This window comes from Bombina bombina, chromosome 2 (assembly GCF_027579735.1).
Source record: "Bombina bombina isolate aBomBom1 chromosome 2, aBomBom1.pri, whole genome shotgun sequence".
Lineage (NCBI taxonomy): Eukaryota > Metazoa > Chordata > Amphibia > Anura > Bombinatoridae > Bombina > Bombina bombina.
Window position 1 is genome coordinate 1,067,200,756 of NC_069500.1, and position 72,089 is coordinate 1,067,272,844.

The following is a 72,089-nucleotide window of genomic DNA, read 5'->3' on the forward strand; positions in this document are numbered from 1 at the left end:
TCAAAACACTGACAGAATCCATGGATGGCAGGCTTTTGAGTGTCCTTGCAAAGAAAGGTGGCTATATTGGTCACTGATTTGTTTTTGTTTTGTTTTTGAATGTCAGAAATGTATATTTGTGAATGTTGAGATATTATATTGGTTTCACTGGTAAAAATAAATAATTGAAATGGGTATATATTTGTTTTTTGTTAAGTTGCCTAATAATTATGCACAGTAATAGTCACCTGCACACACAGATATCCCCCTAAAATAGCTATAACTAAAAACAAACTAAAAACTACTTCCAAAACTATTCAGCTTTGATATTAATGAGTTTTTTGGGTTCATTGAGAACATGGTTGTTGTTCAATAATAAAATTAATCCTCAAAAATACAACTTGCCTAATAATTCTGCACTCCCTGTATATATATATATATATATATATATATATATATATACACCCATGTATAAAATAAGATAAAGTATGTTAATTTAAAGTAAGGGTTAATATATTAATACTCCATTTTTCAGTACTTCAATAACCCCAACTTTTTCATATGTAATTCAAAGTTACCTAACACTGGTTCGTTTATATCAAAACACTAAGTAGAGGGGACATACCCCTGCACTTTACATATTCGCTATTAAAATGCTAAATAGATAAAGTACACACTGCCCTGCCGCAACCATTCATCAATGATAAACAGCAAAAGTACACAGAGCCTTGTTACATGATAAGCTGTCACAAATACTATGTTGTAAATAATATAGTAAATGTGACAGCTCATATGTACCATAAATAATATAGTAAATGTGACAGCTCATATGTAGCTGGGCGGAGTTTGGGCGCAGTGGTGTCAGAGTTGCGATATCTGGGTGGAGTTCTGGAAATTGCCAACATCAATTTCGATAGATACCACTTTCGACACAACACCGGTTTTGATATATGCTAAAGCATTTTATGGGTTATATTTGATTTTAGTCACATAATATTCATAAATTAATGTATTGAATTGCTAGCATTGTATAAAGCTTTTTGATTGGTGTACTGGACTAGTATGTGGCCATTTAGCCAGATAGTTAAACTTTACTTTCTAGTAATGCTATTTATCTGTTTAATTCTGTTTAAAGCTTTTAAGTGCAATATTTGTAATAGCCACTTAAAGGGTCAGTAAAGTCATAATTAGACATTTGATTTAGACAGAGCATACCATTTTAAACAACTTTCGAATTTACTTCTATTATTTAATTTGGTTCCTTCTCTTGTTATCCTGTGCTGAATGGTTTATCTATGTAATTTCAGTAGCAGCAAACAACCTAGGTTCTAGCTGCTGATTGGTGGTTTGATATATATTCCGATTGTCATTGGCTCACCCATGTGTTCAGAAACCAGTAGTACATAGTTGCTCCTTCAACAAATGATACCAAGAGAATGAAGCAAATTTGATAATAGAAGTAAACTGGAAAGTTGTTTAAAGTTGTATGTTCTACCTAATGAATAATAATAATAATGAAATAAAGCTTTTGGTTTTCATGTTCCTTTAATCAGGATTGGTTGCTTAGAGTATACTACTGTGCCCATATCTTATAGTGTACCCATATTTGATAGTGTAACAGACAATTGATTTGGGCTTAAATATAAATAGTTTGGTTTCTAATCTATGTGCAATTTATTAATATTTTTTGAAATCTGTTATACTTTATCATAAGTGAGCTCTTCTTATAGGGATATTCAAGCCAAAATTGGAAACCACATGGATGCATTTCGGTATTGAACAGAAGCATTTTTGTAATATACATGAATTAACAAAAATGCTCCTAATACAAACTATAGTTTCAAAATTGTATTTAAAGGGACAATTTACTCAAAAAATGTCTCCCCTTTAATTTGTTCCCAATGATCCACTTTACCTGCTGGAGTGTATTAAATTGTTTACAAGTATTTCCATTAACCTTATATTGGCATTTTAATTAGTTAGCCTGTGGTATCCCCACCCATCTTGAATGTTTTTGGCCTTGAGGCAAAGCTGTGTTAAAGGGACATTATACACTCATTTTTTCTTTTCATAAATGTTTTGTAGATGATCTATTTATATAGTCCATGAAGTTTTTTTTAAAAAAAATGTTTAGTTTTGCTTATTTTTAAATAACATTGCTCTGATTTTCAGACTCCTAACCAAGCCCCAAAGTTTTATGAGAATACCGTCAGCTACCTTCTCCAGCTTGCTCCTGTTTGTGTAAAGGGTCTTTTCATATGCAAAAGAAGGGGGGGGGGGAGTGTCTTATTTCCCACTTGCAGTGGGCTTTCCAGCTGCCTTTTCAACAAAGCTAAACCGAGAGCTTCTAAGTAAGTTTTTAAACAGTTTTATACGGGATTTTATATCAGTATCTGTGCATCGTATTCTTTATAGTAGTGTCTATTACATGCAGTTATATAAAAATGAGCGTATACTGTCCCTTTAACAGAGCCAGTAGAAGAAATTACAATCCCAGTGGGGTATAGAAGAGATAAGGTAATAAAATGTTAATTTTTCATTGTTCTCTACAAGTGTTAGTGATTGGTTTATGGACAGATATAAGATAAAGAAGCAGGTTCAAAAACAGTTATTATCTCCTTTATTCAACACCAAACCATTTATATCAGCAGCTAAAATGTTTCCTCTTTCTCGAATACCTGTTTCATTAGTAGCACAGTAATTTGAAGACTGTGTTGAAGCAAGTAATGTTATAGAAGGATGGAGTGATCCATTTATGGTTATAATTATTTTTTTCTTTTTTGTGTGTTTTGTGTGTTTACTCTATGTTTTTGGGGGGATAAAAGAAAAATTGGTACGGTTCATAGGCATGATAGTTTTTTTAATGTGTCAATAGATATAGGGATATGATAAACAGGAATTGCCCTGTATTCGTTTGGGAAACTCTGAAATCAGGGTAATCTCTGTGAATTTCATTATGGCCAAATTCCTGAAAGACATGTGGTCTACACTTATTTTTCTGTGGTTTTTGTATTTATCTATTGTTCTTGTATAAACATGTCACCTGTTTTATGGGCATGAATGTAATTTTCTCTCATGTTCTGTGAACTGGCTTAATAAAAGAATAAAAAAAAAAGATAAAGAAGCAGGTATATGTACACAATGTTATAAAGTAATTAGATCTGATTATATCTACAAGCTCAACCTGTTTTATTAGGTTGTGGCTTCAAAACACAAAATCAGCTAATTCATATATACACATGAGCCTTAAAAAAGCAAATCTCCTACATTTTATACTCTGCAGCTGGTACAAAAAAGTAATTGGAAACACATTAAAGGGACACTGAACCCAAATTTTTTCTTTCATGATTCTGATAGAGCATGCAATTTTAAGCAACTTTCTAATTTACTCCTATTATAATTTTTTCTTCTTTCTCTTGCTATCTTTATTTGAAAAAGAAGGCATCTAAGCTTTTTTTAGTTCAGTACTCTGGACAGCACTTTTTTATTGGTGGATGAATTTATCCCCCAATCAGCAAGAACAACCCAGGTTGTTCACCAAAAATGGGCCGGCATCTAAACTTACATTCTTGCATTTCAAATAAAGATACCAAGAGAATGAAGAAAATGTGATAATAAGAGTAAATTAGAAAGTTGCTTAAAATTTCATGCTCTATCTGAATCACAAAAGAACATTTTTTGGGTTCAGTGTCCCTTTAAGGGAAAAACAATTTTAAAGTATACTGTCCCTTTAAGTATGCACCGTGCACCAGCATTTTGAACACAGCACTTGCTCATAGAGCCTCTGGTACTTGTACTATCTGGTAATGACTCAATTTGTTAATTGCTGACATGATACAAGCCCCACTGATGATCTGAGCAGCAGCAGTATTTAAAATGTGGGTGCAGTGAGAATATCTAGCTATGCGTCACATGCACGTTTCATAATAATTGTATTATTAATAATTAATACATTTTATAAAGATCCATTTCATCAGTATTTCTTAGTTTTCTTTAAATTTTGTGGTGCATTTGTTCGGCTATTCATTTTTGGAAAATGAAACTAATACCCATTATCCATTAACAACTTTGCATTTGTAACAAATTGAATGTACATGTCTAGTTTTTAATATTAATTTTATAATACACGTTGTGAAAAGAGAAGATTTCTGGTCTTGCTGTGGGTTAATATACTAATGCATTTATACTTAGAGCTATTGTAGCTCATACAAATGTGAGTTTTGTTATCCCACTTCCATACGGATAAAGTTTTGGATACAGTGTAACACTATGAATGTTCTCTTCTGCTTTGTTTCATTTTAAAGGGACACTAACCCCAATTGTTTCTTTCATGATTCAGATAGAGCATGCAATTTTAAGCAACTTTCTAATTTACTCCTATTATCAATTTTCTTCGTTCTCTTGCTATCTTTATTTAAAAGGCAGGAATGTAAAGCTTAAAGGGACATAAAACAAGTTGGGATAGAGGTAAAATAATATAATATGTACTTTAATTACTTTACCTGTAAATGTATACTGCAGTGCCTCGCCATTTACCCTTTCTTTTTAGTTTCTGAATTGTAAGGCTCTAACTCCCCCCACACAATTCCTTTTATGGCTGTATCTGTGTATTGTTCTTTTGGTAGAATGCAAAAGTGAATAGGGATTATCTGCTGGAGCTTGCCTAGAAGTTGTGAACTCAGTTGAAATAAAATGCCTGTGTCTAAACACTGATAAGAGGGGTGGAGTTAGCTGCTTCAGGCAGCTTAGCTATGTAATTCATTTTGCTTATTTTTGAGAAGAAAAAAAAAATACTTGCCAGCAATTTAAAAAATAAATAAAAAAAAACTATTTTAAATTAATTAGCCATTTTAGGATATGCACAGATCTCAACCTGTTTTATGGCACTTTAAGAGCCGGCCCATTTTTTTTTAAGAACCTGGATTATGCTTGCTTATTGGTTTGCTAAGTGTTGCCACCAATAAGCAAGCGCTATTCACGGTGCTGAACCTAAAATGGACTGGCTCCTAAGCTTTAAATCCCTGCTTTTTAAATAAAGATAGCAAGAGAACGAAGAAAAATAGATAGGAGTAAATTAAAATTGCATGCTCTATCCGAATCACTAAAGAAAAAAATTGGGTTTAGTATCCCTTTAAGGAAACTTTGCTGCAGTTTGTAAAATAAAGAAAACTAATTTTTCCAAATCGAAGAATTATTTGGTGAGGATTTTTGAGTTTTTATATATACAGTGTTAATTTGATCACATTTTTATTTAGGACTCTGATGATACACACCATTATATGACTTAATTTCTAGATTTTATTCAATGCTAGTCCAGACAGTATCAACATCTAGCTCCCAAGCACTGCTCTTCACTCGTGTGACAGTACAATGCAGTGAGAGCTGTGTGTTACTGCTAGTGGGGTGCACCATGGTGAGGTTGGCTTCAACAGTTGTCAACTAAACCTGGTACTCGGCTACATAGACATATCTTCCTGCCCCCCCCTCCACACACACAACAGGAATAAACACAAATTGCACATGACCTTACTGTGACCAACAAGTGACCTATCTATGGTATGGATACACTGATGATCCAGCTAATTAATTACAGCATGCAGTTGTTGCACTTGAGTGACTCTTTTAAGGGACACTAAATACACTTCATACACCACCATTTTGGAACCTAGGTTTCACTGCAAGTATTATTGCACATTTGTAAATACATCAGCTGTGGAATACATTGAAAACTAGTTTTCAAAATGGCGGCACTTATGGCTCGATGGAGGGGGGAATAGACTCAGTAGTGTTTAATGTCCCTTTAAGTACTACTACTACTTCTATTTAATTTCTACTTACTGAACACAATTTACATTTTCCAAAATATAATAATTGTTATTATATATTTATCAGCTGTTGGACAATTGCAGTAATGTGTCTGTCTGTCTGTCAGCCTCTCTATTTCTTCCTCTCTCTCTCTCTAAATATATATAAAATATGTGTCTTTGTGTATGCATTCATTTGTTAATATACATTTGCTTTACAGTAACCCCATACTTCAACTACTTTATATATAGAGAACTTGTTTCATAGAACATATTTTTACAGAAACATGTAACTTTTTCCTCTGAAATTATCTGATACGCAATCAAGTGGTTGCGACCTACTTTCACTATGACTCATTTTTGAAGTATCTGTTGGTGGGCTGAATGCTATGTGGTTTGTAATATATAAATATATATATATATGTGTGTGTGTGTATATATATATATATATATATATATATATACTATATAAGTATATACACACACATATGTGTACTCTCTCCGCTTTATGCCTTTTTTCATGGGAGGGACAGAAGTTGCTAACGTGGATGATAATGACAGTGAGTATCAGTGTGACCAATAAATATGAGAAGCATGACCCATACTTCATGGGTGTAGTATTTTGTCAAATGCGTGGTTATCTATTTAAGTTAGTACATGTTTGGCTTGTAATGTTATTTTATCATGTCTGTTTCTGTTTCTATATATGCAAGATAGACAGCTTTCACTGAATGTAATTAGATTTTATCAGTTCTCATAAAGAAATTTTTTTCATAGTGTTGATGTCAGGGTTACTGACTTTTTGTTTTTGTGTGGAAATATGCAAGCCAGGTCATTTACATAATGAGGTTACTGGAAGTGACATTACAGAATTTTATTTATTTAATTATTATTTTGTCAGCCAAGTGTCACTTATGCTACAACATGTAATTCTGTTTCTCTTCCTATTCAGAATCACTCTCCTTGGTTCAGCATTCCTTATAAAATAGTTGATTATGAATAGTTAAACAACAGTTGCAATACATTTACATTATTTATTTTGCCACATTTTCATGTAATTAAAGGCACATTAAACATTGTGAGATTTTAATATAAAATGCTTAATTGTATCTGGTAAAACAGGTTTGCAGGTTGGTTTATACTTTCATTATTTATTTGGCCAACTTTTCCTGCAATTTAAGTATACAAGTTGTGGATATTTCAGTCCTGGGGCCCGATCCGATATGCAGCGTCGCCCGCAAAAGCCGTCAACGCCAAAATTTGCGCGGGTTTGGTATCACATATATATGGCGTAGCATACAACTTACGCGCGTATATTTCTGCCTTCGCCCATATTATTTTTACCCATAGACTGACATACAAAACACGCACAGTTTGGTATCCAATATACAGCGTCAGTGCTTACGCGCGCAGATTTCAGAAAATCTACTCCATTCTCATCTTGCCACAAATTGCAGGCGCAAGAGCCCTTGCACTGACTAAAAAACCAACGCAACTCTCTCGAAGCCTTAAACAAACACATACATTTAAGCAGCATCTCAAGGTTAAAGGGACAGTATACTATGATATTGCTTTTTTAAGGTTTATTTGTGTATTTGAAATAGTTTCAAGCCACAACATAATCAAATGGATTGAGCTTGTAGGTACTTTATCACATTCTGGGCATACACTTACTTATTTACTTTCAATTGGATTACCTTCATCCCTTTAGAACCCACTGGAGTGTAATTTATTCTAATGCTAACACAGCTTGGCACTGATGCCAAAATATATAAAGGGACAGTCAAGTCCAAAGAAAACCTTCTTCTTTTAAATAGGGCATGTTATTTCAAACTACTTTCAGATCTAAATAGAACACTTGCTTTGTTCTCTTGGTATTCTTAGTTGAAAGCAAAACCTAGGATGGCTCATATGATCATTTCTAACACCTTCTTGAAGGCTGCCTCTTTGCAATTGTGTTAAACCAATCACACACACACACCACAACCTCTCACCTGCAGACTTAAAACACCTGATAATGCCCAGCCTATCAGTAACATTACTACTATATATACCAATGGGTCAATTTATATTGGATGTGAGATACATTGATTTACATCTTACAAGTGAATATTACTATATGTACCCTTCAGAAACAACTATTGTGGATGGGAGTTATAGTATAAGAATATGTTAGAAACAGGATAATATTACCTTTTTTTGGCCATTTCCACACAGGCCTTATTATATGTTTTAACAATATTAGTGTACTAAAACACCCCTCACATGGATGTGGATGACAATTATATGGTAAATAACAGAGGACAAGATTTATGGTGAACTATAAGAATATATATTTTTTTTCTGGCTTCTTGGATGAGGGGGCAGAGGTGATTGGAGTGGATTTCCTGGTTCTCCTGGTTTGGGAAGCTTCAGATTATTCTGCTGGAGTGCTGGCCACAGATGAAAGGCTGGAGGCAGTGTCCTGCTGGTATGTGAAGTGCTCAACCAACACACCCAAGAGTTGGTTTTGTTCCCGCCATCTATTGTCCATCTGCATCTGCATATCAGACTGGATTCTCATCATCTGAGACTGATTTTGGACAATTCCATTTAATGAGGCTGCAATGTCCCTCTGCAGCTCGATGCTACACTTGAGTAACCTCTCTTGGCTCCTATGAAACCTCTGTTGGCCTCTTTGAATGCTCTCGCAGCTTGTTATGAGCCTCCTCTGGAGTGAAATGTATTCCTCGCCCAGGGGAGAATACAGTGGATCTACAGGCTCTTGAGCAGCAGTGATTCTAGTTGCAGGTTCTGCTCTATCTGCTGGTGCTTCAGGGACAACTTTAGCTGCTGGTGCATCATGGACAACTTCAGCTGCATCTGCTTCATGGACAACTTCAGCTGCTGGTGCTTCATGGATAACTTCAGCTGCTGGTGCTTCATGGATAACTTCAGCTGCTGGTGCTTCAGGGACAACTTCAGCTGCTGGTGCTTCAGGGACAACCTTAGCTATATGCTCATCTGAGGATGGTGGAGCTCTCTCAAGGGAAGCAGATGGTGGAGCTCTCCCAAGGGAAGCGGATGGTGGAGCTCTCCCAAGGGAAGCGGATGGTGAGCGGATGGTGGAGCTCTCCCAAGGGAAGTGGATGGTGGAGCTATCATGCTGGATTGGTAGTCCCATTGACGACTAGTGTGTGACCACTCAGCCTGTCCAGTTTGCATACCTTTCGACATCCCCTGTGTGGAAAAGCCATGACTGGCCTGATAATGTGTTGGGGGGGGGTTAAAGACATCGACCCTTCGTGGCTGACTTGGCTCCCCCTCAAAGCCAAAAGGATATTCCTCAGGCCAGGTATCTTGCAGGGGTCGTATGCCAATGGTGGTGGCATCACTTCTGGGTCCTTAACGGAGGCAATCCAACCCTGCTGATGCCTGGTAGCATAATGTCCATGTTGCTGCCTGAAGACTGGTGGTGGAGGTGGCTGCATGGCTGTGATTGGTGGTGGAGGTGGCAGCATGCCTGTGACTGGTGGTGGTGGTGGAGGTGGTGGCATGCCAGTTTGCAGCCTGGTGACAGGAGGTTCTGAGGAGGAGTCAAATGATGATAGGGATTAGTACAGTCATATATATGTCCATGTGGGCATACAATATACATTGATACATGCTAGGGACAATACTCATTCTCATGACAAACTGTATAACATGCATGTTCACAATGTGATTTGTGATGTGAGGGATTTTAATCTGCACAGTATACAGGTATGTGTTTCATACAATAGTTATGTGTACATGTCAGTGATGGAGAAAATATGTTCTTTAAGTGACACTATGGTCACACAATTTACTTTAGCCTGATGTAGGCACAGAACCTGCTTTCTGAGCTAAATGTATTGTGATGGCTATAGTGTCCATTTACTGAAAACTCAACATGTGGCTTGTGGCCTGTGTTACTCTGAGACATGTTAGTATTGCACTATTCCACCTCATATCATGAATTGCATTGTGTTAAGTAGCATTAATGTCAAATATAATTGTAGATGTTTTTGTTAGTAGGCCAAATACCATGCTCCTCATTGTGTACATGAATGTGTGACATTACAGGATGTTATATCTCAAATACATATCATACTGGTGTGTGGGATGTTACTCACCAGCATGAGGTGCTGTGGTTGCAACCCCTGCGTATCATCTCCTGCCAGACGTTGTATTCTGCTTCCAAGGGTGGACCACCGCCTGTTCCCCTCTGGTGCATGGCTTCCTGGCCCATCTTCTCTTTCACCCGCCTCTTGCAATCGTTCCACCTTTTTTTAAGTCCCTCAACAGTCCTCCTCTGCAGGGCCACACTGTTTACAGCCTCCTCTACTGCCAACCATGCTTCCTTACGCCTTTGGGCAACGCCTCTGCCCTTCTCCTGGCCAAAGAGGGCACTGAGGTTGTCCATGATGGCCTGGACTAGCGCAACATTCTCATCAAATGAGAAGTTTGGGCATCTCATGCGCTCCTCCTCTGTGGCCACCTAGCTTCCTCCCTGGGATGTCCCTGATGTGGATTCCTCCCTATCCTCTCCCTCCTCCCCCCTTCTGTCCCCATGTGCACCCTCTGTCCCTCTTCTAAGTGTGCCTGGTCTCTGGGCATCTCCCATCATCCCTTCTAACTCTCCCTCTCCCCACTCCACTAACTCCCTGACGGGGACCCCGCTACTCCTCTCTCTGCAACTCTGCTCCCCTCCTCCCCTCCGCCCTACCTCTCCCTGCCATCCTCAAACTACACACACTCACACACTCACACTCACTCCCAGTTCAATCACACACAACCACAACCAAACACTAAGCCTATCACACTGTAAAATTGAAATAAAATGTGTGAGGTGTTAGAAAAAAAAAGTGTTGTGTATTTTGTATATGTATGTATGCAATATGTGTGCAATATGTAAAAATAAGTGTAAGTAAATGTACAAGCTTACCCAAACAACAATCCGACTTAACTAACTATTATGTTGCGCCTCTCTCACTACTCTTACTAATCCTAAACTCACTGTAGTGTGCTGTAGCTCAACAAACCATCCAAACACACTGAAGAAAATGGCGGCTGCGCATGGGTTTATATATGACTTTTGAATAGCGTAATTACGTTGCGCAGTTTTAGATGGAGTATCGGGTAATTTTTACGAGTTTTAGCCAAATTTGCATAAAACTACACTTTACTGACATACAAAACACGCACAGTTTGGTATCCAATATACAGCGTCAGTGCTTACGCGCGCAGATTTCAGAAAATCTACTCCATTCTCATCTTGCCACAAATTGCAGGCGCAGGAGCCCTTGCACTGACTAAAAAACCAACGCAACTCCCTCGAAGCCTTAAACAAACACATACATTTAAGCAGCATCTCAAGGTTAAAGGGACAGTATACTATGATATTGCTTTTTTAAGGTTTATTTGTGTATTTGAAATAGTTTCAAGCCACAACATAATCAAATGGATTGAGCTTGATTATGTTGTGGCTTGAAACTAGTCTAAGAACACAGAAAAAATCACAGACCTTCTCACTTAACTGAAATTGCCACATAACTTTCCACAGTCTAAGAACACAGAAAAAATCACAGACCTTCTCACTTAACTGAAATTGCCACATAACTTTCTACAGTCTAAGAACACAGAAAAAATCACAGACCTTCTCACTTAACTGAAATTGCCACATAACTTTCTACAGGTAGCCTTCTGGGAAACAGCTTCCCTCCCACCCTACCCCTCACCCCACCCACCCCAAGTTCATTTCCTCATTTATAGATAGTCTCCCACACAACTTTAACTCTCCTGAAATGACAGGTGCACACACTGATCAGCACATCCTTCCATTCCCTTAACCCCATAGAATACACAGTACTTTTATTATATTATGTTTCATATACCTTTCATTCCCTTATGCAATTGTTACAGTAATTCTGTGTCTTATGTTTTTAACTGGTTCCCAATTCTGTAAAAATGCTCAATATATTCATATTCCTTTTTGCTACCCTTTGTCTCTATAACAAACTACACTATTCAATTACTCCTTCTCCCTCTCCACCTGCACTGTTCATTAGCCCATCTCTCCTAAACTCACCTTACTTTTCTACTCATGAACTTTACCTATTCCTAAACACTCTCTCTACCCCCTCCACCCCATCTCAAAAGCAGTCTCACTACTGCAAATCTGTATCTCATCTCATGTCACTCTCCCTCTTGCTTCTACTTACTGCTGGTGACATCTCCCCTAATCCCGGTCCCCAACCACTGACAAGCCATGCACATCCATGTGTACCATCCCATAGACTCAGAAAACAAAACTCTGCACACCTTTCTCACATTCCTCTTGCATCTAAAGCCACTACCCCTTTCACCTGTGCACTCTGGAACTCTCGCTCTGTTTGCAACAAACTCACTTCTATACATGACCTCTTCATCTCCCGCTCCCTCGGCCTTCTGGCCCTAACGGAAACCTGGCTCTCTCCCCTGGACACAGCATCCACTGCTGCTCTGTCACATGGGGGTCTACACTTCAGCCACACTCCTAGGTCTGGTAATAGACAGGGAGGTGGTGTAGGTATTTTACTTTCCTCTCGTTGCACCTTTCAACAAATACACCCTATCTCTTCCCTCACTTTTCCCTCATTCGAAACCCACATGATTCGCTTATTCTCCCCTCTCTCTGTGCGTGTTGCAGTCATGTACCGACCCCATGGCTCCGCAGCTCGATTTCTGGATCACTTGGCTGCCTGGCTACCCTACTTCCTTTCCTCTGACACCCCTGCCCTCATTCTTGGTGACTTCAACATCCCCCTTAACAATCCCACTGCCTCATATGCTAAACAACTTCTGCAACTCACTTCCTCCTTCGGTCTGTCACAATGGACTGATTCTCCCACTCACAAAGACGGTCACTCCCTTGACCTGATCTTTAGCTATCGATGCACTCTCTCAAACTTCTCAAACTCCCCTTTTCCTCTGTCTGACCACCATCTCCTTACCTGCAACATTTCATCCCTTCCTACAACTCTCCCACCTTCTACTCCTCACACCAAACTTCACAGAAGCATTAGGTCTTTAGATCAGCAACAACTTGCTAATTCCCTTCAACCACTCCTCTCATCCTTCTCCTCCTTTTCCTGCCCTGAATAATCTATCTGCCACTATAATTCCACCCTTATATCCGTCCTTGACAATCTCGCCCCTCTTACCACTGCTAGGAAATCACACACTCATCCCCAGCCCTGGCATACCCCTCTGACACGGTACCTATGCAGATGTTCCCGTACTGCTGAACGACATTGGAGAAAATCACGGAGTTCTGCTGATTTTCTTCATTACAAATTCATCTTGAACTCCTACTACTCTGCCCTTAATTTCCACAAACAACACTACTTCTCTACCCTTATCTCTAATCTTTCTTCAAACCCAAAACGTCTGTTCTCCACTTTCAATACTCTCCTCCGCCCTCCCCCACTTCCTATTACAACTTCTCTGTCAGCCCAAGACTTTGCCAGTCACTTCATTAACAAAATTGACTCCATCAGAAATGAAATCAGCTCTCAACACAATTCCATACTCTCCCCCCCTCAAATACTCTCACCCAACCACAACCCTCCTAACCTGAAACTTAATTCATTCTCCCCTGTTACTGAGGATGAAGTTTCAGCACTTATACTGCGCTCTCACCTCACTACCTGTCCCCTTGACCCTATCCCCTCACAGCTGCTCCCCTCTCTCTCTGCTACCCTTACCCCTATACTAACACACATTTTCAACCTCTCCCTCAGCACTGGTACATTTCCCTCATCATTGAAACATGCGCTGGTCACACCTATCCTCAAAAAACCTTCCCTTGATCCTACCTCCCCATCCAACTACCGCCCAATTTCCCTCCTCCCTCTTGCTTCAAAGCTTCTCGAAAAACTAGTATATGCACGCCTATCCCATTTCCTTACATTAAACTCCCTTCTTGACCCGCTGCAATCTGGATTTCGTCCCTATCACTCCACAGAGACAGCTATTGTTAAGGTCACCAACGACCTACTTACAGCCAAATCAAAAGGCCACTTCTCTCTGCTTATCCTCCTTGATCTGTCCGCAGCCTTTGACACGGTCGACCACCCTCTTCTGCTCCAAACCCTCCAATCCTTCGGCATCTGTGACACAGCCCTTTCGTGGCTCTCTTCCTACCTGTCAAACCGTACCTTCAGTGTAGCCTTCTCTGGGGCCTCCTCTGCCCCGTCACCACTTTCTATCGGAGTACCGCAGGGCTCTGTCCTCGGTCCCCTTCTCTTCTCTATCTATACGTCATCACTAGGTTCCCTAATAAAGTCCCACGGTTTCCAATATCATTTGTATGCCGATGACACCCAAATCTACTTCTCTGCACCAGAACTATCTCCTTCCTTGCTAACCCGTGTCACTAACTGTCTTTCTCACATCTCTTCCTGGATGTCCTCTCACTACCTCAAGCTAAATCTCTCCAAAACTGAGCTCCTCATTTTCCCCCCTTCTTCCAAAATCTCCACCCCCAATATCTCTATAACTGTCGACAACTCCATCATCACCCCTACCCCGCATGCCCGATGTCTCGGGGTCACATTCGACTCAGATCTTTCCTTCACTCCTCACATTCAGTCATTGGCTAAAGCCTGCCGCTTTCACCTTAAAAACATCTCTAAAATTAGACACTTCCTTACACAAGACACAACTAAGATTTTAATCCACTCTCTTATTCTTTCCCGCCTTGATTACTGCAACTCTGTCCTCTCTGGTCTCCCCACCTGCCGCCTAGCTCCTTTACAATCCATAATAAATGCCTCTGCCAGACTCATCTTCCTTACACGTCGCTCTTCATCTGCTGCGCCTCTCTGCCAATCCCTTCACTGGCTTCCTCTTGCCTCTAGGATCAAACACAAAACCCTCACTCTGACATACAAAGCCCTCAACTGCACTGCTCCCCCCTACATCTCAGACCTTGTCTCCAGATACTCTCCCTCCCGTCCCCTTCGCTCTGCTCATGACCTCCTACTCTCCTCCTCTCTTGTCACCTCATCACACTCCCGTTTACAGGACTTCTCCAGACTGGCTCCCATCTTGTGGAACTCTCTGCCTCGCTCCATAAGACTCTCTTCTAGTTTTAAAAGCTTCAAGTGCTCCCTAAAGACTCTACTGTTCAGGGACGCATACAACCTACGCTAACCTTTCCTAATACCAGTTCCTCTCCTCCACTGCAATCCCCTGAACCCTCTTAGCATGTAAGCCTAATAGTCCAGCTGTTTGTGGATCACCTTCTTAAGAGCTGACTACAACAGTGCAACTCTTGGCAGGGCCCTCTACCATATAATTGTTTTGTTGTACTCCCCCTTTGTTTATAGCGCTGCGGAATCTGTTGGCGCTCTACAAATAACCGATAATAATAATAATAATAATAAGCTTGTAGGTACTTTATCACATTCTGGGCATATACTTGCTTATTTACTTTCAATTGGATTACCTTCATCCCTTTAGAACCCACTGGAGTGTAATTTATTCTAATGCTAACACAGCTTGGCACTGATGCCAAAATATATAAAGGTACAGTCAAGTCCAAAGAAAACCTTCTTCTTTTAAATAGGGCATGTTATTTCAAACTACTTTCAGATTTAAATAGAACACTTGCTTTGTTCTCTTGGTATTCTTAGTTGAAAGCAAAACCTAGGATGGCTCATATGATCATTTCTAACACCTTCTTGAAGGCTGCCTCTTTGCAATTGTGTTAAACCAATCACACACACACACCACAACCTCTCACCTGCAGACTTAAAACACCTGATAATGCCCAGCCTATCAGTAACATTACTACTATATATACCAATGGGTCAATTTATATTGGATGTGAGATACATTGATTTACATCTTACAAGTGAATATTACTATATGTACCCTTCAGAAACAACTGTTGTGGATGGGAGTTATAGTACAAGAATATGTTAGAAACAGGATAATATTACCTTTTTTTGGCCATTTCCACACAGGCCTTATTATATGTTTTAACAATATTAGTGTACTAAAACACCCCTCACATGGATGTGGATGACAATTATATGGTAAATAACAGAGGACAAGATTTATGGTGAACTATAAGAATATATTTTTTTTTTCCGGCTTCTTGGATGAGGGGGCAGAGGTGATTGGAGTGGATTTCCTGGTTCTCCTGGTTTGGGAAGCTTCAGATTATTCTGCTGGAGTGCTGGCCACAGATGAAAGGCTGGAGGCAGTGTCCTGCTGGTGTGTGAAGTGCTCAACCAACACACCCAAGAGTTGGTTTTGTTCCCGCCATCTATTGACCATCTGCATCTGCATATCAGACTGGATTCTCATCATCTGAGTCTGATTTTGGACAATTCCATTTAATGAGGCTGCAATGTCCCTCTGCAGCTCGATGCTACACTTGAGTAACCTCTCTTGGCTCCTATGAAACCTCTGTTGGCCTCTTTGAATGCTCTTGCAGCTTGTTATAAGCCTCCTCTGAAGTGAAATGTATTCCTCGCCCAGGGGAGAATACAGTGGATCTACAGGCTCTTGAGCAGCAGTGATTCTAGTTGCAGGTTATGCTCTATCTGCTGGTGCTTCAGGGACAACTTTAGCTGCTGGTGCATCATGGACAACTTCAGCTGCATCTGCTTCATGGACAACTTCAGCTGCTGGTGCTTCATGGATAACTTCAGCTGCTGGTGCTTCATGGATAACTTCATCTGCTGGTGCTTCAGGGACAACTTCAGCTGCTGGTGCTTCATGGACAACCTCAGCTATATGCTCATCTGAGGATGGTGGAGCTCTCTCAAGAGAAGCGGATGGTGGAGCTCTCCCAAGGGAAGCGGATAGTGGAGCTCTCCCAAGGGAAGCGGATGGTGGAGCTCTCCCAAGGGAAGCGGATGGTGAGCGGATGGTGGAGCTCTCCCAAGGGAAGTGGATGGTGGAGCTCTCATGCTGGATTGGTAGTCCCATTGACGACTAGTGTGTGACCACTCAGCCTGTCCAGTTTGCATACCTTGCGACATCCCCTGTGTGGAAAAGCCATGACTGGCCTGATATTGTGTTGGGGGGGGGGTTAAAGACATCGACCCTTCGTGGCTGACTTGGCTCCCCCTCAAAGCCAAAAGGATATTCCTCAGGCCAGGTATCTTGCAGGGGTCGTATGCCAATGGTGGTGGCATCACTTCTGGGTCCTTAACAGAGGCAATCCAACCCTGCTGATGCCTGGTAGCATAATGTCCATGTTGCTGCCTGAAGACTGGTGGTGGAGGTGGCTGCATGGCTGTGACTGGTGGTGGAGGTGGCTGCATGCCTGTGACTGGTGGTGGTGGTGGAGGTGGTGGCATGCCAGTTTGCAGCCTGGTGACAGGAGGTTCTGAGGAGGAGTCAAATGATGATAGGGATTAGTACAGTCATATATATGTCCATGTGGGCATACAATATACATTGATACATGCTAGGGACAATACTCATTCTCATGTCAAACTGTATAACATGCATGTGCACAATGTGATTTGTGATATGAGGGATTTTAATCTGCACAGTATACAGGTATGTGTTTCATACAATAGTTATGTGTACATGTCAGTGATGGAGAAAATATGTTCTTTAAGTGACACTATGGTCACACAATTTACTTTAGCCTGATGTAGGCACAGAACCTGCTTTCTGAGCTAAATGTATTGTGATGGCTATAGTGTCCATTTACTGAAAACTCAACATGTGGCTTGTGGCCTGTGTTACTCTGAGACATGTTAGTATTGCACTATTCCACCTCATATCATGAATTGCATTGTGTTAAGTAGCATTAATGTCAAATATAATTGTAGATGTTTTTGTTAGTAGGCCAAATACCATGCTCCTCATTGTGTACATGAATGTGTGACATTACAGGATGTTATATCTCAAATACATATCATACTGGTGTGTGGGATGTTACTCACCAGCATGAGGTGCTGTGGTTGCAACCCCTGCATATCATCTCCTGCCAGACGTTGTATTCTGCTTCCAAGGGTGGACCACCGCCTGTTCCCCTCTGGTGCATGGCTTCCTGGCCCATCTTCTCTTTCACCCGCCTCTTGCAATCGTTCCACCTTTTTTTAAGTCCCTCGACAGTCCTCCTCTGCAGGGCCACACTGTTTACAGCCTCCTCTACTGCCAACCATGCTTCCTTACGCCTTCGGGCAACGCCTCTGCCCTTCTCCTGGCCAAAGAGGGCACTGAGGTTGTCCATGATGGCCTGGACTAGCGCAACATTCTCATCAAATGAGAAGTTTGGGCATCTCATGCGCTCCTCCTCTGTGGCCACCTAGCTTCCTCCCTGGGATGGCCCTGGTGTGGGTTCCTCCCTATCCTCTCCCTCCTCCCCCCTTCTGTCCCCATGTGCACCCTCTGTCCCTCTTCTAAGTGTGCCTGGTCTCTGGGCATCTCCCATCATCCCTTCTAACTCTCCCTCTCCCCACTCTACTAACTCCCTGACGGGGACCCCGCTACTCCTCCTGTCCGCTACAATACTCCTCTCTCTTAAACTCTGCTCCCCTCCTCCCCTCCGCCCTACCTCTCCCTGCCATGCTCAAACTACACACACTCACACACTCACACTCACTCCCTGTTCAATCACACACAATCACAACCAAAAACTAAGCCTATCACACTGTAAAATTGAAATAAAATGTGTGAGGTTTTAGAAAAAAAAAGTGTTGTGTATTTTGTATATGTATGTATGCAATATGTGTGCAATATGTAAAAATAAGTGTAAGTAAATGTACAAGCTTACCCAAACAACAATCCGACTTAACTAACTATTATGCTGCGCCTCTCTCACTACTCTTACTAATCCTAAACTCACTGTAGTGTGCTGTAGCTCAACAAACCATCCAAACACACTGAAGAAAATGGCGGCTGCGCATGGGTTTATATATGACTTTTGAATAGCGTAATTACGTTGCACAGTTTTAGATGGAGTATCGGGTAATTTTTACGAGTCTTAGCCAAATTTGCATAAAACTACACTTTATTGAGACTTTATGTGAACAAAAGACTAGCGTAAGTACTTGCCACGACTAAAATGTGTATTTGCGCACTTTTCGGAACAACGCCAGTTTGTCCTACTTACTCCACTTTAGCATCTGACGGCGCCGTATATTGGATAGCCCGATGTGCGAGGTGCAATTACGGGCGGCGCGGGTTACCTCGCATGCGCCGAAAAATACGCTGTATATCGGATCGTGCCCCTGAAATCTGAAAGAGCACAAATCAGGCTTCAACCTTGTCAGATATGTAAATGTCTCTAATTTGCAGTTTTTTTTATCTTGTCATTTCTTCTGGAGCCTCGTAATCAAGATTGGATATTGACTTTTAAAGGGACATTGTTTTCTTTTTCTTTGTGCATCTAAACAGGACATTTTAAAATGTGAATCATTTAAAATCTACACTATTTCTATTTTTGTTTTTCTAGGAGGGACCATATTTGTAATCTAGCCCATCACTAGGCACATCTCTTCACTTATTTTGTGATATTTACTACAATCAACATTGTGTTCTGGAGATACTCACATCTATCAAGGGGATTAGGATTACAACAGGACTTTTATTAATCGACTTTATTATTTGACTCATCACACACTATGTTTCATCAAGTTCTACACTGGGTTGTTTGCTAGGACACAGGCACTAACATTTGATTAGACATTTTTCTACTTTTGTATTTTTTCTACTTTTGCAATTCTGCAGTTTTTCTATTTTTTCGATTTTTTTGATTGGTTTGATTATAAAAACATTTTAAAGTATTTTATTCACATTGGCACCTGTTATCAATAACAATTGGCATTGACACAATTTTTGACACTCACCAAACTGATTTTTCATAAATTTTACCAAAATGTATAATTTTTTGGCCTGCACTGTCTGCACTCATTGGAGTTCATGACAGTTAGTGTCCTAATTTTTATTTCCACCTATACTATCAGGATCACGGTCAGATCCCATTATCCATAGGATAACATCACTACCAAATCTAGTCTTGACATTTTTACAAGAAGGTTTACTATTGTTTTTATACCACTATTATTGTTTTTTATACTCCATTGATTTTACATCATATCTCTTCATGTACTTAATTTTATTGTGAAAACCATCATGGATCCATGAAATATTGGTTTAAATTGTATTTTACTGTACCGTAAATGTGCTGTACACAATATATATCTATACCTATATTTATATATATATATATATATATATATATATACAATATTCCACAGAAACCTAGCACTCAGTCAGCGTTGCAGCTCCCAGGGTGCCCACCAAATATCACATACAGTCCTCCAAGAAGCAGGCACTCGCTGGCGTTTCAAAATAATTTTTTAATTACATCAAAGAATCAAACAATCAAACTGTTTGATTCTTTGATGTAATTAAAAAATTATTTTGAAACACCAGCGAGTGCCTGCTTCTTGGAGGACTATATATATATATATATATATATACAAAGAGAGAAGCGCTCTACCAGGAGGAACAACAGCTCAATAGCTTTTTATGACAAGCAGCCTTTTTTAGCTCAGTTGTGCTTTTCACAGAGGAAAACTTTTCTTAAAGGGACATGAAACCCAAACATTTTTCTTTCATTATTCAGAAAGAACATGCAATTTTAAACAACTTTCTAATTTACTTCTATTATCTCATTTGCTTTATTCTCTTGATTCTCCTCACAATTAGTGAATGCTTGGCGTTTGTACCGCATGAGATACTGTATGCACGATTTTAAGATACACAGGGAATTGAGTTAGAAATCGGCTGACTGTGTTAAATCCCAGCAGTACGCAGGCAGGAGGACGCCTTTGAGCGTTTAGACTGTATGGTGTTTGAATGGATGCTGGTAACTCTTCCCTTTCTCTCAAAAACATTCCTTATTTCCATCAACACCTATCCCCCAGGTTCTTTGGCCCTTTGTTTTTATTTTATTTTAGTGTTGGAATAAATTAAATGAAGAAGGGGTAGTGATAATCCCACTTTCTTATTATTCCAATTTCAGGAATTGGTATTGTCTGTATATATGTTAAATAAAGTGTTTGTTTTTAACCACAATCTTTGTAATATATAGGGGCCCATTTATCAAAGGTCTTGCGGACCTGATCTGACAGTGCGGATCAGGTTCGCAAGACCTCGCTGAATGTGGAGATCAATACGCACAAGAGCTGCTGGTGCAACGCCACCTCCTGCAGACTTGTGGCCAATCGACCACCAGCAGGGCGGTGTCAATCAACCCGATCGTACTCGATCGGGTTGATTTCCGGCGATTCCTGTCCGCCTCATTAGAGCAGGCGGGCAGGGTTATGGAGCAGCGGTCTTTAGACCATTGCTCCATAACTTGTGTTTCTGGCGAGTCTGAAGACTCACCAGAAACACGGGCCCACAAGCTCCGTTCTGAGCTTGATAAATGGGCCCCATAGAGTGCCTAATTCAGCACTTGGCTTCAATGCCACAAATCCTATTTTCTGTCCCTAATATAATATATACAATTCTCTTCTGAACAAGAAACATGACAACCCTAGACAATTGTTTCGGCCTTCTGTGGCCTCGTCAGTGAGGTGCAGCCATATTCCTTTAAGCACATTGGGCAAGGAGTCCACGTCTGGTTTCTGCTATGTGCAGAACATCGGAATGGAAAATAATTACAATAAATACACAGTATAACACTTTATTAAATGAAAATAGCAAAAATATGTTTTTACATATGTTCATTTACATAACTACAAAGGGATCCAATGTTTATATATATATATATATATATATATATATATATATATATATATATATATATATATATATATATAAAATGTAGAGAAAATAACTCATTGTGTAAACTATTTACAAATCTAGACAAGTCAGAAGACTTGAACAGTTGACAAAAAAGGCTGAACCAACCTATTTTGAGAAAGACTACATATATAGCACACATGGGGTTATAAAACTAAGATACTGCCCACCGAGGGATTATTCTATAGAAGGTCAAAAACTCCTGGTGCAGATGGATCTAGAATTTGACAAAATCAGAGATTACAATAAAATTTAACCTTTATTAAGAGCATAGTTAAAATTGGAAAACACACATTAAAAACACACTTGAGAGCCAAAATTTAGATGAAAGTAAATAGATGAGGGCTGGATATAGTGTATAAGTCCCTTACAAAAGGTATAATGAAGATTGACACCCCTTGCAGGAGCTTCTAAATAATATTACCCACTGTAGTGAGTTAGTGTTCTGTTGATGAAAACGGACAATAGTCACTGGTTCACCTGATAGGTAATGGTAGATTAATATCAAATACCATATAGATGGTGAATCTGTGTTGTGCCCTTATTACGTGTATACTGGGAAGAGCATTTAGCCTGAATTAACCGTATCTAATCGTAAATTATTACCTTGTTGTACTATCCACTAATCCAAGTATATGGAATAGTAACCCATATCACTGTATTGACCTTACATGTTCTGTTGTGGCACGAATTGCTTAGAATATATAATGAGTGTAGACAGGGTAACCATGGGAGAGTATTTATTACCAATATTCAGATATTATGCAACCACAGGTGCTGCTTTATCGTAATAGTTGCTTACCATGTATGTTAAAACAACCAACTGGTGTGAACTTATGTAAATATCTTAGTGGTGATACACAGTTAACAATTTATTAATGTGGCATACCATTGGTAACAAGTCTCTCTGTTATTTGACTGAATGTTAGGCTTAAGTATTAAAATTTAACCTGGGGTATTTATGGCAGGTTTATATTTATGCGTTGCTTCAATGAGCTAAAAAAGTGAGTCCTATTTTTTAGCTTCGGTGGCTGTGATAACAATGAGTTTTGATACTTTGTCTTTATTAGTTATGTTATGGCACAGAGTGTGTTAAATACATAACAGATGCAGATTAAATTTCCACAGCGTATTGTTTAATATCAGTAATGATAAATACCTCACCATTTAAATTACAACAGGCAGTTTATGTATACTGCTGTGAAAATCACTGTGTGAACCCTCAATTGCACTTTCTTAACGTAGCACACTGTCTGTTATTCTGTCTCTTCGTTTTACCGATTTAGAAATTAAATTGCGATACTGAAATTAAACCAGTAATCTGTGTACTCGGTTTTTATTTCAAACTGTGCCCACATAAACTTGCAATGTAAGTGTTCCTCAAAGATTGTTTAATAGAGGACGGTTACCACACCACCATACATTGAATCATTTGTGCATTCTCACATAGTAACTGTCAGTGTGCTATTCATTCAAATGCTAACTGTGAACATTAAATCAGACTGACAGGTGTATCGCTGAATTAACAACACACAAAAGTTCAACAATCCGTTATTAGACCGTTGTTCTGTAAACCCCGCCAGCAATTCTCGACACTCTGTATCAAACAAAACAAGGGAACCAATCACTGTGATATTTACTAAACGTGACTGGAGTTGTGCATATACCCTTATCCGCTTTAATTTAATATCGAGTAGTACACAATCTATAGTCACTGGGCCTGATTTTATAAATTGATTGTCCTGCAACAGGGCTTACCACATTATTTAAATAATAATAGCACTAAATTGTGCATATATTTAAAGAAGCGTCCGTTGGAGATCAAGTAATGCCCAGTCTGCGGCTTCTGGGACTCGCGCAGAGAATTTACCGCTCTGCTATATATCTAAGTTCTGTGAGTATACGGTTGTTTGTGGTCATTAGTACAAGCTTGTGATCATTATAGCATAATCGGTTAATCAACGTACTGCAACGCTATATGTATCCCATTGACACTTCAAAGGGCAAGCAGTTAGTCAGCAATAGTATTTTGGCTACAATAACCCAGAGCAGATGTTCACACTGTTAGGAAATAGTTAATACACTAATAACGGTTAAGGTTGAAAAGGGAAAAATTATCATTCTAAGGTTTGCGATTTGTAAGTACTAATCTGCCTCTCCAACCCTATGACAAATTGTCCCACAACCAGCCCTTAAATTATCGGAATTGATAAATTATGGCTGCCTAAGGCATACTAAAAATACAGGAGCTCCAAGGACTCCTCACCAATTCCCTAGCGACCCTAACACATATGGACTTTTTTAGCTCATTGAAGCAACGCATAAATATAAACCTGCCATAAATACCCCAGGTTAAATTTTAATACTTAAGCCTAACATTCAGTCAAATAACAGAGAGACTTGTTACCAATGGTATGCCACATTAATAAAGTGTTAACTGTGTATCACCACTAAGATATTTACATAAGTTCACACCAGTTGGTTGTTTTAACATACATGGTAAGCAACTATTATGATAAAGCAGCACCTGTGGTTGCATAATAACTGAATATTGGTAATAAATACTCTCCCATGGTTACCCTGTCTACACTCATTATATATTCTAAGCACTTCGTGCCACAACAGAACCTGTAAGGTCAATACAGTGATATGGGTTACTATTCCATATACTTGGATTAGTGGATAGTACAACAAGGTAATAATTTACGAGTAGATACGGTTAATTCAGGCTAAATGCTCTTCCCAGTATACACGTAATAAGGGCACAACACAGATTCACCATCTATATGGTATTTGATATTAATCTACCATTACCTATCAGGTGAACCAGTGACTATTGTCCCTTTTCAACAACAGAACACTAACTCACTACAGTTGATTATATTATTTAGAAGCTCCTGCAAGGGGTGTCAATCTTCATTATACCTTTTGTAAGGGACTTATACACTATATCCAGCCCTCATCTATGTACTTTCATCTAAATTTTGGCTCCCAAGTGTGTTTTTAATGTGTGTTTTCCAATTTTAACTATGCTCTTAATAAAAGTTAAATTTTATTGTAATCTCTGATTTTGTCAAATTCTAGATCCATCTGCACCAGGAGTTTTTGACCTTCTATAGAATAATCCCTCTGTGGGCAGTATCTTAGTTTTATAACCCCATGTGTGCTATATATGTAGTCTTACTCAAAATAGGTTGGTTCAGCCTTTTTTCTCAACTGTTCAAGTGTCTCTTTACTACATTGCACCTAAATCTTCTATTACATTAATTAAACGACCAAGTGCGTATACTTTATTTTGAATTAAGGTTAAGTATCATTCAAGTAGTGCCACTGGCTTTTCCTTTTCTCTACAAGTCAGAAGACTTGCTTTTACCACAGAAACTCTCTGATTACATTGTTTCCAATGCAGCACAGGATTCTGGGTGAGATACGCAAATGAGGTTCAAAATGACTCACTTTTTTACTTTTAGCCTGCTTTTTAAGGCAGACTTCCCTTTACGCCATAGCATCGCCGCATTACACAGCTTTTAAGCTTAGCTAGGGGTAGTACAGTGATTCAGACCAATCCCCATATTTTAAATTGCTGATATATATATATATACATATATATATTTATGTATACATATATACACATATAAATACATAAATACATATGTACGCACATGTAAACATATATATATATATATATATATATATATATATATAAACTGTAGCAAAGAAGCACTCACTGAACGATTCGAACTGTGACAAAAGACTTTAATTCAAACGAGTGACGTTTCGGGACAATAACAGTCCCTTCCTCTGACAAGCTAACAATGTGAAAAAGCAGGCCTTAAATAGGCTCCAAAAATACCCTCCCCATAAGTGCGACCAATCACGGTCAAGGTAACAAAACCTATCTTACCCAGTAACAAATAGTGATCGATATTACAATAGTGCAAAGCAAGTTAATCAAGTGAGTTAAAACATAGGACCCCGTGTTGCTAATAGAGTGGGGGGAATAATCACAGTCCAACCCTTTCTAATCAGCTGCTAAACAACCATAAACAAAGGAAAAAACGAAGAAAAAACCATATAATGTGAGGATCGTAATTCAACCAATCAGTGTGATCCCAGTCATGTAGATCGTAATTCCACCAATAGGCAGTCATCAGACTTGTGGGAATTATAATAGTACCAATCAGCAGCCTAATAACATTCTGTGTCAGAAGCGTCATACCATTACGCTTTCCAGATCCGCCCACCTGTCACTGACTATGCCTGTTGCCTATAGCAACACAGCAAAAACATTTTGCTAAATCGGATCAGATCGCTGCTTGCCAGTCATGGACAGATGCAGTGATACGCTCGCCATAGAGATCACAGCGGCTTTCCCATATCGGATAACAAAGGCGTTGCACAGCCAAATTAATGCTGTTAAAGAGATGGCGAGATCCGACCAATCAGCCGTGTGTCCACACCCCCATGGGCGTAACAAGACCATCACTATGTTATTGTCCGCCTCTATGCCTCTATATCAGAGATGATGGGCTAATCTATTAAAATAATCACACTCGTCTAAAAGTGACAAGCAGTTTCTATCCTGGGCCACACATAGACTGTCAATGGCGAACATGGCTATATTCGTGTAACATTACCAATAAATTTTAGTTGTTTATTTCATAACAATAAACTGTTATTTCTAATATCTATCTGTTTCAACGGTCGTTGCATGCAGACTCCTATTCTGTGCATCAAACAACATCCTAAGAATAAAGTATAAACCGTGTGAATAGAAACAATATATGTAAAAAAGAGGAACCTATATGCATAAAACCTATATGTATAAAACAACATATAAGCTATTATATATCCATAGTGGGTAATCACGAAAAAGTGAGAAGTATAAACAAATAAATTTTAGTTGTTTATTTCATAACAACCAACTGTTATTTCTAATACCTATCTATTTCTACGGTCGCTGCATGCAGACTCCTATTCTGTGCATCAAACAACATCCTAAGAGTAAAGTGTAAACAATGTGAAAAGAAACTATATATACAAAAAGGGAAACCTATATACATAGAACCTATATGTATAAAACAACATATAAGCTATTATATATCCATAGTAAGTAATCACGAAAAAGTGAAAAGTATATCACTGTCGGTTCCTTGTAAAGGCTCCGCCAGCCTTGTATCTAACCATAATTGTGGCACCGATTATGGGTTTGGTGTGAAGTAGACCACCCAAGCTAAGAAGCAACACGGGGTAAGCACAAAGTGAATATAATTAAAATTAAAATAATGTTAAAATTAATTCGTCCATATAATGGACATAATACTAACAACATGATGTTAAGAGAGCCACCTATGGATATTACTTAGGGGCAATATAGGACAGAGAAATCAGCATTGTCTTCGGTTACATTGTGCTTTTAGATCAGTCAACTGTATTCAGGGTCTGGAAAAAATAATAAAATTAAAATTGAAATAAAATAAAATAAAAATAAAAATAAAAATAAAATAAAATAAAATAAATAAAAATGAAATTAAAAATGAAATAAAATAAAAATAAAAATAAAGATAAATAAATAAAATAAAATAAAATAATAAAACAAAATAAAATGAGATGATAAATCAATAAAAATAGATAAATAAAATGAACTGAAATCAATAAATCAATACATGAATCAAAATAAATAAATAAAGAAAATAGACTAAAATAAAATAAAATAACATAAAATAAAATAAAATAAAATAAACTAAATAAAATAAAATAAATTAAACTAAAATAAACTAACCAAAACAAAATAAAATAAATATAAATATAAAATAAAGAAAATAAATGAATAAGATATAAAAGACAAGGGAAAAAAAGCATTAATTTGGCTGTGCAACGCCTTTGTTATCCGATATGGGAAAGCCGCTGTGATCTCTATGGCGAGCGTATCACTGCATCTGTCTATGACTGGCAAGCAGCGATCTGATCCGATTTAGCAAAATGTTTTTGCTGTGTTGCTATAGGCAACAGGCATAGTCAGTGACAGGTGGGCGGATCTGGAAAGCGTAATGGTATGACGCTTCTGACACAGAATGTTATTAGGCTGCTGATTGGTACTATTATAATTCCCACAAGTCTGATGACTGCCTATTGGTGGAATTACGATCTACATGACTGGGATCACACTGATTGGTTGAATTACGATCCTCACATTATATGGTTTTTTCTTCGTTTTTTCCTTTGTTTATGGTTGTTTAGCAGCTGATTAGAAAGGGTTGGACTGTGATTATTCCCCCCACTCTATTAGCAACACGGGGTCCTATGTTTTAACTCACTTGATTAACTTGCTTTGCACTATTGTAATATCGATCACTATTTGTTACTGGGTAAGATAGGTTTTGTTACCTTGACCGTGATTGGTCGCACTTATGGGGAGGGTATTTTTGGAGCCTATTTAAGGCCTGCTTTTTCACATTGTTAGCTTGTCAGAGGAAGGGACTGTTATTGTCCCGAAACGTCACTCGTTTGAATTAAAGTCTTTTGTCACAGTTGGAATCGTTCAGTGAGTGCTTCTTTGCTACAGTTTATCTATTATCTTACAGCACCCTGACAAGTTGCATAAGTTGGTGAGAGTGCACTTACACCATTACTTGAAATACTAACTCTTGTGCAGTGCACCCACATTGGGGTTGTTCTTACAGCCAAAATCAACTCTCCTCCTTCCTTACTTGTTCTGAGACATATTTGTCTTACCTACAACATGATGAACAGAGAAGATACAGTCAATATGGACATTGAGGCCCCGATACATCAGAGTGGCATCACCTCAGAGGATAGATACGAGGATATCTTCACTTTTACAGATGAAGATGCGGAAATGATAAGATTTGGCTCCATTGAGGAGCAACAAGTTGAGGAATCTACACAGTCCCTGTATAATACACTGATTAAGTTAAAACAAAGGGAAATAGACCTAAACCTACACGGCTCGTACCTCTCAGATTATCATAAAAAGAGGATGATACCAAGAGGGTTTAGAATCAGAAACATCCCTACGATTGGGAGATCCAATAATGAATTTTGCATCAACTGGTGCAAAATTCTAAATAAGTGCTCCTTTGATTTAATGTTACTGGTTATCAGGGAAGTGGGTCGCTTGCTCCAAACAGTCAAAGCTGAAATACAGACATTTGAATTAGAAAAACTGAATATATTCGAATCAGATACTAACACCAACTGGCTCTCCAAACTTAGTCTCCAGATTAAGAGTTACAAACAGGAACTGATAGCCTTTAAGAACCGTAAGCTACAGACGGTCACACAGGATTACACCTATATATCTATCTACAGGTGGATGCTGTCCCCAGAAGATAGGAGGACATACCGACCGAGACGTGAACGTAGACACACTAAAAAATCGATGACAACGGTGGACACTAGCTCTGGTGATAGCTCAGGCCCAGAGACCCCACTGGAAAATTCCGCCACTACTCAAAGAGGAGTTATGACCCGTTCAAGGGGCAACAGAGGCGAATGGGAGACATCTGGTGCCAGTCGAGCAGCCTTACCTCCACTGGCAGCTCATCCAACAGCCAATCGTTTTTTAGGAAGAGGCGGAGGCCACACACGAGGCGGGGGGGGCATTGCCCGCCGCCACCAACAACGGAGAATATAGAGAACAACGTAATTAACATCAGTTCACGCACTCTAACTGAGTCTGAAGTGAGCCTACTAAATAAGGGTTTATCCTTTGTGCCATCCATGCAAGTCAATGAATTTGATGCCTACATAGACATCCAGAGGTTTGGCAGGAACCTAAGACTCAGAGAATTCTTTAATTATGATCTAGAACAAGAGTGTAAATTCAGAGCCAAGAGCTCATTTGATCCCTCTTCCAATAACTCCACTATCCACACTTATACAAATTTTCTTACCACATCCATCAAGGACAGACCTAAAATGAGGATCAGAGATAATCTCACCAAGAGTGAGAGGACAGCTCTTAAAACCTTGAAAGAAGACACCTCAGTAGTGATCCGCCCAGCGGACAAAGGTGGGGCGATAGTCCTACTGCACACCGCATACTATAAGCAAGAGATTCTTGGACAACTGTCTGATAAAAAGACATACACACCACTCAGGGGCGATCCCACTGTGAAACTTAAACTGAAAATTGACACTATACTAATGGAGTTCAAAGAGAGGACACTTATCACACAACAAGATTATAATTTCTTAAGTCGGAAACATCCAATAATCCCCCTGCTTTACACTCTACCAAAGGTGCATAAGAATGCCTATAACCCTCCTGGGAGACCCATTGTCTCAGCGAGGGGTTCGCTACTTCAACCACTAGCTCAATTTGTTGACCATTACCTACAGCCTTTGGTGCAATCCTTGCCATCATACATACGGGATTCAAATGACTTCATCATGGGCATCAAGAAGTTGGAGGACATCACTGATGGAGACCTTTTGGTCACTCTTGATGTGTCTAGCCTTTACACGGTCATCCCACATCAAGATGGCATCACAGCAGTTACACATGCACTCAGGAAGGCAGCATACATTGGCCCATCAGAAGAAGTTATCATCTGCCTCCTTTCATTATGCCTGAGGGAGAACTACTTCCTTTTTGACTCTACATTTTACCTACAAATCTCAGGGACAGCGATGGGGTCCAATGTGGCCCCATCGCTGGCCAATCTGTTTATGGCATTCTATGAGACATCCATTATGAAGATCTTTAACAATGTTAACATCAGGTACTACTGTCGATATATTGACGACCTGTTCCTGGTTTGGTCTGATGGAGAGGATAGCCTAACACAATGGATTGAGGATCTGAATACACTTGAAAGTCCCATTAGATTTACCCACACAATCAGTCATTCCACGGTGGACTACCTTGATGTGAGGGTCTTCAAGGTGAATGGGAGATTGGGTACAACTTTGTTCCGTAAAGCTACCGACCGAAACTCATTACTGCATGCCAGAAGCTGCCACCAGCCTAGCCTTATACACAATATCCCTAAAGCCCAGTACCAACGGGTGATTAGAAATAATACCAATGAGGTATTGTGTGAAGAACAACTACAGGATATGACAGAGCGCTTTAGGGAGAGAGGATACAAGCATAAGGATCTGCTAGAGATTAAATCAGGTGTGTTATGTACGAGTGTACCAGGAGAAGAGTCCCAATCTAAACAAGGAGATCAACTCACCTTTGTGACCACATATTCACCAGATATTATACCCCTAACCCATACGATTAAGGATGAATGGAAACTGATTGAAGCAGACCATACCCTGCCTTTCAAGAATTGGAAGGCACCAAGGATAGGGTTTCGTCGAGGAAGAAATCTGAGGGATCATCTTGTGAAAGCAGATGTCAATCCAGAAGGGGGTGCCAGGACATGGCTGAGGACGAAAAAGAAAGGGTGCTACCGCTGCATTAGTTGTGTGACGTGCAGTGGGATGATCACTGGCTCCCACTTTCGCCACCCTGAAAGCAACAGGTCATACGAGATCAAGTACTATCTGACTTGCACCACCCAATACGTAATATATCTTTTGAACTGCCCTTGTGGGAAATTTTATATTGGCAAAACAACCGACGATGCAAGGACGAGAATGGCCAACCACAGGTCCAGCATTTGTTTGGCCATAAGAAACAAAAAGGCAGATCAACCGGTCGCAAGGCACTTCCTGGAGGCAGGCCACACTGTCAACGATCTGAGATTTCGACTGATCGACCACGTACCGACCCCACGGAGGGGGGGAGACAGAGATAACATGCTACTCCGCAAAGAATCAAGGTGGATCTATGAACTTGGTACCCTCAGTCCCAGGGGTCTCAACACCCACACAGGATGGCAATGTTATTTATGAACGCTGAGACCCAGTCTATATGAATATTGATGTCCATTTCAATGAGAGCTCATGATCCATTTTCTTCATTCTATCTCTATTTCTCTTTCCTTTCTAACTTGACTTCTTGATTCCCCCGTATTTTTATTTAATGTGGTTTCATTTTCTGTATGGTGGCTGTTTCTGTCTAATTTACTACTGGCTTTTTTCTTCTTCTACAGTTTCTTCCCCCCTTTTTTTCCCTTGTCTTTTATATCTTATTCATTTATTTTCTTTATTTTATATTTATATTTATTTTATTTTGTTTTGGTTAGTTTATTTTAGTTTAATTTATTTTATTTTATTTTATTTTATTTAGTTTATTTTATTTTATTTTATGTTATTTTATTTTATTTTAGTCTATTTTCTTTATTTATTTATTTTGATTCATGTATTGATTTATTGATTTCAGTTCATTTTATTTATCTATTTTTATTGATTTATCATCTCATTTTATTTTGTTTTATTATTTTATTTTATTTATTTATCTTTATTTTTATTTTTATTTTATTTCATTTTTAATTTCATTTTTATTTATTTTATTTTTATTTTTATTTTTATTTTATTTTATTTCAATTTTAATTTTATTATTTTTTCCAGACCCTGAATACAGTTGACTGATCTAAAAGCACAATGTAACCGAAGACAATGCTGATTTCTCTGTCCTATATTGCCCCTAAGTAATATCCATAGGTGGCTCTCTTAACATCATGTTGTTAGTATTATGTCCATTATATGGACAAATTAATTTTAACATTATTTTAATTTTAATTATATTCACTTTGTGCTTACCCCGTGTTGCTTCTTAGCTTGGGTGGTCTACTTCACACCAAACCCATAATCGGTGCCACAATTATGGTTAGATACAAGGCTGGCGGAGCCTTTACAAGGAACCGACAGTGATATACTTTTCACTTTTTCGTGATTACTTACTATGGATATATAATAGCTTATATGTTGTTTTATACATATAGGTTCTATGTATATAGGTTTCCCTTTTTGTATATATAGTTTCTTTTCACATTGTTTACACTTTACTCTTAGGATGTTGTTTGATGCACAGAATAGGAGTCTGCATGCAGCGACCGTAGAAATAGATAGGTATTAGAAATAACAGTTGGTTGTTATGAAATAAACAACTAAAATTTATTTGTTTATACTTCTCACTTTTTCGTGATTACCCACTATGGATATATAATAGCTTATATGTTGTTTTATACATATAGGTTTTATGCATATAGGTTCCCCTTTTTTACATATATTGTTTCTATTCACACGGTTTATACTTTATTCTTAGGATGTTGTTTGATGCACAGAATAGGAGTCTGCATGCAACGACCGTTGAAACAGATAGATATTAGAAATAACAGTTTATTGTTATGAAATAAACAACTAAAATTTATTGGTAATGTTACACGAATATAGCCATGTTCGCCATTGACAGTCTATATGTGGCCCAGGATAGAAACTGCTTGTCACTTTTAGACGAGTGTGATTATTTTAATAGATTAGCCCATCATCTCTGATATAGAGGCATAGAGGCGGACAATAACATAGTGATGGTCTTGTTACGCCCATGGGGGTGTGGACACACGGCTGATTGGTCAGATCTCGCCATCTCTTTAACAGCATTAATTTGGCTGTGCAACGCCTTTGTTATCCGATATGGGAAAGCCGCTGTGATCTCTATGGCGAGCGTATCACTGCATCTGTCCATGACTGGCAAGCAGCGATCTGATCCGATTTAGCAAAATGTTTTTGCTGTGTTGCTATAGGCAACAGGCATAGTCAGTGACAGGTGGGCGGATCTGGAAAGCGTAATGGTATGACGCTTCTGACACAGAATGTTATTAGGCTGCTGATTGGTACTATTATAATTCCCACAAGTCTGATGACTGCCTATTGGTGGAATTACGATCTACATGACTGGGATCACACTGATTGGTTGAATTACGATCCTCACATTATATGTTTTTTTCTTCGTTTTTTTCCTTTGTTTATGGTTGTTTAGCAGCTGATTAGAAAGGGTTGGACTGTGATTATTCCCCCCACTCTATTAGCAACACGGGGTCCTATGTTTTAACTCACTTGATTAACTTGCTTTGCACTTTTGTAATATCGATCACTATTTGTTACTGGGTAAGATAGGTTTTGTTACCTTGACCGTGATTGGTCGCACTTATGGGGAGGGTATTTTTGGAGCCTATTTAAGGCCTGCTTTTTCACATTGTTAGCTTGTCAGAGGAAGGGACTGTTATTGTCCCGAAACGTCACTCGTTTGAATTAAAGTCTTTTGTCACAGTTGGAATCGTTCAGTGAGTGCTTCTTTGCTACAGTTTATCTATTATCTTACAGCACCCTGACAAGTTGCATAAGTTGGTGAGAGTGCACTTACACCATATATATATATATATATAGTCTATATCCAATAAAGGACTGCACTCACTGGATTTAGTTTCAGAAACCTTCAAATCTTTATTGTGGTAACGTTTCGGGGTTCGCAGACCCCTTCCTCAGACCAGACAACAGTGCAAGTGAACAAAGTGTGCAAAGTGTACAATATATAGCACTAGCCCCACCCATCACAAACATCAAAATTGCGCCACTGAATGGGTAACCGAACTCAATGCACTACCAAACCCAATCAAATTTGAGTTGAAATATGATCCAGAGAAGATAGATTTCCTTGATTTACAGATTTATAAGAAACATGATAGACTTTTCACAACCCTTTTCTCTAAACCTACTGACCGAAACTCATTGCTAGAAGCCACAAGCAATCACCCCCCACATACCCGGAAGGCAATAATTAAATCACAGCTGATACGGGTTGTACGAAACAACACGGAGACCACAAATAGAGATCTCCAACTGGACCAGATGGCTGAGAAATTCCAACAAAGGGGATATAAGGATAACCTGATTAAGAAGGTGAGAGAGGAAATTGAAACAAACATGGCACAAGACACTCCAGCAATCACTAGGAAAGAGACCCCAAGGATGGTCTTTACAACCACCTTTGACAGAGGAAAGAAACCATTGGCAGATTCAATTCGTAACAGGTGGGAGATTCTGGGCACAGACCGGACACTACCCTTTGGGCATATGGATCCACCAATCATGGGCTATAGACGGGGTAGAAGTCTAAGGGACATACTTATGCAAACAGATCCTCAACATAGTTACACCAAGAAATGGCTTAGAACTAACAAAATGGGTTGTTACAGATGCAAGGGCTGCACAACTTGCAGCGGTATGATCCCATGCAAAGTATTCAGACACCCCCATACTACCCAGAAATTCACTATAAAGCACTTCATCACCTGTACAACAAGCCATGTCGTATACCTACTGAGCTGTTGCTGTGGACGTTTTTATGTTGGCAAAACAACAGACAACGCACGCTTAAGAATGGCAAACCATCGCTCGGCGATAAGAACTGCTATCGACAAAGGGACCTCGGATCAACCGGTGGCAAGACATTTCGTGCAAGCAGGCCACAAGGTAACAGATTTACGCTTCATTTTAATTGACCACGTCCCCCCCCTCAGGCGTGGGGGTGACCGGGGCAGGACACTCTTGCAGATGGAGGCTAGATGGATCCATAGACTAGATACCATTTACCCCAGAGGATTAAACATGTCAAATGATTGGCACTGTTTCCTCTGATGCCTTGACTCACCATAGCTGTATATGTCCTTGTGCACAACAATGTATTCGTATTGACAGCACTTAGTGTATTATATATGCTGGTTAGGGTGCACTTGTACTATACATTTTTGATATGGTGACCCGTAGGCGCTGTGCATTTAGCATCTTGATATTGCCTTGATATATATTTTTTGATTTTTTGATATTTTCTGTCTTTTGCTATTCTCTGCAAATTTTGGCTCAACTGAAATGTCTACCTGTAGCGTGCCCTCTTTTGATTGTGTCTCTCTAACTCAACTTGATTGCCATATGTATACAGGGGGTCAATGATATCTGTATTGAGATCCTACTGTACGAGTGACCTTCTCGGGCACAAGTATGTTTTATACATGTTACATTTGGGAGGACCTGTAGGGGTATTAGACCATTGAACTATGGTATACCATTCATCAAACTGTTACTATGGTGCCTATTCTAAATAGAATTACCCCGTAATAATATCTGTGGTGCATGATCTAACATTCATATAAATTACACCCTAGTGGCTCTTATGAGCATGTAAGACCCATGATGGCAGTACCCAACTACCCCCCTTTTTTCTCTACTTGGCCTGTGATGCAGGCTGGCTATTGATTTAATTTAATTTATTCACTAACGGTTTAATATTAATTTGGTTATTTTTAATTTTTTATATTTTTTATCTTTTAATTTCTAATGATTCACGTTTTAAGCAGTAAATCCGTGTTGCTCTAGGTTCGTCTTATCCTGAATCTGCCTGCCTCCCATTATCACGCACACAGCGGTTTTTTATAGCTCCCACCAAATGCTCTGATGTTTAGGCACACATATGATTATACATACTTATTCACAATAGACCATATTTAAGACCTATGTGACCATTTAATATAAGCCTGATATACTAGCTTTGATTTTCTTGGGGCTCACAAAGAAGCTCAGTTGAGATAGGTATAGTAGCAGCCCGGCATAACTCTAATCACAGGCTCCGCTGTCACTCCGTGACCTAGCTACGCCCATTGACTGACTGACAGGCTATGCTAATTAGCCATGCGGTCGTGCTCCAAGCTCACTCACGCTATACCGGGTTGAGCCGCGCCTGTTTCACTGATGCACTACAGACTCGGTACACAGACTTGCTACATAGGTAAATACACGCACCCATGTTTACATCTATCTTAGCTCCCAACACTAGGGTATAATACACCGGCTAAGACATCCTGCATAGAACCCTGACACTGGGAACTACGGGCCTTTTTGTTATATTCAACTCGCATGGGACACAACACATTGCTCTGCGCGCCCAGGGGGCTTGACAATTTTGTATTTTTGTATATTTGTATCTGCCAGAATGTCAGATTAGTACTTATAGCTCACATACTTTTACATAGGATTGGTCATAGCAAGCCTTGGGATAAATATGGGGGACATTGAATTAGCAGTAACAGACCTCATATATATCTATATATATCTGATTGACTTTTTATTATTTGTTTATTTTTCATCTAGTTCAAATGCTAGAAGTTTAAATGCCTAATCTATGTTGCAATGTTTATATGATATGGCTTATGTGTATATTTCCTTAAGATTGAGTCCTGTAACTGGATACAGGGAGGTGGATATGTTTTTAAACAGTGCAACTGATAGATAGATTCCTCTTCTTGCATGATGTTTACTTTGATTATTTGATTAGTGTGTTTTCCATCATTGCTTGTCTAAATATACTTTAAGCTACTTAAACTGGATCAGTAACTAATTACAGTGATTCTATTGTAACTACTGAATATCTACTACTACTGATGATTGTACATATTAGTGTTCAACTATGAGGTTATGCAAAATACTTGCATATGCAGTTTGTTTTATTTTGTATTTTGATTGTGTTTTCTGGTGGTATGGTCATGGGGCCTTGTTTGTGTGTTACCATGGTGATGGATTTTTGGCGCAATTTTGATGTTTGTGATGGGTGGGGCTAGTGCTATATATTGCACACTTTGTTCACTTGCACTGTTGTCTGGTCTGAGGAAGGGGTCTGCGAACCCCGAAACGTTACCACAATAAAGATTTGAAGGTTTCTGAAACTAAATCCAGTGAGTGCAGTCCTTTATTGGATATAGACTGTATACTTGTTTGACTTTGCACCCTGGTTGATGACTACACAGCATTGGGAGTGCAGACACACACGGAGGATATATATATATATATATATATATATATATATATATATATATACAGGGAGTGCAGAATTATTAGGCAAGTTGTATTTTTGAGCATTAATTTTATTATTGAACAACAACCATGTTCTCAATGAACCCAAAAAACTCATTAATATCAAAGCTGAATAGTTTTGGAAGTAGTTTTTAGTTTGTTTTTAGTTATAGCTATTTTAGGGGGATATCTGTGTGTGCAGGTGACTATTACTGTGCATAATTATTAGGCAACTTAACGAAAAACAAATATATACCCATTTCAATTATTAATTTTTACCAGTGAAACCAATATAACATCTCAACATTCACAAATATACATTTCTGACATTCAAAAACAAAACAAAAACAAATCAGTGACCAATATAGCCACCTTTCTTTGCAAGGACACTCAAAAGCCTGCCATCCATGGATTCTGTCAGTGTTTTGATCTGTTCACCATCAACATTGCGTGCAGCAGCAACCACAGCCTCCCAGACACTGTTCAGAGAGGTGTACTGTTTTCCCTCCTTGTAAATCTCACATTTGATGATGGACCACAGGTTCTCAATGGGGTTCAGATCAGGTGAACAAGGAGGCCATGTCATTAGATTTTCTTCTTTTATACCCTTTCTTGCCAGCCACGCTGTGGAGTACTTGGACGCGTGTGATGGAGCATTGTCCTGCATGAAAATCATGTTTTTCTTGAAGGATGCAGACTTCTTCCTGTACCACTGCTTGAAGAAGGTGTCTTCCAGAAACTGGCAGTAGGACTGGGAGTTGAGCTTGACTCCATCCTCAACCCGAAAAGGCCCCACAAACTCATCTTTGATGATACCAGCCCAAACCAGTACTCCACCTCCACCTTGCTGGCGTCTGAGTCAGACTGGAGCTCTCTGCCCTTTACCAATCCAGCCACGGGCCCATCCATATGGCCCATCAAGACTTACTCTCATTTCATCAGTCCATAAAACCTTATAAAAATCAGTCTTGAGATATTTCTTGGCCCAGTCTTGATGTTTCAGCTTGTGTGTCTTGTTCAGTGGTGGTCGTCTTTCAGCCTTTCTTACCTTGGCCATGTCTCTGAGTATTGCACACCTTGTGCTTTTGGGCACTCCAGTGATGTTGCAGCTCTGAAATATGGCCAAACTGGTGGCAAGTGGCATCTTGGTAGCTGCACGCTTGACTTTTCTCAGTTCATGGGCAGTTATTTTGCGCCTTGGTTTTTCCACACGCTTCTTGCGACCCTGTTGACTATTTTGAATGAAACGCTTGATTGTTCGATGATCACGCTTCAGAAGCTTTGCTATTTTAAGAGTGCTGCATCCCTCTGCAAGATATCTCACTATTTTTGACTTTTCTGAGCCTGTCAAGTCCTTCTTTTGACCCATTTTGCCAAAGGAAAGGAAGTTGCCTAATAATTATGCACACCTGATATAGGGTGTTGATGTCATTAGACCACACCCCTTCTCATTACAGAGATGCACATCACCTAATATGCTTAATTGGTAGTAGGCTTTTGAGCCTATACAGCTTGGAGTAAGACAACATGCATAAAGAGGATGATGTGGTCAAAATACTCATTTGCCTAATAATTCTGCACTCCCTGTATATATACTTACATAGACATATTTAGACATGCATATTTATGTATCTCTGTGTTAAAGCCCTTTGCCTGCCTTTTTTTTCTAACACCTGAGACCTCATATCTTTGAGCCCTTATAACTTTTTTTGTGCAATTTTTTAAAACATTTTTTATCAGATAGTGTTATTATGTAATTTGGCACTTTGTGTTTTTCTAAAAACAGATGTTCTTCTGCTGGCAAAAATAAATAAATTAATTAATTAATTAATGTAAAAAAATATGCTCGTGTGATGTGTCTATCTGTCTTATCAGCAATTTTTTTACCACTTAGTGAGTTTCGATCCCACAAACGAGTTTTGTACCAACAAGCGTTTCCTCTTAATTTCAAAATCATCTTGAAAGTACCATAAAACCATGTGAGATATTTGCATATTAATGAAGAGGCCAATCAAGGTAAAACCGTGTGTGGGGAAAAAAAGTTTAAAAATAGCTTTTAAGTATTAAAAAAAAAAAAATATTTGCAAAATATCTCACATTTTATAGTTGTCATGAGTAGCCTGATCCCCTGCTCTTATCAATGTCCTTTTGCATTCCTTGTGGCATCGAATGTCAAAAGTGTGAACATGAGATTAATTAAGTATACACATTCTTTCATTGACAAACTACCAAAAGAAGGAACAGTCCTGCTATCTAAAACCAACAGAAAAGGTTAACGTATTTTCATAATGGCGTATAGAACCATATCATTTTTAACAGCAACTTACAGAAATGCATTAATTTATTTTATTACACAAAGCCATCAATATATATTTATTTTATGTAATATTAAAAATGTACATATGCTGTATATGTGTATTTGTATATATGTATGTATTTATGTGTATATATAAATACATTATTTATATATATATATATATATATATAATAGTCCTAAATCGCGTGTACATGGGCCAATTTTTGCAGTACAGCGGTTCCACCCCTTGCTCTCTCTCTATCCCCCCTCTCTTCTGCTCTTTTTCTCCCCCTCTCTTTTACTCTCTCTCTCCCCCTCTCTTTTTCTCCCCCTTTTGCGCTCTCTCCCCCTCTCTTTGCGCTCTCCCCCCTCTCTTTTGCTCTCTCTCTCTCCCCCTCTCTTTTGCTCTCCCTCTCTCTCTCTTTTGCTCTCTCTATCACCCTTCTTTTGCTCTCTCTCCCTCTCTTTTGCTCTCTCTATCCCCCTCTTTTGCTGTCTCTCTCCCCCCTCTTTTGCTCTCTCTCCCCCTTTCTTTTTCTCTCTCCCCCCTCTCTTTTGCTGTCTCTCCCCCTCTCTTTTACTGTCTCCATTCCCCCTATTTTGCTCTCTCTCAGCCCCCTCTTTTGCTCTCTTTCCTCTTTCTTTTGCTCTCTTTCCCTTCTCTCCCCCTCTCTTATGCTCTCTCTATCCCCCTCTCTTTTGCTCTCTCTCCCCTCTCTTTTCTCTCTCTCCCTCTCCCCTCTCTTTTGCTCTCTCTCTCCTTTCTTTTGCTCTCTTTCTCCCCCCCTCTCTTTTGCTCTCTATCTCCTCTCTTTTGCTGTCTCTTTCTCCCTTTCTTTTGCTCTCTCCCCCTCTCTTTTTCTCTCTCTCTCCCTCTCTTTTGCTCGCTCTTTCCCCCCCCTTCTTTTGCTTTCTCTATCCCCCCTCTTTTGCTCTCTCTCTCTCTCCCCCTCTCATTTGTTCTCTCTCTCTCCTTTCTTTAACTCTCTTTCCCCCTCTCTCTTTTGCTGTCTCTCTCCCCCTCTCTTATGCTCTCTCTCTCCCCTCTCTTATGCTCTCTCTCTCTTCCCTCTTTTGCTCTCTCTCCCCTCTATTTTGCTCTCTCTCCCCTCTCTTTTGCTCTCTCACTCCACTTTCTCCCCCCTCTCTTTTGCTGTCTCTCTTCCTTCATTCTGCTCTCTCTATCTCCGCTCTGTTTATCTCTCTCCCCTTTCTTTTGCTCTCCCTCCCCCTCTCTTTTGATGTCTGTCTCCCTCTCTTTTGCTCTCTCTCTCTCCCCTTTCTTTTGCTCTCCCTCCCCCCTCTCTTTTGCTCTCTCTATCTCCACTATTTTGATATCACTCCCATTTCTTTTGCTATCCTTCCCCCTCTCTTTTGCGGTCTCTTTCTCCCTCTCTTTTGCTCTCTCTATCTCCCCTCTTTTGATCTCTCTCTCCGCTTTCTTTTTCTCTCCCTCTCCCTCTCTTTTGCTGTCTCTCTCCCTCTCTTTTGCTGTCTCTCTCCCTCTCTTTTTCTCTCTCTATCTCCCCTCTTGATCTCTCTCTCCCCTTTCTTTTGCTCTCCCCCCCTCTCTTTTGCTGTCTTTCTCTCTCCCTCTCTTTTGCTCTCTCTATCTCCCCTCTTTTGATCTCTCTCTCCCCTTTCTTTTTCTCTCCCTCCCCCTCTCTTTTGCTGTCTCTCGCCCTCTCTTTTGATCTCTATCTCCCATCTTTTGATATCTCTCTCCACTTTCTTTTTCTCTCCCTCTCTTTTGCTGTCTCTCTCCCTCTCTTTTTCTCTCTCTATCTCCCCTCTTGATCTCTCTCTCCCCTTTATTTTGCTCTCCCTCCCCCCTCTCTTTTGCTGTCTCTCTCTCTCGTTTGCTCTCTCTATCCCCCCTCTTTTGAGCTCTCCGCACGGCCCCACCCTCTGCACTCCCGCCCGCACCCTGCACAGCCAAACCCACGTCTTGCCCGGCGGCCCGTCACACTACTCACTCTGAGGTCTGCAGTCTTTAAGGCCAGGTGTGTTTGTCCTTGCGTGCAGTCTCTACTGCGCATGACAGCTTCTGACAAATACACTTGGCCTTTTATTATATAGTATATATATATAGACTATGAGGATTACAAAGAGGATATACTTATGCAGTTGACTGACAACAACACCTATAGAAAGCTACTAGGTGAACCTACGGTCAAATACAAACAAGAACTGGATGGCATCCTTAAATTAGGATTTGAACAAGGATACCTAACGGAACAACTCTTCGAGTACTGCACAACAACACACCCTAGAATCCCAATATTATACACCACCCCGAAAATACACAAAACCCTACACCACCCACCAGGGCGACCCATAGTCTCCGCAGTACAGTCACTCACACAGCCTGTGGCACAAGTAATAGATATTTTCCTTCAACCCATTGTCAAGACAGTCAGATCATTTATTTCAGACACCAATGACCTAATTAGGAAGATGAGGGATGTGCGTGTGGAGACTGGGGACATCCTGGTCACCCTGGATGTCAACAGTCTCTACACTATCATCCCTCATGATACAGGACTCATGGCTACCAAACAACACCTCATAGACAGCACACAATATGAGGGACCCCCTATTGACTACTTTTTGACACTAATGGAGTATTGCCTCACTAGGAACTATTTTCGCTTTGAGACATCCTTTAATTTGCAACTTACGGGCACTGCGATGGGGTCAAATATGGCCCCATCGTATGCCAACATATATATGTCTCAGTTTGAAAACCAATTCCTATGGAGCACTGACACATCGCCGGTTGTTTTCTACGCAAGATACATCGATGATGTGTTCATGGTGTGGCGTGGCGGACAACAGGCACTGTTAGAGTGGTTCATGAAATGGAACAATACCCCTACACCAGTGAGATTCAAGATCACGCACCATCACAAGGAGATACAATTTCTAGACCTCAATATCTACATAGAGGGAAGCACCTTAGGCACTACACTCTACAGTAAGCCTACTGATAAAAATTCCATTTTAAGTGCAACAAGCTGCCACCCCCCAGCCTTATTAAAAGGTATAGTCAAATCACAGATGACTAGAGTAGTGCGCAATAATTCCAACAAAGCTACAGGGGTCTCACAGTTGCAGCTCATGAGGGACAAATTCTTGCAGCGGGGATACAAGCAACAGATAATTGATAGTACCCTAAGAGAAGTCCTTCCATACACCCAGGACAGTCTGATATACAAGGGGAATCTGACAGAGAAACCGAACAAATTGATAATGGCAACAACGTTTTCATCTAACACAACACAGGCTGGGAACATACTAAGAGAACACTGGCCAATAGTACAGTCTGACCCAAAATTGACCTTTACGCACAACCTGACACCAATGATAGCATACCGGAGGGGTACTAATCTCAAGGACAGCTTGGTACGCACAGACCCTAAATCAAGCTACATGGACACTGCCCATATTAACATCAAAGGCTCATACAGGTGCCTAGGGTGCACAACATGCAATGGCCTCATGACAACTAAGAACTTTCACCATCCTCACACTAATAAAGTGTTTAAGATCAAGCACTCAATATCCTGCACCACAACATTTGTAGTATATCTGTTATTCTGCCCATGTGCCCGGTTCTATGTGGGCAAGACGAGCGGAACACTCCGCGACAGGATGGCTAACCATAGACGGGCAATACGGCTGGCATTGGATCAAGGAGGATCGGATCAACCAGTGGCCAGACATTGCGCCAATATGAGACACCAGGTGTCCACTATCAGGTATATCCTGATTGATCATATCCCCCCCCTCGATAGGGGAGGTGATAGAAACAAGGCCTTGCTTAGAAGAGAGGCGGAGTGGATATACAGATTGGGCACTATAGCCCCAGGAGGGTTAAACTCACCTCCAGACTTTAAAGCGCTCATTTAAGCAGAGACACACACTGGGGCATGGCAAATACACCTCGAGTAGTATGTGACGATGCACTGGGAGTCAGGCCTCTTGGGGGGTAGACTATTTAGTGCAGGGCGCACTACCTGTTGTTGGGGGAGTCATGGTAATGATCCCCTCCAATGTAGCAGCACTCGGTCTATCAATGCCAATTGCCAATAAGTTCTCATGCAGTCTTAAAATACTGAGCCTCCTTTAAATACATAGTAATTTCATAGAGATCATCCATCTACATCAACCTAAGGTGATAATCTCAACGTGCGGAATATGAGAAATCAACCAACAGGAATACCACAAAGCCACAGATCTATGAACCATGGACATACAACCATGTCAGAGATGACATTAACCCCAAAATTGAGGAACACACCCCATATACCCCAGTGTCAGGTTGTGCTAATACAAATAACTAGGGACACTGTACTAGGACTATCAAACTATGATGAATCTAAAGATTGAATCACGGATGGAAGTTACTATATAGTAATGTGACACAAAATAACTATATGGACTAATAGGGCAATAATAGCTTCCTTTAATATGCAATAAGAGAGCTAAGATGTGTACATTATACGTAAGGAGTATGCAGGCACAAGAGGGATAGATACAATTCAGAACAACATCGAAACCAATTATACATTACTAATGCTAAGTGTACAATGTAGCAACAGCGTTTAGGTTGCTTTTCATTTTTTATTTATGTTAGATTTTTTGATGCTTTTATTTCTTCACTGTAACCCAGGTCTATTTGTGTGGATCAAACACATAGTCCATATTGATAACTTAGAAGCACCCTAACGATAATAGGGATGATACACAGATAGTACACACAACAAGTGTCAGAGAATACTCTTTAGTCCCTACATATACCCCTAACAGGCATGTTCTAGGACATGCAAAAGACACACATAAATGAATAAACTCAACAAAACCTTGCAAGTACCAAGACAATAGCAAGGCACGTAGGTAGCCAATACTGGTTATATGACATAGTAAAGAGAAATAAACAGATCAATCCGCCTAAGTAGAACCGGCATAACAAACGGTTCCTATGCCAACCAGATTATTACAGCGTGTCCTATTGAACCATTCATACAAATGATCGAGACGGACACTAGTAAGACAACAAACAGGGGGATGTAATGTAAGGTAATAGGGAATAATATCAGGATAATACACATGTGCACATATAAGAGTTTATGAGTAGTGGACAATGCATCAGTAAAATAGATTTACGTAATACGAATAACTCACAAAGAATGAGATGCACTGTCAACAATGGCACAGACAATGAATTACTATGATACACTTAGTCACTTGTGGTTAAATACATTTGAACACCGCAAGTTTATTTGCGAAAACATTATTTTTCTGTAAAACCGAGAATACCGGAAACAACACTGCACTGAACACTTCCGGTTCTCACAGTGGAACGCAGAATATGCGGTCCACACACACACTGTTTGGCGCCACCGTACTGAGGAAAATTTTTTACACACAGGTATTTTGTATTAGTTTGATGAATAATATGCCTCTATTTAAGTTTGTTTGATGCACTGTATGTTTATGCTGATGATGGGGAGGAATACCCCGAAAACGTTTCATTAAAATTATCTACTATTTTCACCAAAAGACCTGAGAGTGTGACTATTTGTCCGGAATATTAATTGCATGTTGGCACCCAGGCAGATGACCACTGGAGGGTAACACTGTACAACTGATGGGATTATATATATATATATATATATATATATATATATATATATATATATATAACTGGATATTTAAAAATAATAATGTTGGTATAAATTCAATTGTTGATGTTGATGATAACAGCATCTACTTGGGGTACCTATTTGCTTTAAATTACCTCAATCCTATGAGGTAAGTGCTGCATGAAAGTTGTGAGCCCTGTGGGTAGTTTGCCTTCCAATCTTCCTTGCCTTGTGTATCCAACACCACCTTCACTTGTGACCTCTGGAACTCTTGTTCTGTTTGCAACAAGCTCACTTTTATTCATGACCTCTTTATCACCCACTCCCTCAACCTTCTGACCCTCACAGAAACCTAGCTCTCTTCCTCAGACACTTCCTCACCATCTGCATTGTCCCTACTTCAACCACACCCCGAAGCCTGGAAACAGACAAGGAGGTGATGTAGTTTTTTTTTACTTTCCTCTTATTGCACCTTTCGGCAAATACAACCCATTTCTTCCCTCCCATTTTCTTCCTTTGAAAGCCATATGATGCGCTTGTTCTCTCCCTTCTCTTGATGTGTTGTGGTTATATATCCCCCCCAGATTCCCCAACTCTCTTTCTTGATCATTTTGCTGCTTGCTACCTTATTTCTTCTCCCAGACACCCCTGCCTTCATACTTGGAGATTTCAACATCCCCTGATAATCCTACTGCCCCTGGAGCAAACAAACGTCTCCAGCTTTCTTCATCTTATGGTCTGCCACAATGGATCCACTCTCCCTCTTACGAAGATGGACACTGCCTTGGTCTGATTTTTAGCTATTGATGCACTCTCTCAAGCTTCACTAATTCCCCTTTTCCTTTTTCTAACCATTGTCTCCTCACTTCCAACATCACAGCTCTTCCTATTACTCTCCCTTCATCTAATCCTCATACCAAACTCCACAGAAGCATTAAGTCACTAGATCAGCAACATCTTTCAAACTCTCTCAAACCTCTGCTCTCTTCCATCTCCTCCTCTTCCTGCCCTGGCCAAGAGGAGGAGATAATAATTCACCTCTTACAACTCCTTGACAATTAGGCCCCTCCTACCATAGCTCACAAATCAGATGCTAACCCTCAGCCATGGCATACTGCTCTGACACGCTACCTTCGTATATGTTCCGGCACTGCTGAGCGACAAAGTGTTTAGCTAACTTTCTTCACAAGTTGCTCTTGAACTTATTCTGCCCTAAATCTCTCTAAGCAGGATTACTTCTCTAAACTTAACTATACTTCTTCTTAAAAAATCCAAATCCACATTTAATACCCTTCTCCATGATCCACCCCCACATCCTATTACCACATCTCTCTCAGTTTAAGATTTTGCCAGCCACTTCAAGAACAAAATTGATTCGATCAGAAACTAAATAATCTCTCAACGCATTTAGCTGTTCTCAAGCATCCAAAACTCACAAAGCCATAAATTCAGCACTTTTGCCCCTGTTACTGAGGAGGAGGTTTCTGCCCTTTTATCTTCCTCTCACCTCACTATTTTTCCTCTCTATCCCATCCCCTCACAACAACTGCGTTCTCTCTGTCACTCCTACTCTTACTCCAATCATCATACATATTTTCAATTGCTTCCTTAGCACTGGTATATTTCTCTCATCTTTTAAACATGACTAGTCACACCTATCCTCAAAAAACTTTTTCTTGATCCAACCTCCAAATCCAACTACTGTCCTATTTCGCTATTCCCCATTGCCTCTAAACTTCTAGAAAGGCTAGCATATATACGTTTATCACATTTCATCTCATTAAACTCCCTCCTTGATCCATTGCAATCTGGATTTCACTACCAACGCTCCAAAGAGACAGCAATTTTTAAGGTTACTAATGACCTACATACAGCAAAATCAAAAGGCCACCTCTCTGTTAATCATTCTCGATCTGTCTGCAGTCTTTGATACTGTTGGGAGTGTTGACCAACCTCTCTTTCTCCAAACCCTTCGGCATTTACGACACTACCCTTTGATGGTTTTCCCCTGCAGCTGTCTACCAGTACCCAGTTTTCAAAAAATAGATTTTTTTTTTTTGGGGGGGGCTTTTTCTGTAGTTTAGCTTACCCCCTAAAGACCAACCCCCCACCCCCTCCCAGATCCCTTAGATCTTAAATTTACCAATTCCCTCCCCCCTCTCTCCCACTTATTACAACAAAAATTTTCTGTAGTGTAGCGGTTCCCACCTGTGCCTGCCCGCTAGCCCCAATGAATGCATCCATGCGGGCCCCTGGCGACCCCACCCATGATCCCACCCCCCTTTTACTTACCAATGCCATCGATGGCCGCCCACCTTCCTCCCACAATGGCTTCCACCCACCAACAATTGCGGCCATCGATGTCCGGGTCAGAGAGGGCCACAGAGTTATCGAGGCATCACTGCAATAACCAGAAAGCGACTGGAAGCTTCCTCCGCTTTCCAAGACGGACGACGTACCGTGTACGTGCTCTGTTTTTTAGAGGACGTACCCCTACATCGTCAGTCGTTAAGGGGTTAAAATTGTATGTTTTATCTGAATCATGAAAGAAAAGTGTTGGGTTTCATGTCCCTTTAATAAAATACAATGAGTTTTAATATAATTTGTATGCCAATGACACCCAAATCTATCGCTCTGTACCAGACCTAATCCCTTCCTTGCTAACCAGTGTAACTAACTGTCTTTCTAATATTTCATCCTGGATGTCCTCTCACTACCTTAAGCTAAATCTCTCCAAAACAGAGCTCCTTGTTATCCCCCTTCTTCCAAAATCTCTATCCCCCATCTTTCTATTGATAACTATTGATAATAACATATGTACCCCAACCCTGCATTCCCATTGTCTTGGGGTCTTACTTGACAAATCTTTTTTTTAATCTTCACATCCATTCTTTTGCCAGTTCCTGCCAGTTCCACCTTAAAAACATTTCCAACATTTTCCACTTCCTCACACAAGACACAACTAAGATTTTAATTAACTCTCTCATCATTTCCTGCCTTCACTATTGCAACTCCATCCTCTCTGGTCTCCCCAGCTGCTGTCTATCTTCTTTACAATCCATAATGAAAGCCTCTGCCAGGCTGATGGTCCTTACATGTCATCTATTGCAACTCTGCCAATCGCTTCCTCTAGCCTTCAGAATAAAACACAAACTCCTGACTTTGACATTCAAGGCCCTCAATAACATTGCTTCACCCTATATTTCAACTTCATCTCCAGATACTCTCCCTCCTGTCCCCTTCGCTCTGCTCACGATCTCCTTCTTGCCTCCTCTCTTGGAACCTCCTCACCTTTTCAGGGCAATGTTTTTTTAGGATAGTTTTTTTTTTTAGATTAGAATTTTTTTAAACTAGGGATTTTTTTATTTGTTTTATTGGGCAAAAGAGCTTAATCACTTTAGGGCAATGCCTTACAAAAAGCTCATCTAAGGACAATGTCCAACCTAATGTCCTTTTCAGGGCAATCTTTTTTTTTAGGGTTGAATATTTTTTTTTTTTTTGAGAATATTTTTTTTGCTTGAAATAGAGCTATAGAGGCTCATTTATCAAGCTCCGTATGGAGCTTGTGGGCCCGTCTTTCTGGCGAGTCTTCTGACTCGCCAGAAACAGCAGTTATGAAGCAGCAGTCTAAAGACCGCTGCTCCATAACCCTGTCTGCCTGCTCTAAGCAGGGGGACAGGAATCGCCACAATTCAACCCGATCGGGTACGATCGGGTTGATTGACACCTCCCTGCTGGTGGCCCATTGGCCGTCAGTCTGCAGGGGGCGGCATTGCACCAGCAGCTCTTGTAAGCTGCTGGTGCAATGCTGAATATGGAGAGCGTATTTCTCTCTGCATTCAGCGAGGTCTTGCGGACCTGATCCGCACTGTCGGATCAGGTCCGCAAGACCTTTGATACATAGGCCCCATAATCTCTTATGCCTTTTTCAGGGCATACTTTTTTTGCCAGTTAATTTTTTTTCAGTGTAGCTTTTTTTAAAATAGTTTTTTTTTTAACTGGCAAAAGCACTATAATCTCTTTTTTTAAGATAGGAATTTTTAAAGATTATCGGCTAGATTACGAGTCTTGCATTAGGTTTGAAAAGCAGCGTTGGCCGGTCCCAACGCTGCTTTTTAACGCCCACTGGTATTACGAGTCTTGCAGGTACAGGTGTACCGCTCACTCTTTTGGCCAGACTCGGAAATACCGCAAATCCACTTACGTCAATTGCGTATCCTATTTTTTCAATGGTACTTGCATAGCGCCGGTATTAAGAGTCTGACAAAAAGTGAGCGGTAGACCCTCTCCTGTCAAGACTGGTACCTCATTTAAAAGTCAGTAGTTAAGAGTTTTACACTACAACGCCGTAGCATAGAACTCTTAACTAAAGTGCTAAAAAGCACACTAACACCCATAAACTACCTATTAACCCCTAAACCGAGCCCCCCACATCGCAAACACTTAAAAATAAAATGTAACCCCTAATCTGCCGAACCGGACATCGCCACCACTATAATAAATATATTAACCCCTAAACCGCTGCACTCCCACCTCGCAAACACTAGTTAAATTTTATTAACCTCTAATCTGCTGTCCCTAACATCGCCGACACCTACCTACATTTATTAACCCCTAATCTTCCGCCCCAACGTCGCCGCCACTATATTAAAGTTATTAACCCCTAAATCTAAGTCTATCCCTAACCCCCCCTAACTTCAAGATAATTTAAATAAATATAAATAAAATAACTATCATTAACTAAATTATTCCTATTTAAAACTAAATAATTACCTATAAAATAAACCCTAAGCTAGCTAATAGTTACATTGTATCTAGCTTAAGGTTTATTTTTATTTTACAGGCAAGTTTGTATTTATTTTAACTAGGTAGAATAGTTACTAGGTAGTTATTAAATTAACTATTTAATAACTACCTAGCTAAAATAAATACAAAAGTACCTGTAAAATAAAACCTAACCTAAGTTACAATTACACCTAACACTACCACTATAATTAAATTAATTCCCTAAATTAAATAAAATTATCTAAAGTACAACCCCCCCCACTAAATTACAGAAAATAATAAAAAAAAATTACAAGATTTTTAAACTAATTACACCTAATCTAATCCCCCTAACAAAATAAAAAAGCCCCCCCGAAATAAAAAAAAAGCCCTACCCTACACGAAATTACAAATAGCCCTTAAAAGGGCCTTTTGCGGGGCATTTTCCCAAAGAAATCGGCTCTTTTACCTGTAAAATAAAATACAAATCCCCCCTCAACATTAAAACCCACCACCCACACAACCAACCCTACTCTAAAACCCACCCAATCCCCCCTTAAAAAAACCTAACACTAACCCCCTGAAGATCACCCTACCGGGAGACGTCTTCATCCAACCGGGCAGAAGTGGTCCTCCAGACGGGCAGAAGTCTTCATCCAAGCCGGGCAGAAGTGGTCCTCCAGTTGGGCAGAAGTCTTCATTCAGACGGAATCTTCTATCTTCATCCATCTGGCGCGGAGCGGGTCCATCTTCAAGACATCCAACGTGGAGCATCCTCTTCTTTCCACGGCTACAACTGAATGAAGGTTCCTTTAAATGATGTCATCCAAGATGGCGTCCCTTCAATTCCGATTGGCTAATAGAATTCTATCAGCCAATCGGAATGAAGGTAGAAAAAATCCTATTGGCTGATGCAATCAGATTGTGCTTGCATGCAAACATTTTACTTTCAACTTATAATACAAGTTCAACCCAATGCACGCAAGAAGCCTCCATCTAGCAAAGTTAACAAGTGAACGGGAGCGCTAAATAGCACTCCACTCTTAATCAAAACCTGAATTGGGTGCCACATGATGCAATATGTAAAAAGGGATGTCAGCATAGCTTACCACACATGCACGAGCAGTCACAGATGCATTTGGCCAAATTAAAGACCTGTATAGCACCTTTTTTTTTTATATAAAAGTAGATCCTCTGTGGGGGGGGAGGGGTTGAATAAGGCTGCAAAAAATGAAGGGATTAATAGAAGATTTTAATTGTTGCAACTTTGTATGTAACCTTTTTGAATGTTATATTTTAAACAATGTATTAATCTGCTTTTTTATGGTCCTTTAACTTAAAAAGACAGTAAACATGTTGTAATTTCAAGACATTTCTGTTGTGCTGCTATAAAATAACATAACAGCCAAGTTTTGCAGTCTGTTATCTGTTGAAGACAGTTATTGTCAGATATGTAGCAGTGTTAGTCTTGAAAAGGAACAGCCAATAGAATGCGAGCTCAATCCGATTGGCTGATTGGATCAGCCAATCGGATTGAACTTGAATCTGATTGGCTGATTGAATCAGTCAATCAGATTTTTCCTACCTTAATTCCGATTGGCTGATAGAATCCTATCAGCCAATCGGAATTCGAGGGACGCCATCTTGGATGACGTCACTTAAAGGAACCTTCATTCGTCGGGTAGTCGTCGGTGAAGAAGGATGTTCCTCGCCGGAGGTCTTGAAGATGGAGCCGCTCCTCGTCAGATGGATGAAGATAGAAGATGCCGCTTGGATTAAGATGTCTGCCAGTCCTGATGTCCTCTTCTGCCCGGATAGGATGAAGACTTCTGCCGGTCTGGATGTCCTCTTCTGCCCCATCGGATGAAGACTACGGCCTGGCTGGGTGAAGACGACTCAAGGTAGGGAGATCGTCAGGGGGGTAGTGTTAGGTTTATTTAAGGGGGGTTTGGGTGGGTTAGAGTAGGGGTATGTGGGTGGTGGGTTTTAATGTTGGGGGGGATGTATTTTTTTTTACAGGCAAAAGAGCTGATTACTTTGGGGCACACCCTGCAAAAAGCCCTTTGTAATGTAGAATAGGGTAGGGACTTTTATTATTTTGTTTTTTTTTTATTTTATCAAGGGGCTTAGATGAGGTGTAATTAGATTAAAATTCTTGTAATTTTTTTTATTTTCTGTAATTTAGTGTTTGTTTTTTTGTAATTTAGTTTAGTTTAGTTTATTGTATTTAATTGTAGGTATTGGTAGTTAATTTATTTAATTAATTTAATGATAGTGTAGTGTTAGGTTTAATTGTAACTTAGGCTAGGATTTATTTTACAGGTAATTTTGTAATTATTTTAACTAGGTAGCTATTAAATAGTTAATAACTATTTAATAGCTATTGTACCTAGTTAAAATAAATACAAAGTTGCCTGTAAAATAAATATAAATCCTAAAATAGTTACAATATAATTATTCATTATATTGTAGCTATATTAGGGTTTATTTTACAGGTAAGTATTTAGTTTTAAATAGGAATACTTTACGCCTAGATTTAGAGTTCTGCGTTAGCCGTCAAAACCAGCGTTAAGGGGTCCTAACGCTGCTTTTTACCGCCCGCTGGTATTTAGAGTCAGACAGGAAAGGGTCTAACGCTCACTTTCCAGCCGCGACTTTTCCATACCGCAGATCCCCTTACGCCAATTGTGTATCCTATCTTTTCAATGGGATCTTCCTAACGCTGGTATTTAGAGTCTTGGCTGAAGTGAGCGGTAGACCCTCTACCGACAAGACTCCAGCCGCAGAAAAAAGTCAGGAGTTAAGAGCTTTATAGGCTAACGCCAGTTTATAAAGCTCTTAACTACTGTGCTCTAAAGTACACTAACACCCATAAACTACCTATGTACCCCTAAACCGAGGTCCCCCCACATCGCCACCACTCTAATAAATTTTTTTAACCCCTAATCTGTTGACCGGACACCACCGCCACCTACATTATCCCTATAAACCCCTAATCTGCTGCCCCTAACACCGCCGACACCTACATAATATTTATTAACACCTAATCTGCCCCCCAATGTCGCCGCTACCTACCTACACTTATTAACCCCTAATCTGCTGACCAGACCTCGCCGCTACTCTAATAAATGTATTAACCCCTAAACCGCCTCACTCCCGCCTCGCAAACCCTATAATAAATTTTATTAACCCCTAATCTGCCCTCCCTTACATCTGTGACACCTAACTTCAAGTATTAACCCCTAATCTGCTGACTGGACCTCGCCGCTACTCTAATAAATGTATTAACCCCTAAAGCTAAGTCTAACCCTAACACCCCCCTAAGTTAAATATAATTTTATTCTAACGAAATAAATTATTTCTTATTAAAAAAATTAATCCTATTTAAAGCTAAATACTTACCTGTAAAATAAACCCTAATATAGCTACAATATAAATAATAATTACATTGTAGCTATTTTAGGATTTATATTTATTTTACAGGCAACATTTTATTTATTTTAACCAGGTACAATAGCTATTAAATAGTTATTCTATTGGCTGTTCCGATCAGCCAATAGAATGCGAGCTCAATCTTATTGGCTGATTGGATCAGCCAATCGGATTGAACTTGAATCTGATTGGCTGATTCAATCAGCCAATCAGATTTTTCCTACCTTAATTCCGATTGGCTGATAGAATCCTATCAGCCAATCGGAATTCGAGGGACGCCATCTTGGATGATGTCATTTAAAGGAACCTTCATTCGCTGTTAGGACGTCGTTAGAAGAGGATGGATCCGCGCCGGCTGCTTCAAGATGGACCCGCTCCGCTCCAGATGGAAGAAGATAGAAGATGCCGTCTGGATGAAGACTTCCGACCCTCTGGAGGACCTCTTCCAGCCGGATAGGATGAAGACTTCGGACCCTCTTGAGGACCTCTTCTGGCCGGATAGGATGAAGACTTCGGACCCTCTGGAGGACCTCTTCTGGCCGGATAGGATGAAGACTTCGGACCCTCTTCTGGATGGATTGGATGGTACCCGGCTGGGTGAAGACAAGGTAGGAAGATCTTCAGGGGCTTAGTGTTAGGTTTTTTAAGGGGGGTTTGGGTGAGTTAGATTAGGGGTATGTGGGGGGTGGGTTGTAATGTTGGGGGGGGGGTATTGTATGTTTTTTTTTAACAGGCAAAAGAGCTGATTTCTTTGGGGCATGCACCGCAAAAAGCCCTTTTAAGGGCTGGTAAGGTAATAGAGCTGTTAACTTTTTATTTTAGAATAGGGTAGGGCATTTTTTTATTTTGGGGGGCTTTGTTATTTTTTTAGGGGGCTTAGAGTAGGTGTAATTAGTTTAAAATTCTTGTAATCTTTTATTTTTTGTAATTTAGTGTTTGTTTTTTTTTGTAATTTAATTTAGTTGATTTAATTGTAGGTAATTGTAGGTAGTATAGTTAATTAATTTATTGATAGTGTAGTGTGAGGTTTAATTGTAACTTAGGCTAGGATTTATTTGACAGGTAATTTTGTAATTATTTTAACTAGGTAGCTATTAAATAGTAAATAACTATTTAATAGCTATTGTACCTGGTTAAAATAAATATAAAGTTGCCTGTAAAATAAATATAAATCCTAAAATAGCTACAATGTAATTATTATTTATATTGTAGCTATATTAGGGTTTATTTTACAGGTAAGTATTTAGCTTTAAATAGGATTAATTTTTTTTTTAATAAGAAATAATTTATTTCGTTAGAATAAAATTATATTTGGAGACTGAGTGGAGGCCGGAAGAGGAGGAGACTGGACGCAACTCTGGTAGCTCCTCACAGCCCTGCGGAGGAATCGCGCCTTACCTTTGGTTCCCGGGAGAATGCAGTTGAGCAGAGAACGCTCAAGGGCTCACAAGTGAATGTTACTCGCACTTGATACCTGAGAGGACCGGGGGAACGCTGTGGAAGCCGATATCCGTGGAACAAAACCGGACACATCTTCAGGTGATTTGGCTGTCTCTCCCTCCCACCGATGCTGCGTGAGGGAGATTGACAGCCGGACTTCTCCTATTGCTCACGGCCCTCGGGCTTACAGTGGAGCGACACCTGCTAACCCTGGCTTTTTCATTTGTCACTTGCCTCTTTTGTGGAGGACGAGTGCACCTGGAGAGTGAAGGTGCTTTGCATGCGTCATTGGTAGGTTGCTGCTTTGATCCCCTGGAGGATAAGAAATCAGCTCACAGCAACCCACAGAAACGATCGGCAGCCCAGAGACCACCGGTAAGATAAAACTTTCTCTCTGTTTACAGTATCCAAGGCTGGATGGGCATAAAATTGAGACTTAAACCTCTGGACTGACTCTATACTATTAGCTGGAAGCATACTAACCGAATCTACCCTTTCCCTGGTTAAACGGCTTAATAACGCTTAAAGCTTTTCTTTTCTGCACTTGTGCTTTTGAAAGGATATCTACTGACAGTGGGTTATTTAGCGCTGGACTGCCTTTCTACCTACAATGCTGCGCTAATACTTTCTGCTCTACATCTGTTTACCCTGCTAAATAATTTCCATCCCTTATATATCTAACTGCTCGCTTGCTGGCTACATTGTTATACTCTAAGCAGCAATACATGGACAAAACAGCTTGGCTGAGTTAAACAAAGAACACAGTATAAACTGAACTAACTTTAAATCATGGCTTAGAACTGGGGCTAGCTCTACATCTCCAGCAGTATACTATCAGCACCACGCTTGCTCTTAGATTAAGCGACTAAACATTGCTCAAAGTTTTTTCTCTTGAACTGATGCAGTGAAAGGATCATTTCATTTACTGAGAAAAGGCTTTAACTCTGGACTTTCACTTTATATGTAACAACGCTTTAATTATGTCTTGTTCTTTGTTTTCTCTTGCTTACATTCTCCTGCTTATCATATTGTACCTAACTGCATAGAAACAAGTAGCTTGACTGAGTTAAACAGCAAATTTAATCAAGCTTGAGACAGGGAAAAGAAGAGGAAAAAAAAAAGGGAAAAAGAGGGAAAAAAAAGAAGGGGAAGGACTTCTGAGAAGAGAGGAGGGGAGGGCAGGGGGGGTAGAGGGGGAAGGAGAAGAGGAAGGAAAATGAAATTAACCTGTGGCTAACTGAATTACTTTTTGTTATGCATATTGTCTTACTCTTTTACTTGCTTAAACAAGGGGTTGCGGATTGATACTTAATATAAAAGGTGTCTTGCGGTAACTTGTTGCTATCATAAGAACAAGCTTGACTGATAACAGTATTATCTCTAAATTGTTTATTTGTATAGTGCCGTCAACACTTGGGATTAGTGCATTACTGCTACAGGATAGTAGCAATTATAAAATTAACCTCATTAAACTTAACTGAATTACTGGATACTTTTGGTCTGGGAAAGAGGGAGGGGAGGGAAGAGGAGGAGAGAAAGGGAAGGGAAAAAGAAAAATAAGTATTAGATACCAATAATAGAGCACTTCTTCCCCTATTATATTTTCTCATCCTTTCCCCTTCAAATTTAACTAAAATACCTGCATAAAGGTGACACTCTTTAGCTCACTTGCATGTCCACACACTCATTACTTACACCTTCTCACAACCCCGGTTCACTCACCCCCTTCCCCCTTTCTTTTTTTCTCACTCCCCCCCCCCGGAACTGTATTCAGTAGGGGGTCTTAAGAAACACACGGCACACTATGCCCCATGGATAAATTCCTTAAATCACCAATTCACTCCCCACATCCATCTCCAAATATGGCTACCAAATCAAGAGAGAGGAAGAATAAAAACCCCACAGAAACACCCACTGAAACTCAATTATCTTCTACCACCACACCTAAAAACACTGAATGTGTCGACATGCAAGGTTTAGTAGCAAGTATAGCGGACACCCTCACCCCAAGACTTAGTACATCTCACTAATGAAGTTAAACAGTTCGCAACTAGATTACAAGAGGTAGAAAAAAGATTGTCATATTTAGAAGACACACAAGATCTTCTTAAACCCAGAGTGGAAGGTAATAGTCTAGCAATTAACAAACTATTGAATAAAATAGAAGATTTGGAAAATCGCTCCCGTAGGAATAATTTGCGCATTATAGGTCTTCCTGAGAGCAGGGAACACGAAGATTTAATTAAATTTGTCTCTACTACACTACCACAGTTAATGGATATCCCAATTTCTCCACCCATTATGGTTGAAAGAGCACACAGAGTGGGGAGTTTTAACCAAAATGGAGGCCCGAATTTTAAAGCTAGACCCATTTTGGCTAAATTCTTGAACTTTCAAGACAAGGTTACTTTCCTCCGTCAATTCAGGAAAAAACAGCCAATTATGATTGATGGCTTTAAAATTCTTCTTTTTCAAGATTTCTCATATGAGACATCTCTCAAAAGAAAAGAGCTCTCTCCACTCTGTACCAAATTAATCAATCAGGGTGCACAAGCCACCATTATCTACCCGGCTAGATTAAAAATTTCGGCTCAAAACCAAACCTTCCTTTTTGATAAAGTAAGAGAAGCAGAAAGCTCTCAGATAGTTAGAGAGATCCTTTCAGACACCAATCTAAAAAAGAATTAACTCTAACCGGTTGACTGCGTAAACTGACAATGAATTGAATTTCCTAAAAATGGCTTGGTTTTCCCTCGACTCTTGGGATAGGGGTTCAATGGGAAGCAATTTTTGGATGGGAGGTAGGAACTCTCGAATGAGGGGGGAGGCGAGGGGGGGGCGGGATGGAGGGTGAGAGGTGGTTTTTTTGTTTGCTTTTTCCTCTCCCCTTTATACTCTTGATATGGGGTGTCTTTTTCTTTTTTTTTTTTTTTTAAATCATGAGTAGCTCAGCTACACTAAAAATTATATCCTGGAATGTAGGGGGTATAACATCTCCCATTAAAAGAAAATCTATTATAACACACCTAAGAAAATTAAAAGCTGATATTGCTTTACTTCAGGAAACACTTAAATCTTGAAGAAGCAAAAAAATTAAGATCTGCCTGGGTAGAAAGTGTCATTGCTGCACCAAGCGAGAAAAGAAAAAAAGGGGTAGCTATTTTGATCGGAAAAATAATTAATTATGAAACTCTGCTAACGGACATTGACTCTGAGGGTAGATACCTTATTATTAAAATAAAATTAGATAACACAGTTTATATAATATGCAATATCTACGCTCCCAATTATTTATGTAACAAGTTCTGGGACTCCCTCCAAGTGAGGATACTGCAGATGGCTCCAGGTTCCCTGCTTATTGGAGGAGATTTTAACATGACCTTTCACTCCCAACTAGATAGATTCAGACATAAATTTAAATTAACAAGGACTAAAAGATAGACATATGGAGAATGCAGAACCCGGAGAGTAGAAAATATACCTGTATGTCGAAAGTATATAAATCACTACCTAGAATAGATCTTTTTTCTGATAGATGATAACATAGCCAAAAAGAAACTTCAATCTGATATATACTCCATATGTCTATCAGACCATGCTCCGATCTCACTGCAAATATTCACGAGAAATAATAATGATCTTTTTGCTCGCTTTTACTTTCCCAGGCACCTATATACAAATATTAAATTTAAAAACTGGCTTAGAGCCAAATTTGAGGAATACCAACAGTATAATAATGATTATCTTGATAAACCAGTTATATTCTGGGAAGCAAGTAAAGCGGTACTTAGGGGTCAGATTCTCGCCTACAATGTAAGGCAAAAAAGAAAACAAAGGGAAAAAGAGAAACAAGTCTCCCAATCTGTAACAAATTCTTACAATAAATACTTGCAAATTAAAACACAATCAAATTGGGACAAATATAATAAAGCAAAAAAAGAAAGAGATATTTTTCTTTTAAAAGAAACCACTCAAAGAGAACTTAAAACACAAGCAAAATACTACAGGCATGGAAATAAATCAGGCAAGCTCGCATTTCTAGTCAAAAACAATAATAGACCCCCGGTATTTCAGAAAATATATAGTGAAGATAAGACCTATAATACCCCTGAAGAAATATTGTAGATTTTTACCAATTATTACAAACAGATTTATAAATATAGAGAATCCAATTATCTTCAAAGAGATAGATACTGGGAAAAGCTGATTTACCCATCCTTAGATACAGGAATGATACAAGATATAAACTCCCCCATTTCTGATCAGGAAATCTCTAAAGCTATTCAAAAATTACCAATAAACAAATCTCCAGGCCCGGATGCCCTCCCAAACGAATATTATAAGATCTTAGAGCTACAAGTAACGCCCCATCTGAAGAATCTATATAATTATTTTTTTGTTCAAAATAACCTGGTCCCCGCCAATTTTTTGACATCCTTCACAACTCTAATTTTAAAACCAGGGAAAGAGCCCTTTAAAATGGACTCCTATAGACCCATCGCACTACTCAATACTACTCAATAGAATTTATTTCTAAAACACAACATAACGCACATACAAAGCTGCTTATTAGCAACATGCAATCAACAGAAATAACACTGAAGCGAGGCACGCGACAAGGTTGTCCCTTGTCGCCACTACTGTTTGACATAGCAATTGAATCACTAGCCCTTAGGATTAGACAACAAATAGATGGGATCAAGATAAGACATATTGAGTTAAAAATAGCCTTATACGCAGATGACATATTGCTATATGTTTCTAATTCTAAAATTAATTTTCCCAAACTGCTTACAATAATTGATCAGTTTGGCTCCTTTTCCGGCTATAAGGTCAATATTTTAAAATCAGAGATCATGTGGCTGAAGAAGGAGTTGGATTCAGCTACCAACGTCCCTTTTCAAATAGTTAAGGAGTCTTTCAAATACTTAGGCATATACATATCTCGTAATCCAGATCTGTGGTACGAACTTAATATCACACCAACCCTTTTTAAAATTAAAGAGACTATGAAGAACTGGCAGAGCTTTCCTCTTTCCCTCTCTGGGAGGATCGCCCTGTTTAAGATGATTCTCTTACCCAAGATACTTTATGTAATGCAAAACACCCCAGTACTTATAAAGACAAAAGATCTATGTGAAATTAAGGCCACACTACGCCGGTTCATCTGGCAAAGTAAAAGACCCAGAATTTCCTTGGGCAGGCTCTCCCTGGCAAGAGAGGATGGAGGACTAGCTCTTCCGGATCTAAAACTATATAACATTGTATGTTTATCAAGGCTAATCCCAGACTGGATATTAGATATCAATTATATTACTAATAACACGCTGGAGCGAAACATCCTTTTCCCATATCTTCCATCTTCCTTATTACATTGTAGAAGAAAAACAATGCCAAAAAATGTTAAACAGATCAGATCTATATACAGACCAATTCAAGCATTTTGGAAACTTTTAGAGCTGATAAAGATAGACCCTCACATGCCAAAGTTTCAAACGCTGATTGGTAACCCGGAATTCCAAATGGGTATTCAATCTCCTCTATTCAAAAGATGGGAAATTATGGGCTTAACCAAAATTTCAGAGTTAATAGATACACATTTAACAACTGTTAAAGCATTTGATACACTTAAAAGAGAATTTAACCTCCCTAATACTGACTTTTTCGCATATCTACAGGCAAGACACTATGTTTTTAAATTAACTGCTGAACATGGGTGGAATTGGTCTTGGGGACCACTTGATAAATGGTTTCCACTGGTGAGGGGTGGATTACGCTCAATCTCCTTATGGTACCAATTGATACTCTCAAAAAGAGGAGATCTAAACCTAGAACATTTGTTTGAACAATGGAATAATCTCGATCCTCAGTAATTAATCATGACACTATTTCAAGGTCAATTGAAAGAGTAAAAACAACTACGGTGTCTTCAACATGGAGAGAGTCTCATATAAAGCTCTTGTATCAGGCCCATTATACACCAGCAAAGGGCGCTAAATGGGGAAATCAGTCTTTTTCAACATGTCCAAAATGCTCACGAAAGGCAGCTGATTTGAAGCATATGATTTGGGACTGTCCTAGAATTAAACAGCTATGGCGTAAAGTAGAATATTGGATCAATAGGATCCTAAAAATACCATCAATTGAACTATCTTTCTCCCATAGTATTTTTCTATGGGAAGATCCTGAGAAACAATTCCATAAGAAACTTATAAATACAATTATTTTATCAGTTAGAAACTTGATTTTACGCTATTGGAAAAATATCAATGCTCCCAGTTTCATAGAAATCAAAAATTATGTGCAAAAGCAATGCATGATAGAACAAATTGACACAGATATGAACAACAACCTAGACATTTGTTCTTTTTTTCAAAAATGGTCCATGTTCATTAAGAGCTTATCTCCAGGAGAAATAGACCATTTAATATTTCCTTTCCGGAATTCGGAATTAGTTCTGCTGGGACTAATCCCCCCTTTTTTTTTTTCCTCTCTCCCCTCTCTCCCCTCCCCTCTTTTTTTTTTCTTGTAAATACATTAATTTAGATGTGCTACACCGTGGGAGGGTTATCCTTGGTTGAAATATGATTATGCAATGACCCCTCATTTAGGTAAAAAGAAAAATTGTACAGTTCTGGTATAGCTAACATTATAAGGAAAAAGGAGGGAAAAAGAGAAAGAAAGAGAAGAAAAAAAAATCGAAATGTTTAACATGATTAGGTTTAAGATGTAAATAACTTGACAAAACAATGTCAGATTTTCTTTCAATTATCTTTTTTCCTTATTCTATGTAACAAAGCTTTATATTGTTGATAATTTTTTATGTTTGTTGATGTACAATGTTAAATAAAGAAATAAAAAAAGAATAAAATTATATTTAACTTAGGGGGGTGTTAGGGTTAGGGTTAGACTTAGCTTTAGGGGTTAATACATTTATTAGAGTAGCGGCGAGGTCCGGTCGGCAGATTAGGGGTTAATACTTGAAGTTAGGTGTCGCAGATGTTAGGGAGGGCAGATTAGGGGTTAATAAAATTTATTATAGGGTTTGCGAGGCGGGAATGAGGCGGTTTAGGGGTTAATACATTTATTATAGTGGCGGCGAGGTCCGGTCGGCAGATTAGGGGTTAATAAGTGTAGGTAAGGTAGCGGCGACATTGGGGGGGCAGATTAAGGGTTAATAAATATAATATAGGTGTCGGAGATGTTGTGGGCAGCAGATTAGGGGTACATAGGGATAATGTAGGTTGCGACGGTGTCCGGAGCGGCAGTTTAGGGGTTAATAATAATATGCAGGGGTCAGCGATAGCGGGGGCGGCAGATTAGGGGTTAATAAGTGTAAGGTTAGGGGTGTTTAGACTCGGGGTACATGTTAGAGTGTTAGGTGCAGACTTAGAAACTGTTTCCCCATAGGAAACAATGGGGCTGCGTTAGGAGCTGAAAGTTGCTTTTTTGCAGGTGTTGGGTTTTTTTTCAGCCAAAACTGCCCCATTGTTTCCTATGGGGGAATCGTGCACGAGCACGTTTTTCAAGCTAGCCGCTACCGTAAGCAACGCTGGTATTGAGAGTTGAAGTGGCGGTAAATATGCCTGTACGCTCCCTTTTTGGAGCCTAACGCAGCCCTTCAGAGAACTCTAAATACCAGCGTTATTTAAAAGGTGCGGGGGAAAAAAAACACGCGTAGCTAACGCACCCCTTTGGCAGCAAAACTCTAAATCTAGGCGTTAGTTAATAAGAGTTAATTTATTTCGTTAGATTAAAATTATATTTAATTTAGGGGGGTGTTAGGGTTAGGGTTAGACTTAGCTTTAGGGGTTAATACATTTATTATAGTTGCGGCGAGGTCCGGTCGGCAGATTAGGAGTTAATACTTGAAGTTAGGTGGCGGCGACGTTGGGGGGGGGCAGATTAGGGGTTAATAAATATAATATAGGGGTTGGCGATGTTAGGGGCAGCAGATTAGGGGTTCATAGGGATAATGTAGGTGGCGGCGATGTGCAGTCTGCAGATTAGGGGTTAAAAATATTTATTATAGTGGCGGCGATGTGGGGGGACCTCGGTTTAGGGGTACATAGGTAGTTTATGGGTGTTAGTGTACTTTAGAGCACTGTAGTTAAGAGCTTTATATACCGGCGTTAGCCCATAAAGCTCTTAACGACAGCCTTTCCATGGGCGCTAGGAGTCTTGTCGGTAGAGGGTCTACCGCTCACTTCAGCCAAGGCTCTAAATACCAGCGTTAAGAATATCCCATTGAAAAGATAGGATATGCAATTGGCGTAAGGGGATCTGCGGTATGGAAAAGTCACGGCTGGAAAGTGAGCGTTAGACCCTTTCCTGCCTGATTCTAAATACCAGCGAACGGCCAAAAGCAGCGTTAGGACCCCTTAACGCTGCTTTTGACGACTAACGCAGAACTCTAAATCTAGGCGAAAGTTTGCAAAAAAATTTTTTTTTTAAGATGATCTCATTTGGCGGCCAAATAGGGGCATCAAATATATCTGTATGTATGTCTGTGAGAGTGTGAATATCAATGTGCGAGTTTGTGTTTATGTGCTATTACACATAGTGTGTTCTCTGCAAAAAAATATTAATGTGCTGTGCACGGCGCAAGAGTGTTTGGGTTTGGCCTGAACTAAAGGTGGCAGCCCTATTTTTCACATTAAGTGAACCCATACTTATTGGAAATAATATTTTTAGAGGACAAATAGGGCTTTCTTTTTTCATCAAATATAATGTAATTTGAATAAAATAACGTAAGTGTGAGAAATTAAGAAATTTGCTATTTTACATGCACCCACATTTTTTTTTATTCTGAATTTCACAATCCTGATAGGTTTTACTGCAATTAAACACCAATATTTGTATTCTGCAATTTTATTAAAAACATTGGCACTTTAATTCATCAAAATTTACATTTCACTTGTGTTGTGAAAAAAAACTTACCTTTTAATCTTGACAGCAGCTCCAGCTTCCTCCACCCGTCGCAAAGCCTCGTCCTGGGTCTAAAATTAGGCATCCGTCTTCCTCCAATCACGGCGTTGAATCAGACACTGATTCCCCCGGGGGGGAAGCCATGATTGGAGGATGACCCATCCATCATTTCTGACATCAGAAATGGCTTGTGACGACCGGAGGAAGCTGGAGCTGCTGTCAAAATTAAAAGGTAAAAAAAAATTTCACAACAGGAGTGAAATGTAAATTTTGATGAATTAAAGTGCCCCTGTTTTTAATCAATTTTTTAAAAACCGTGCACTTTAGCATCAAAATTTACATTCACTTTAAGGGCAGGGCATTCCTCTCCTTTTGTATAACTGAATTATTGCACCTACAACTGTTATTTACCCCTACTGTACTTTTTTGTATAATACTGTATCCCTGTAATGTTTTTTATTCTTTATATAGCGCTGCGTAATTTGCTGGCGCTTTATAAATAAATGATAATATTAATAATTAATGTCCCTTTCTCTACAGAGTTTTTTTTATCCTAACCCTCTGTCATAAGAAACCTTCCTGTGTTGATATTTATATCAAAGTTACCATTCGTCTGTAAGAAATAGAACTGACAATGGTTGCATCTTTCCTTACAGGTTAGAGAAAAAAGGACATGGATATTCTACAAGACTACGCCTTTTCTGCAAATTTTCTTTGTAGAAGCAGCTATGTAGGAAATTGAGTATAAAGAGATCTAATTTAAACTGCTGGGTTGTTTTTCCTCCTGTGCCTGCAGCTCTTGTTAAATCAATTCTCTTATTTTAACCCCTAATGAGCACAGGTCACTGGAGCTCCACCTCAGCACACTGGGTGCCGCCATCTTGGAGCTTAGATATTCTCACATCCTTTGACAGAAGTGGTGCACATTCACAGATCAATGGCATTGCTATCTTTCTGACAGCTGTATTGTGACATTGCTATCTTTATATAGGGAAAAGGGAAAAGAAAGAGGACTTAAGCACTCACTATCACTAATATTACAAGTAACCATAAAAATTACCTTTTAATAAATATGCATTAAAATACAAAAATTTTCCTAAAAAGGACAGTTCCACTATACAAACATTAGACCAATGTGGGCAATACCTCCCTGTTTCCTAGCCGATAACAGGATACGTAGGTTTCAGGTGACAGAGGTAATAGACACACTAAGCTATAGCAATAGACGCATTTTGGACAGTAAATAGGTCCTTTTCAATATTTGGTTAGACAAACCGAGTACCTGTATGTCAGTCTTTAAATGCAGATAATGCAATTGAGAACCGCCAATCAAGGCTCGTTAACCAATCCCACTTATTGCGTCACACGCATAGTCGCCAATCGGTGAGTATTGGGGACAGGTATGTTTCTCAAACCATATAGTCATCCTTTTTATGATTAAGATGTACCATATATAATATGTATAAATGTAACCTCTTAATTGCTTAACTCCCTACAACAATTCCCTAAGGTATGTTTATCAGTGACTTCACTTGAAATTGACAATAGTAATGCGATAAGCAATATTAGATAAGTGTATACTGGAATTAAATAAATAGAAATACAGTCAATTTTAAAATGTCCAATTTTAATGACCTATTTCTTTATATTTTTCAGGCATTTAACAAATACACGTGTGGTCGTCCCATAAATCGTGTAATATGTTTTACACAATCAGAAAGAGGTGTACTGTATGTGTAATATGCTCTGTTTTTATATGAATATAAAGAAAATAGTCAAATGCAATGTTAAATGGATTTTAAGATAATAATAATATGATGTTAGAAATAATACTGATGTTTCATATTAAAATAATCAGGATGAATAGTATGACATGGTCCAATACACTTGGAACATGTGACTTGTTGATACTAAAAAAATATGGTATATTGAATAAAAATATATAGGAACTGTATTTACTGTTAGCAGTGTTAAGAATAGAAACTGCATTTCTGGATGTCTGCTGCCACCTATAGATCAGGGATGGTTCACAACCAAAAGATAAATGGCTTTGCAGGGAGGCGACTCCCAGATAACTAATCAATGCTAAGCTTCCGAAGGCCCTATAATCCAAATTTCACAATGATTAGAATAGAAAGGGGTCGGACTATATTGCAAAATATAATACCAAGCAAGAGAGAAAAAGAGGACTCTGGCTGCAAAATTTTGGACTAATATTGCTGCGATCCAGTCTATTATAAAGCAACCTGGGCCTATCTTTTTATCCATCTTGCAAAAATGACCTCTTTCAATTTATGAGGCAAAATTTATTTTTGCAAATATACATATATATATATTAGAATTTACTTTATTGCTGCTAAAGAATTTTTTTCATCTCAGATAACTTGGCATAGAAATTGACTGTTAAAGTATATTGTTCTATTGTTTAACAAAGCATTGTTAAAATGAGTAAATCCTACCCTGGTATCTCATTGTGATATTTAAATACAACTCTGATTTTAGAGACTATTGTGAATAAGGTAATTTTTATGATCTTTGCATAGCATATTATAACAGTTTAAACATGTTTGGTTTGATTTATATCTGGTTTTCTATAAATATAATTCAATGTGTCTATAAATGTTAACTAATATAAAGAATTTAGGAATCTACATTGATTTTATTGTTTTGTGTATGCATTTTTATTGGGGGTTTATTTTAATGAATAATTATTAAATATATTGTATTATAACCCGGCCATATACTGACATCCCCTGCCACCTTTGATTTCCTTTCTGGCACAATTGAGATCCCATGCAGTAAATCAATCATTTTTGCAGGAATCTACCGCCCACCTAGCTTCCCTGTGCATTCTCTTTCTGACATAGCACATCTCCTTAGTGAAACCATAGCTCAAAACCCAAAAAGTTAAATTTTGGTTTTTGGAGATTCTAATATTGACTGGCTGAATCCGAAAAAAGGAAATTTATGCTTACCTGATAAATTTATTTCTTTTACTATATGACGAGTCCACGGATTTCATCCTTACTTATGGGATAACGCCTCCTGATTAGCAGGAAGTGGCAAAGAGCACCACAGCAGAGCTGTGTATATAGCTCCTCCCTTCCCTCCCACTCCAGTCATTTGACCGAAGTTAGGAAGAGAAAAGAAAAGCCAAAGGTGCAGAAGTGACTGAAGTTTAACAAAAATAAATAAATACCTGTCTTAGAAATGACAGGGTGGGCCGTGGACTCATCATATCGTAAATTTCCTTTTCTGTTACAAGATAAGACGAGTCCACGGATTTCATCCTTACTTATGGGATACAATACCAAAGCTATAGGACACGGATGAAAGGGAGGGACAAGACAGGGACCTAAACAGAAGGCACCACTGCTTGAAGAACCTTTCTCCCAAAAATAGCCTCAGAAGAAGCAAAAGTATCAAATTTGGAAAATTTGGAAAAAGTGTGAAGAGATGACCAAGTTGCAGCCTTGCAAATCTGTTCAACAGAAGCATTGTTTTTAAATGCCAATGAGGCACCCTAGTAGAATGAGCCATAATTCTTTCAGAAGGCTGCTGTCCAGCAGTCTCATATGCCAGACAGATAATACTCTTCAGCCAAAAAGAAAGAGAGGTAGCCGTACGCTTTCGAGAAAAAGCAATGAATAATGAAGATGATTGACGGAATTCCTTAGTCGCCTGCAAGTAAAACTTGAGGGCATGGACCACGTCCAAATTATGAAACAAACGCTCCTTCTTAGAAGAAGGATTAGGACACAAGGAAGGAACAACAATTTCCTGATTAATATTCTTATTTAAAACAACCTTAGGAAGGAAACCCGGTTTGGTACGTAAAACCACCTTATCAGAATGGAAAATAAGATAAGGCGAGTCACATTGTAACGCAGAAAGCTCGGAAACTCTATGAGCAGAAGAAATAGCAACCAAAAATAAAACCTTCCAAGAAAACATCTTAATATCTATGGAATGCATGGGTTCAAACGGAACCCCTTGAAGAACATTAAGCACTAAATTCAAACTCCAGGGTAGAGCAATTGGTCTAAACACAGGCTTGATTCTGGTCAGAGCCTGACAAAAAGACTGAACATCTGGAACATCTGCCAAACGCTTGTGTAGTAAAATCGACAAAGCAGAAATTTGTTCCTTTAAGGAACTTGCTGATAACCCCTTCTCCAATCCTTCTTGGAGAAAAGATAAATTCCTGGGAATCCTAACTCTACTCCATGAGTAGCCCTTGGATTCGCACCAATAAAGATATTTATGCCATATCTTATGGTAGATCTTTCTAGTGACAGGCTTATGTGCCTGAATCAAAGTATCAATGACTGAATCAGAGAACCAAGCAGTCAGCTGCAGAGAAACTAGATTCGGATGTTGGAAGGGTCCCTGAATGAGAAGGTCCTGCCTCAATGGAAGCTTCCATGGCGGCAGAGAGGACATGTCCACTAGATCGGCATACCAAGTCCTGTGAAGCCACGCAGGCGCGATTAGAATTACCGAAGCCCTCTCCTGTTTGATCCGTGCAATCACCCGGGGAAGGAGAGCAAATGGTGGAAACACATAAGCTAGGTTGAATGACCAAGGCACTGCCAAGGCATCTATCAGTTTGGCTTGAGGATCCCTTGACCTTTATCTGTATCTTGGGAGCTTGGCATTCTGACGAGACACCATCAGATTCAATTCCGGTCTGCCCCATCTGAGAATCAGAGTGGCAAAGACCTCCGGATGGAGTTCCCACTCCCCCAGATGAAACGTCTGTCTGCTTAAAAAGTCCGCTTCCCAGTTGTCCACTCCTGGGATGTAGATTGCTGACAGATAACAAGAGTGAGCCTCCGCCCATCGAATTATTGATGTAAGCCACAGTCGTGATGTTGTCTGACTGAAATTGGATGAATTTGGCCAAAGCCAACTGAGGCCACGCCTGAAGCGCATTGAATATTGCTCTCAATTCCAGAATATTGATTGGAAGAAGAGACTCCGACTGAGTCCACACACCCTGAGCCTTCAGGGAATTCCAGACTGCACCCCAACCTAGTAGACTGGCGTTTGTTGTCACTATCACCCATGAGGGTCTGCAGAAGCACGTCCCTTGGGACAGATGATCCGGCGACAACCACCAAAGAAGAGAGTCTCTTGTCTCCTGATCTAGATCTATCTGAGGAGACAAATTTGCATAATCTCCATTCCACTGCCTGAGCATGCTCAGTTGTAGTGGTCTGAGATGAAAATGAGTAAACGGAATGATGTCCATTGCCGCCACCATCAATCCAATTACCAACGTGCACTGAGCCACTGATGGCCAAGGATTGGACCGAAGAGCTTGGCATGTATTCAGAATCTTTAACTTTCTGACCTCCGTCAAGAAAATTTTCACAGATATGGAATCTATTAGAATTCCCAAGAAGGGGACCTTTGTCTGTGGAATTAATGAACTCTTTTCTAGATTCAACTTGCACCTGTGAGTCCTCAGAAAGGACAGAACCATGTCTGTATGAGACTTTGTCAGATGGTAAGACAACGCCTGGATCATAATATCATCCAGATAAGGCACCACTGCAATGCCCCACGGCCTGAGAACCGCCAGAAGTAAACCTAGAACCTTTGTGAAGATCCTGGGTGCTGTGGCCAACCTGAAGGGAAGAGCCACAAACTGAAAATGTTTGTCCAGAAAGGCAAACCTTAGGAACTGGTGATAATCCTTGTGGATAGGAATATGAAGATATGCATCCTTCAAGTCCACAGTAGTCATATATTGACCCTCCTGGATCGATGGCAGAATTGTTTGAATGGTCTACATCTTGAAGGATTGGACTCTGAGAAACCACAAACAGATTTGAGTAAAACCCCTGTCCCTGTTCCAGTTTTGGAACGGGACGAATTACTCCCATAGTAGAGAGGTCTTTTACACAACATAAGAACACCTCTCTTTTTATTTGGTCTACAGACAATCGTGAAAGAAGAAACCTCCCCCTTGGGAGAGAATTTTTGAATTCCAGTTGAAACCCTTGGTACACGATTTCCAGTGTCCAAGTATCCTGAACATTTCTCACCCAAGCCTGGACAAAGAGAGAAAGTCTGCCCCCTACTAGATCCGGTCCCCAATCGGGGGCCGCTCCTTCATGCTATCTTGGTAGCAGCAGCGGGCTTCTTGGGCTGTTTACCCTTGTTCCAAGCCTGGTTGGGTCTCCAGACAGACTTGACCTGAGCAAAATTCCCTTCCTGTTTGGCGGAAGAGGAGGAAGAAGAGGGGACTCCTTTAAAGTTCCGAAAGGAACGAAAATTATTTTGTTTACCCCTCAGTTTAGCAGTTCTATCCTAAGGTAGGAGATGACCCTTACCTCCCGCAGTGTCAGAAATGATTTCTTTCAAGTCAGGCCCGAATAGGGTTTTTCCTTTGAAAGGAACAGCCAAAAGCTTTGACTTAGATGACACATCAGCAGACCAAGATTTTAACCATAACGCTCTACGCGCTAAAATGGCAAATCCGGCATTCTTAGCCACCAGTTTGGCAATCTGAAAGGTGGCATCTATAATAAAAGATTAGCCAGCTTAAGAGCCTTAATTCTATCTAAAATATCCTCTAAAGGAGTCTCAGTCTTAAGAGACTCTTCTAAGGCATCAAACCAGAAGGCCGCCACAGTGGTAACTGGTACAATGCAGGCCATCGGTTTTAAAAGGAAACCCTGATGAATAAACAACTTCTTTAGAAGACCCTCCAATTTCTTATCCATAGGGTCTTTGAAAGCACAACTGTCCTCAATAGGAATAGTGGTACGCTTAGCCAGGGTAGATATAGCTCCCTCCACCTTAGGGACTGTTTGCCAAGAGTCCCGAACAGTGTCAGATATGGGATACATTTTCTGAAAATTAGGAGAAGGTGAGAACGGTCTGTCCCATTCCCTCGTAATAATCTCCGAAATTCTCTTAGGAACCGGAAAAACATCAGAATAAGCAGGTACCTCTAAGTATTTGTCCATTTTACACAATTTCTCTAGTGGTACCACAATAGAGTCACAGTCATCCAGAGTCGCTAAAACCTCCCGAAGTAACAGGCGGAGGTGTTCAAGCTTAAATCTAAAGGACATGACGTCTGAATCCGTCTGAGGTAATACACTTCCCGAATCGGAAAGTTCCCCCTCAGACAGAAGTCCCCTGACCCCCAAATCAGATCCCTGTGAGGGTACATCGGAAATGGCCAACAAAGCATCAGAGGCCACAGTATTCAAATTGACTTCTGTCCTGCTGCGTTTGACCTGTAACACTGGCAACTTAGATAATACCTCTGTAAGGGTAGATGACATAACTATAGCCATATCCTGCAGAGTAAATGAAGTAGGCGCGGTTGAAGGACCCGGCCTCGCTTGGGTGGGCGTTAAAGGTTTTGACGCTTGGGGAGAATTTGGCGGCATACACTGATTCTCCTCAGACTGAGAATCATCCTTAGACACACTTTCCTTAAATAAAATCTGCTCTTTACATTGTAAGGCCCTTTCAGTACATGAGGGATAAAAAGTAAAAGTAAGAGGGGGTTCCACAGTGGCATCTAAACACATAGAACAAGTAGTTTCCTCAAGTTCAGACATGTTAAACAGACTAGCAATAGCAATAATAGTCGTTCTTTACTTGAAATATTGAGTTCTAAAGTCAAATTACATAAATAAAAATTTAGAACTGAAAAGTGTACTGCGCCTTTAAATAATAAAAGTGTAATATAGACAATGTATTGTCTATATTACACTGATGTCTAGCTTAGCCTGATACATTGTTTTTAAATTGTACACACTAACTTTTGAATAGAGTAAAAATGAATGACCATTAGAGGGAGTACTTACTCTCTACATGGAAACATTGTGGGGCCAAAAAGGGTTTAAAAGTAACATGAAATGTTGTGTACATTTAGCATGACTAAGGGGTTAAACCCTGAAACGTTGCTGCTTTTTTATGTAAACTCCTAATAAAGTGATTTGTAAGTTTACACAGTGCTGGTGTCACATTTTCAAGCCCTACAGTAAAGGCAAAGATTATACAGCAAATGCTGGTGCCAATCATGGATTATGGGGATGTAGTATATGCACCTGCACCGCAAACTCACCTTAATAAACTTAATACATTGTATAACTTGTTCCGCCGCTTTTTGCTACAATGTAATTACAGGACCCACCATTGTGACATGCTAAAAGAACTAAACAGGCTGTCGCTGGA